This window comes from Mustela lutreola, chromosome 10 (assembly GCF_030435805.1).
Source record: "Mustela lutreola isolate mMusLut2 chromosome 10, mMusLut2.pri, whole genome shotgun sequence".
NCBI lineage: Eukaryota > Metazoa > Chordata > Mammalia > Carnivora > Mustelidae > Mustela > Mustela lutreola.
The window spans coordinates 93,596,051-93,656,998 of NC_081299.1; the positions used below are offsets into that span (position 1 = coordinate 93,596,051).

At 51.6% G+C, this 60,948-nt stretch overlaps 4 protein-coding genes across 13 annotated transcripts in view; 3 read left to right on the forward strand and 1 right to left on the reverse strand.

The window, feature by feature from the left end:
• Positions 1 to 10,613, forward strand: part of SYPL2 (synaptophysin like 2) — a 13,464-nt gene extending 2,851 nt beyond the window's left edge. Inside the window, exons 3-6 of the mRNA XM_059137473.1 lie at positions 4,592 to 4,716; positions 5,804 to 6,005; positions 7,620 to 7,811; positions 9,400 to 10,613. Coding sequence (XP_058993456.1) covers positions 4,592 to 4,716; positions 5,804 to 6,005; positions 7,620 to 7,811; positions 9,400 to 9,546 — 666 coding nt within the window. The 3' untranslated portion in view covers positions 9,547 to 10,613. The remainder of the gene's footprint in view (positions 1 to 4,591; positions 4,717 to 5,803; positions 6,006 to 7,619; positions 7,812 to 9,399) is intronic.
• Positions 10,614 to 13,812: 3,199 nt separating this feature from the next.
• ATXN7L2 (ataxin 7 like 2) lies at positions 13,813 to 22,642 on the forward strand. Of its 5 annotated transcripts, none has more exons than XR_009345027.1 (11): positions 13,813 to 13,992; positions 15,952 to 16,017; positions 16,391 to 16,495; positions 16,911 to 17,121; positions 17,522 to 17,712; positions 18,292 to 18,374; positions 18,741 to 18,991; positions 19,769 to 19,967; positions 20,111 to 20,232; positions 20,721 to 21,899; positions 22,493 to 22,642. XR_009345027.1 is itself a non-coding variant. In XM_059135441.1 (11 exons), the coding sequence occupies exons 1-11, from the start codon at positions 13,866 to 13,868 to the stop codon at positions 22,505 to 22,507; spliced, it is 2,262 nt and encodes a 753-aa protein (XP_058991424.1). In that variant the 5' UTR covers positions 13,815 to 13,865; the 3' UTR covers positions 22,508 to 22,642. The 5 variants fall into 5 exon arrangements, 1 of the variants encoding a protein (XP_058991424.1); XR_009345025.1 differs by having other exon boundaries at positions 13,814 to 13,992; positions 17,426 to 17,712; XR_009345026.1 differs by having other exon boundaries at positions 13,814 to 13,992; positions 17,426 to 17,712; positions 20,721 to 21,683.
• A 1,362-nt stretch (positions 22,643 to 24,004) lies between these two features.
• On the forward strand, positions 24,005 to 29,678 carry LOC131809009 (probable transmembrane reductase CYB561D1). 4 transcript variants are annotated; one of them, XM_059135445.1, is made up of 4 exons: positions 24,005 to 24,241; positions 24,470 to 24,598; positions 24,784 to 24,821; positions 25,383 to 29,678. In XM_059135445.1, the coding sequence occupies exons 1-4, from the start codon at positions 24,094 to 24,096 to the stop codon at positions 25,932 to 25,934; spliced, it is 867 nt and encodes a 288-aa protein (XP_058991428.1). In that variant the 5' UTR covers positions 24,005 to 24,093; the 3' UTR covers positions 25,935 to 29,678. The 4 variants fall into 4 exon arrangements, with proteins under 4 accessions (XP_058991428.1, XP_058991429.1, XP_058991430.1 ...); XM_059135446.1 differs by having other exon boundaries at positions 24,007 to 24,241; positions 25,431 to 29,678; XM_059135447.1 differs by lacking the exon at positions 24,470 to 24,598 and having other exon boundaries at positions 24,007 to 24,241.
• A 3,689-nt stretch (positions 29,679 to 33,367) lies between these two features.
• Positions 33,368 to 38,961, reverse strand: AMIGO1 (adhesion molecule with Ig like domain 1). 3 transcript variants are annotated; one of them, XM_059135444.1, is made up of 2 exons: positions 38,564 to 38,961; positions 33,368 to 38,146 (listed from the first exon to the last, which is right to left on the reverse strand). In XM_059135444.1, exon 2 carries the CDS (start codon positions 38,079 to 38,081, stop codon positions 36,600 to 36,602), a length of 1,482 nt encoding a protein of 493 aa, XP_058991427.1. In that variant the 5' UTR covers positions 38,082 to 38,146; positions 38,564 to 38,961; the 3' UTR covers positions 33,368 to 36,599. The 3 variants fall into 3 exon arrangements, with proteins under 3 accessions (XP_058991427.1, XP_058991425.1, XP_058991426.1); XM_059135442.1 differs by having other exon boundaries at positions 38,629 to 38,959; XM_059135443.1 differs by lacking the exon at positions 38,564 to 38,961 and adding an exon at positions 38,401 to 38,557.
• Positions 38,962 to 60,948: the final 21,987 nt, after the last annotated feature.

Genomic DNA, 60,948 nt, shown 5'->3' on the forward strand with positions numbered 1-60,948 from the left:
CATTGTTATCCAAAAGTAATTTTGCTGGAATCCTGGTAAGAAGAAAGCAATGTTAGACTTTTATTAGTCAGGAGCTTGGCTTAGAGTGTCTTTTTTTTTTTTAATTCAGAAATTCATCTCACCTCAATTCCAATTCCGGAGTCTCACTAAGTCTTCACAAAGCTAGCAAAATAACATGGGTCTAGATGAATTAGTAAAGAACTGGCTTCCTAAAAAAAAGGGCAGATTTTGAGGTTGATGGGCTTTGGTTTAAATTGAGTCTCCTCTGCTTTCTAGCCATAGAATCTAGGATACCTAGGGTAAGTAACAAAATCTTAGTGGGCCTTTGTTTCGTATATCTAAGTGAGGGTACAATCTATCTTACGGGTTCACTAGAGGCTTATAGAAGGTGATTTCTGTAAAGCATCCAAGCATTCAGTCCAAGCAGCATAGGAGTTATTCAGTGAGTGTTGGTTCCCCTTTCTCCCGCTCCTAAACCTCCCTTCTCCCCTAAATTTCTTCTTTATGCAGTCTGTCATCTAGACTTGTCCTGTGGTTGGATTACTCAAATGTCACTGCCAAATCCTCACTTTGAGGGTAAGGCACAAAAGAATCTCCTGAATTACTCAGTCACTCTTCCTATAGTAAGTCATATTATCATCAACTGGGTGTACTCCTGATCAGTAATTCACGTTTGAGGTGCCAAAACCACTTCCTTGGCTCTGTGGGACTCTGTAATGAAAATAAACTATTTCAGTTGGTGTGGGGAATGTGAAAGAATCCCATCAGCGTCCCCATCAGAGTCCATAAAACCAATGAGATGACTGTAGAGGTGGGAGCAGGGGAAGAACTTGTCTTCCTTGTGCCCGGCACTAACTGGGGATGGAAGTGTTCTCAAAGGATCATCACCATCAAGCAAGTCGGCACCAAACTTGTGAGGTTATTCTGACACCTTTCCCAAAGAGAAGCAGAGACGGGAGGAGGAGGGTGTGGAGGGCAGCGTGTGACCATAGTGTCCCCAGCAATACAGGACCAGGAGGAGGAAGGCTGGTTGGCATCAGAACTTAAGAGAGTCCTCCCTCCCTCCACCAACCCATCCCCAGCTCAGGGACTCCATTTCTCCTTGATTCCTGTTCTTTCTGAGCAGTTTGCTCAACTTAGATCTTCGTGTTTGGTGACATGGATGGTTTCAGTTCTTTCCTGCTCTTCCCTGTGCCTCAGTCTCCTGGCACATTTAGGGAAGAAGGCAAATCTGGTGCCAAAAGGTCGAGGGGGCCGGGTTAGGGTGTCTTTCTCTGCTCCTGCATCCCAAGTACAGAGCTACTCCCTGCCTCCTTATAATCTTTGCTGAACATAAGAGACATCTCTCTCTCTCTCTCTCTTTCTTTTTGAGCCTTAATAACTTTGTGATGCAGAATTTTATTTTGTTTGAGCATGACACATTTTTCCTTGTTATAAACTTGAAAGAGAAGATACCAGGTCTTATTCATTTTTGTGTTACCAGCACTTGACACATACGGGATGGTCAGTAACTGTTGATTAATGAATAAATGAAGTAGAAAGAGCACTGGACAGGGAATCAGGAGATTTAAATTCCAAGGTTGGCTCTCACAATGGCTAAATGGGAACTTGGGAGAGTCACTTGATCTTAAAGTTCCTTGGTGGGACTTTAATTTCCACCTCTGTGAAATGAGACCATTGGGCTTAATAATCTCTGAGATCTTTTTTTTAAATAAAGATTTTATTTATTTATTGGTCAGAGAGAGAGCAAGCATGTGCAAGAGAGCACAAGCAGGGGAAAAAGGAGTAGAGGGAAAAGCAAGCTCCCCACTGGGCAAGGATCCTGACATGGGGCTCAATCCCAGGACCCTGGGATCATGACCCGCGCTGAAGGCAGCTGCTTACCCACCTGAGCCACCCAGGCACCCTCATCTGAGCTCTTTTTTGCTCTGCTGTCTTGTGAAACTGTGAGGTTCCCCTCAGATTTTTCCCTTTGTCTACTTACCTAGCAAACTTTACGTTTTCTGGCATCATATGGCTGTGTGATGTTCAGATTTAATTATATATTCTGATTGATAAAGAGCTGTGTAAGGTGGCTAGGGATTCCCAACTTTCAGAGAATCAGAAGAGAATATAGCTAGTACTAAAACTCTTGTGGTATATTTCATTCTTGGAGGAATCACAGAACAGGGTCAGGATTTTCAGAACTTCAAGGTTATCATCTAAGTATAGCAGAACTTTGGACAATGATGGTGAAGATCTATGGTCTATGTTGTCCAGTATGGTACCTGCTAGCCCCATGTGGCTATTAAAATGTTGCCCTTGGAATGTGGCTAGTGTGATGGAGCATCTGAATTTTTAACTTTATTTAATTTTAATGAGTTTGAATGTAAATAGCCACACTCAGCTACTACTGGCTACTGTGGTGGATAAAGCAGCCCTAGAGCACAAGTTCCACAAAGACAGAGATTTTTCTCTTTTGTTCACTACTAAATGATAGTACCTAGAACAGTGCCTGGTACACAGTAGGTGCTCAATAAGTATCATCTTTTTTTAGATGTGCCTGTCAAGGAAGTGCTGGTGAAGAGAAGGCTCCGCAACTGACCATTCATTGCCCAAAGTTAGGAATACCTATTTTCTTAGGGGGCCTAGATAGAGCTAACTGCCAATGGGTAAAAATATATCCAACTGTGCTCCCCTTCCTAGAATGGCACACCCTAATTGTGTGTCCACTTCTGAGGCCTGGAAGCTAAGAGGAATAAAGAAAACCGTAAGAGGCTCACAGAGCTGACAAAAATTCGGGAATTCCTATGAGGAAGAGCTAGAAGGCACCATTGTTATGCCAATGAGGAGGCTGGGGTCTATATGGGGTAATGAGGCCGAGGCTTTGGGGAACTTCTCTTCAGCTCTGTCAACAGGAGCCAAGAGGGCTCCACTTCAGCCTCTGTAAATTAAGCCAGATGAGGAGGTTATTTAGGTCCTGGAGAGAGTGACACTCTCTCCTTTCCTGATGTTTTTTAAAAATGGAGACAATTCTCATTTGTCTGAACTAAACCTCCTGGAAACAGAGAGGTGTTCACTGTGACCTTTAGAGAGGGGTCAATGGCTCCAGCACGAAGAAGCTCTGCCAGGCTGGGCGATGCGAGGTGGGGCAGTGGCGCCAGGCCCTAGCCAGGGGCAGAGCACAGCTGCTGGCCAGCGCAGCCAAGAGCACACTGACAGCATTACCCTCATTCTGTGAGAGCAGGGCCTCTTGACTGCCCACTCCAAACCCCTCCTTGAACAGATGAGAAAACGGAGACTCAGAGAGCGGAGCGCTTTATTAGAGTTTGCCCGGCTACTGAGTGACCGGACCCAGGCTAGAACCCAGATTTCCTAACTCCTAACCCAGGCCTCTTCTCACTCCACAACACTCGGAAGCATTAGGAAAATCACGTGCACACAGCTCTATTCTAAACGCTGATTGCAAGCCTGGGACATAGATGAGCTGTCTTCTAGGTGCTTAATGTCCAAGACACCAAGACACGGAGAAACACACAGAAAACGATCATTAGCAGAATAAGCTCTGTGCTTACTCAGAATGATTTCATCATGTACAAGCCTGTACGAGGTAAGTGCATAGGAGATGGGGCCTGGACCGACGATGTGGGACATTTAGAGAGTCCAGCTTCTTGCCTCCTTTTCTAACCAGTGTGTTTTCCCAGAAAGAAATTTGAAAACCATAGGGTAAGGAAATTTCATCTCACTCAAGACAGGAGGTTTAGTAAAATGTGATGAAAAGTGGAGAGGAAAACAATTCAAGTGATCTGAAATGCCCCTGGTTCTTAACACTGGGTGATGGCAGCATCAACAGATTACAAAGGGAAACACCACTGGGGAGTGAGTGGAGGCTGATAAGGCAAGTGGAAGGTACTTTCCTCTGGGCTTGAGCCAGGACAGTCAGCAGAGACGTGGCCAGCACTCTGGCTGTGAGGAAAAGAACCTCTGGGGGAGGAGAAGTTAGCAGAGCGTGGGACAGCTCCCTGCCTAGTTCCCCTCTGAAGGCTTGGCAGAAGTTGTCCCTTCTAGCTATACCTCCAGTGAGGCAGGAAGCCACTGGAAGGTAGTGACACGGTGACAAGATTCAACAACAACTCCAAAGGAGAAATGGAAAAAATTCCAACACATGCCTGATCCCAGGTGGCACAGAGGAACCTGTTTCTAGGGTGTCTCTCCCCTGGGGAGGAAATTCAGGTCCTGCTTTATGCTAGACGTTTCCAAAAGCCTGAATAGCTTTGAGTACGTCATCATCTTAAGGAGGTTACCTGTCACATCCAGTGAGGAGATGTGGAAACTATCCATTTGTTCCCTCTACGTCTCCCTTCTGGACACCACTCCAAATCAACCTCCTTCATTGGGCTATTTGGTCTGGCACTCAGGTGCAGTGAGCACAGCAACCTGAGGCGGGAAGGCCAAGGGAAGCCATGAGTCCCTTCCTAGGAGGGACTTGATTAAAGGAAATCCTTCCCGCCCCTGTAACCGCACCTGCTGAGAGTCAGAAGGTGGTTCTGAGGAGATATTCCTTGGCCAGCTGAGGCCTTCCTACTCTCAAAGGGCCTTCCCTCTCCCTCAGCTCTTTGCTATTTTCGCCTTCGGGTCCTGCGGCTCCTACAGCGGGGAGACAGGAGCAACAGTTCGCTGCAACAACGAAGCCAAGGATGTGAGCTCCATCATAGTTTTGTTCGGCTATCCCTTCAGGTGAGCAGGAATTGATTCTGACCCCACACAGCCTCCCTCGCTGGTTTAACAGGACCTGCTTGGTCTCTTCCTCCTCCAGAAGCCTAATGAACAACCTTCTACTGAACCATGCCAGGTTCAAATAGAACTACAAAACTTGGGTCCTTCCCACCCTTTAGGAATTTCAGACACACTAACCATAGAAAAATATCAGGGAAAATCAGATAGGTCATTGTTATAATGATGTTCCAGTTCATAGATAACCAAGAGCAGGGAACAAGGGTTTCTACAGAAAGAACTCATGGAGTTTGGGATGGAGGCTAATTGCACAGGTCTCTCTGACCTTCAGTGACCTTCTCCTTGCCTTGAAGGTTAGGGAGCTTGTTAGTACCCAGATCCAGAAAGTTGATGTGGGGTGCTCACCTAGTACCCTAGAATCCAAGGAGGTACACCTTGACCAGGAGATAGAAAAGAAGACTCTTTCCTGGCTATTTAAGAGCCTATGGAGGGGAGTCCCAAATGCTCAGAAGAGCACTGGGGACAGGGCTTGCCTTCTCAGAAATTTTTAGCACCAATAGTCAAGTTAGGTGAACTGTCTCTCATATATAAAAGGGTGTTTGTTTGTTTATTTTTTCCCCTGTCCTTTTTGGTCCCATATAGTCCAATGGGGGAGGGGTGCCTTATTTAGGCCTGAGAATGGGTAAGTCCAACCCTAACCTGGCCACTGTGGACCTGTACTCTCCCAGGGGCAAAATGAAGCTGATCTCCCTGGTGGTTTGGCCACCAGAAATAGATGGCACTGTATATGTATTGTAGTTGTGACCTAAAGGGCCCTGAAGACACTTGGAAATACACGGTCTCTGTATCTGGACAAAGGGGTGGGTAGCAGCTGAATGGGAGGTAGAGTTGGACCAGATTTCTGGGGATGTTCCTGTCTTGACTGCAAGGTTGCCTCTAGAAACATTCCTACCCCAGGCTCCCTTCCTTGGCTCTGTAAGAGTCCCAGGGCAAGAAGCAGCCCATGATGACTCCCAGCTTGGGCTGGTCCCCTGCCTCCACAGGGCGAGGATTGCCTCAAGCTCAGGATGGCACCTCCTGCCCCCTGCAGGTTGAACCGGGTCCAGTATGAGATGCCCCTCTGTGATGATGACTCCACTTCCAAGACCATGCACCTGATGGGGGATTTCTCTGCTCCTGCCGAGTTCTTTGTGACCCTGGGCATCTTCTCCTTCTTCTACACCATGGCTGCGCTAGTCCTCTACCTGCGCTTCCACAACCTCTACACAGAGAACAAGCGCTTCCCACTGGTGGTGAGTGTACATCGGCCAGAAGGGATGGGGTAGAGAAACTTAGGAGATGCACCTTCTGGGACTGATGTCACATTGGGGAGGGAGGACACCCCTGTGTGTAACCTGAAGGTCTCCCTGCCAGCTCTTCGCTGTTCATCCCCTTCAGGTTCTGTGACTCCCACAGCTCTGAGGACTCTGCTTCTACCAAGCCCCCATCACTTGCTGTGCTCACAGATGGCATAATAGCATCAAGAAGTGCGCCCTGGAGCCTGACTACCTGGGTTCAGATTCCAGGACAGTCCTTTACTAGATGTGTGCTCTTGGACAAGTCACTTCTACTGAGTTTTCTCAATATAAAATATGGATAAAAGAATACCTATCTCATAGCATGTGGGGGGGTTAAGTGAAAATGCATGTACTATGGAAAGAGCCTAGATGTCCATCAACAGATGAATGGATAAAGAAGATGTGGTATATATACACAATGGAATACTATGCAGCCATCAAAACCCTGAAATCCTGCCATTTGCAATGACATGGATGGAACTAGAGCGGATTATGCTAAGCGAAATAAGTCAATCAGAGAAAGACAATTATCATATGCTCTCTCTGAAAGGAGGAATTTAAGAGGCAGGGTGAGAGGTCATGGGGGTAGGGAGGGGAAAAAATGAAACAAGATGGGACCAGGGAGAGAGAGAAACCATAAGAGAATTTTATTTTATTTTATTTTTAAAGATTTTATTTATTTATCTGAAAGACAGAGATCACAAGTAGGCAGAGAGAGAGGAAGAATCAGGCTCCCAGTTGAGCAGAGAGCCTGATGGGGTCGCGATCCCAGGACCGTGGGACCATGACCTGAGCTGAAAGCAGAGGCCTTAACCCACTGAGCCACCCAGGCTCCCAACCATAAGAGAGACTTTTAATCCCAGGAAAGAAACTGAGAGTTGCTAGGGGGTGGGAGGGGAGGGATGGGGTGGCTGGGTTTTGGAGATTGGGGAGGGTATATGCTATGGTGAGTGCTATGAATTGTGTAAGACTAATGATTCACAGACCTGTACCCCCAAAGCAAGTAGTACATTATATGTTAATTTAAAAAACTCTAAAAAATTAAAAATTAAAAAAAAAAAGAAAATGCGTGTAAATATCTGGTGTCTAGTTAGCTTCAGTGAGTGTTAGCCATCATTAATATTCTCCCGCCTCTACCATTTTCCTATCCCAGGCATGCAAGGTGAAGGGGTAACTTACACGACCCCATTTGTCTCCTGTAGTCTGCTCTCTGCCACCAGCTGTAGCTGAGCAATGGTGATTGAAGAAAAGGCTTGAAGTCGAGAGTGCAGGTTTAGGCCACCTGGGTTTGGGGGTGGCAGTGACCAGCAGGTGCCTTGATACATTGTTGCCTGAACTCAGTTCTGAGGGACTGGACAGGGGTAGCCCTGGATGGCAGCATTCCTTGGGTGGCAGTGAACAAATTCCTTAAGATGACTTGGGCTCCCTGAGGCTCCAGATGTTGGGTAGGATGGCAAGAGGTAGCTGTCCTAGCACTGCAGGATCCCAATGCCTTATAGCCAGAGGAAGAGAAGCAGACAATCAGGGGGGCCTTTCTGAGTACATTTCCTGTCCCTCTACTCCTCCCAGGACTTCTGTGTGACTGTCTCCTTCACCTTCTTCTGGCTGGTAGCTGCGGCCGCCTGGGGCAAGGGCTTGACGGACATCAAGGGGGCCACGCGGCCATCCAGCCTGACAGCAGCCATGTCTGTGTGCCATGGAGAGGAAGCAGTGTGCAGTGCTGGGGCCACACCCTCGATGGGACTGGCCAACATCTCTGTGGTGAGACCTGCAGCCGCTGAAGGGGTCTAGGGGAGGCAGTGTTATCCCAGATACCCAAGCTTGTCCCAGCTAGCACGTTCTGAGAGAAGTCGAGGGGTGTCTCTCCAGCTGGTATCCCCTACAACTGGAGCGGGTGACCCTGGCACCTAAGGATGGCTGCTGGCCTCTGGATGACCCTGAGAGGCCATTTTCTTTTTTGGGGGGGGAACCAAGAGTCACTTAGCCTCCTGTTCTTTCCTCCTTCTGTATTCTGCCCTCCTATCTCCCTTCTCCCCACATCCAGGCATGCTCCCACCCCTCCTGCCTCTTGACAATGTGTGTGCACGTGTGCACATGTGCATGCGAGCATGTGAAGGGGTGCACAGGCTGTGGTGGGGCTCAAGACTGGGAGCACACCCAGAGTGAGAGAAAGGGGTTCACTGTCACTCAGGTCTCCAGGCAGGAAAGGGGCTTTGGGCAGGGGTGGGTCCAGCTGGTACACACTGGTTTGGCCATCCTGGTTATTAGAATGCTGAAATCTTTCCATATCAGTTGGCACATAGCTGAGGCTTTGAGCTTTTCAGATGCCCCTTGTTACCTTAGTCCTGCCCTGAAAATGGCCTGGAACTCCCCAAGTCCCAGACACTGAAGGGTTTTCATCGCTGGCATACCAGGGAGCCTTCTAGACCTTGCTGGAACCCTGCTGATAGGTTTTAGCCCCCAACATTTTATTGTAAAAAATTTCACACATACAGTAAAGTTGAAAGACTTTTACAATGAACACCCATACACTCGTCACCTAAACTGTATGATTATTTTTTTCCTAGACATGCTTTATCACGTATCTATCTGCCCTCTTTATCCATCAAACCACTGTATTCTTTTGTTTTTTAGATTTTATTTTTTAATTTATTTGACAAAGAGAGGGAGACAACAAGTAGGCAGAGAGGCAGGCAGAGAGAGAGGGGGAAGCAGGCTCTCCGCTGAGCAGAGCCCGATGTGGGGCTCCATCCCAGGACCCTGAGATCATGACCTGAGCTGAAGGCAGAGGATTAACCCACTGAGTCATTCAGGCACCCCAAACCACCATATTTTTAATGCATTTCAAAGTTAATTGTGGACATCAGTATGCTCCCCTGCCCCAGTACTTCCTGCTGATAGGTTTTTAAGTATTTTTGAATAAATGTTTGAATACAGCTGTGGCTGGGTCCCTGGCCCCAGGAAAGGAGCACCTTGGACAGCTCTGGTCACACCCACCCTTGGAAAAGGCACTCGGGACCCTGCTGTGGAAAGCGCCTTGCTCTGCTTTGCGTGATGCTTCGCTCCAGGGGCCAGAGTCTCCCAGCGATCAAGCTACAGCTCAGGTGCATGCTGTGGACAGTGAGAGACTTTGGCCCAAGAACCGCTAGTGGGAATCAGCACTGAACCTGCCTCTACATCCAGTTCTCTGTATTTTAGTATATGTGCTGCTGAAGCGAGCACTCAGTTCTTTGTTATTTTAGTCTTCCCAGCCCTCTGCCTTCTCCCTCACCCACCCCAGGGACTCCCCCTCCCTGTTCCCACAATGCCCTCCTTACCACTCTCACAAACTCCCCTGGTGTTTTTGCAGCTCTTCGGCTTCATCAACTTTTTCCTGTGGGCTGGGAACTGTTGGTTTGTGTTCAAGGAGACCCCATGGCACGGGCAGGGCCAGGACCAGGGCCAGGGCCCTAGCCAGGAGAGCGCAGCGGAGCAGGGAGCAGTGGAGAAGCAGTAAGCAGCCCCTACCTGGCTACTCCCGAACAGGACAGCACCTCTTCAACCACCTCCGGCTTCCAGGACCTCCCTCTTCTTCCTTCTCCAACTCCCTTCCCCGATCATTCTGGGCTCTGAGCTTTGAGACGACGCTAATGGATGGGCAGGCATCAGCTGTCAGAAACCCGGGCCGCCCTCCCAGTGGCTTCCTATCCAGCCTCTGGCTGGAGCCTCGGAAGGCAGGAGCTCAGTGCTTCTTGTCTACTGCCTGAAACCCAGCATCTTACTTGGGGTCTTACTCGTACCCTTGCAGCCTCTGAGAATGAGCATCTACTGCAAGGGGCTGGAGAGCAGAGTCCTGAGACTGGTTCCTAGCAGCCACTTCTATCAACCTGTTGGCTTCAATAAAAGTGGGGGGAGGGGAAATTGGCTGGCAACCTTTTTCCTGTTCCCTTGCATGAAGGGCCCACCAGTGGTTCAGGAACTCCCCCCGCCCCAGTGGCTGTCATCTAAGACTTGTGTCTCCCCAATCACCAGTCAGCCCCAGCTCTCCCACTTTTCCCTCTGGCCTCTGCTCACCCACACAGCCTACCATGTGGGAAGCCACAACTAGCCTAGAAAAAAGCTCTGTAGAGGTTCCTGATGAGGCCTGGACTTAGTGGGGAGCAGAAATATTGCAACTGGGTTGCAACTTCAAGACACTGAAGCCAGGGCACTTGCTGGGGAAGCATTTCTTCTGTTCCCTCTGTCCTCCCAACCCTCCAGGCTGGGGCACTTTCTACCAAAACTACACTACACTTGTACTTGCCCTAGAAATCTGACTTTCCTTCCTGGCCTCCTTCTTGGGCTTAGTCCCACATATAGGACACAAGATGAGGGGTCTAGGAACATCTCCATTTCAGTCCCCCCTGCCTCCAATCTTTCCGTCCATCTCCCTTCCCCAGCCTCTTGGGTCTGAGGCATTCAAGATCCTTTCCCATGTCTTTCTAGGCCTTCCTTTCATTCCTGTGGGTCCAGATAGGGACTTTGGAAGGGTCCAAAGGACCATCATGAGGCTAAGTTGCCCAGAGCCCCAGGACATGGATGGATGGCCCCATTTCTTCCTCATTTCCCCCCCAACCCACAATTCCTGCTCTGGCCTCTTTTTCATACTTCCCTATCTCACCTTTACAAAAGGACATGCCCTCTTGGTTTGCCCTCATTTCCTCCTCTGCTTCCTCATTTCTCCCAGGCTCTATCCCTTCCCACCCGAACCCTGTCCAGGGCAGGCCAATGCTATTGGTGCTTCTTCACTTCGGGACCCAGTTCCATATTTGTCTTTGATATGTCTCCTCTTTCTGACACCTCCTTCAGTCCCTCTCTGGACCCCAGGGCCTAAGAGTCAATGCTGACTGGCAAAGGGACATCATTTCCTACCCAACTCAAAGCATTTCAGTCAGCCCTGGCCATACGGCTCCTCAGAGAAGGATGAAGAAAGAAGAATCCAGCCATTTTCCAATCTGGTGCCAGTTGGCCCACTTATCATCCCAAAGGTGAATGTGCCCTGTGCCAATTTCTCCTCAGGACTGAGACAACCCCTTCAACCTTCTCACCTTCCTAAACACCATCCATAGTAATGTGCACATGACTGGGGTACCCAGAAGACAGGATATTTGACTTTGGGCTATCACTTCTTCTTTGGGTCAGAGTTTCCCCACTTGACAGGGAGAGTGTGAAATTTATCCTCAAATGCTCCAGAACATTTCAGTGAAAGAATTAGATTTTCTGTTTTGTTTTGTTTTGTTTTTAGATTTTGGGGAAGGGATTTAAGGAGGGAAGAGAGGAGTTGGGGATGAGTGTTTCTAAGTCTGAACCCCTCTCTGTCTTGAGCTGTCCCCATGGTTACTCTAGGAAGAGGGGGAACAGTTTTGCCTGCAGCTCCAGAGACACAGAGAACAAAGAGGTGACGATTTTTCTTTAAGCTGGCCCCTGTGAGGGTCTGTGAGCAGCTTCTACTGGAACTTTGTTTGGATTCTGTGTATATATTTATAATTTATTTGAAATGTGACGGATAAAATGTTCTCATTTGGGGGCTGAAGTTAGCAACTGGCCCTCGAGCTAGGGCAAGGTGGCTGGGGTGGGTATGAACTTCTGCCAAGGACTCCTAGCCCAGAACTCTCAGGAAGCTCTTTCTCCTTCTCAAGAGCTGGCTTGTTCTCTTCCAGAAGGGCCTTGGTTTTGGCTATGGCCTTGCTTTCCATGACCTAAGAGGAAATCCTACTTCACCTCATTACCTCCAGAGGGCTGGGCTAGGCAAAGAGCTGAGGGCAGATCTGTTCCCATAGGATTCATGCCCCTCCGACCAGGGCTGGCACTACTGCTTTGCCTAGTGGGGCCTGGGGTAGGAGACTGTGTCTAGTTTCTCCAGATTGTAGGAGGCCAACAGGCAGGGCACTCACCCTCCGCCCTACTAAACTCTGACACTGCCAGGGTGCACACGAAGGACATTTTCAGAATTTTGAGTTCCGTCCACTATCATGATCATAGGTCTCCTACTTCTGGGATTGAAGATCGGGGCTGGGTGGGGGGAGAATGTTGCATGTTGTTTTCTGGTGCTTGTTATTACACATTTAAATAAACAGTGCTTCAAAACATTTGCTATGACAGAGCTAAGACTAGAGCCCTTCCAGGGATTTTTATTCTCTTCCTCCCATTGCTTTACATTCTTGGACAAATAGCAGCATTTCCGCCAAAACATCATTCCACTTTTCCCCACTCTGCACCCCAAGCAATAGAGTCTGCGTTTTCTCTTTTGAGAGAAACCAATTAGTCCAAAGTAACTGAGACTCTTTACCAAATTTGAGCAAACTCAAAAGGCAAGAGATAGTAGCTTCCACTATGCTGTTTTCATCTGCTCTCTTAAGCTTCCTGTCAGGAGGTGAGAGCCATATGTCTTGCCCTTTTAACTATAAAGATTCTTCCTGAACAAACTTGCACCTCTTATCCCCCTTCGGACAAGTGACTTCCAGAAAAACGCACTTGGACACGATGTCACAATTTCAACAAGATCCTGGTCGACGCCCCCCACCCCTTCCCAGGGATCATCTGTAGTTCTCAGCTTAAGAATCATTGCCCTCAGAGATTATTTTTGCAGTGCTTAAATCTTCCCTGGGTGAAAATGAGAAGAAAGTCTGAGGTCTCGAAGTCACACCCTCCAATTTGATTTCCTCTAGCTGAAGGAATAAATATGGGCTGAGCTGTGAGGTTTGAAGAGGGAAAAGAGAACTAGTCTCTCTTTTCTGATATGATGGGGGGGGAGGCTTTTGTCTTTTGATTGTGGGAGGGTGGGAAGAAATGTTATCAGCTGAGAAGAAGAAAGAGGATGATTAAGGTATTTTCCAGGCCTTAGCAAAGAAAATGACAGATCTGATGAGAAATCTCCCTATGCTGAGGCTCTGGTAGCAGCCCTTCCAGCAGAGAAAATATTCATTAGAAAAAGAAGCCAAAGTGATGGATGGAGTCAGGGTCCAGCCAGGGTTTGGGAAGAGGCGGTACAGGGTATTGATCGCAGTTCTCAAGAGGAGAGAAGGATCAGCAGAGATGCTGCAAACACCAGCAGCCTGGGGGCCACCCCAGTTCCGGAGCTGGCTCTGGCTCGGAGATAGCCTTCTGTCATCCTGACAGGTGATCTTGATCAGCTCATCTACGTCCTCCCAAACCCAGACAACGCCACTCCAACCCTCTACCCTGCATCAGGGCACCGTGGGTTTCCCACAGAAGAGGCACAACACAGGAGCCGAGGACCCTCCCCCACTCCAACCCTTGTGTCCTTCAGCACATCCTACAGACTCCCTCCCCTTGCCCTTCTGATTCACAGCGCCCACCTCCCTGCACCTACCCTATTCGATCTACAGGGGAGCGAAGTCGCTTCTTGACCGCCAGCCCGGGAAGGGGCGCCAGCCAGCTGGCGAAGGCACGGCTTAGAGGGGCGTCTTGGGCAGAGAGAGGTTTGGGGCGGGGGTGTGTATGCAGTGAGCTTGGGAGGGCGGGCTGGTAGCACAAAGAATGTGTGCACAAGGGTCAGGAGACGAGGTCCTGGGGCTTTGGTCTCTTCGCCCTCCGCAGTTGTGCATTTTGGAGGGGCTCTTGCAGCAAGCTCCGTAGGCAACAGCAACCCCGCCAAGACTACACTTCCCAGAAAGCTATGCGAGAGGGAGAGTGAGGGGGAGCCAACCTGTGCTGCGCTTGCGCAAAGAGTGAGCTGGAAAGGTGGGAGGGAGAGGGGAGGCGTGCCCGCGGCGGGGCTAGGGGGAGGGGGCCGCGCGGCGGTGGCGCCGGGGCGGGCGCGCGTCCGCGGCGGTGATGGCGGTGCGTGAACGCGCGGCGGCAGCAATGGCCGCTCTGGAGCGGCGGGTGCCGAGTCTCGATGACTTCGCGGGACAGAGCTGGAGCTCGTGGGTGGAACGGGCCGACCTGCCCGCGGCCGATGGTGAGTGAAGCTCCCGTAGAGTCCGGGGACCCCAGCACTGTCTCCCCTCCCCCTCTCCGGGCCCCCGCCAGCAGAGGGGAGCCGCCGACGGGAGCCGCCGTCCGGCTCCCCGGCCCCCCAAACAAAGGACCCGCCGGGTCCTAGTGCCCGCCTGCTCCGTCACCTTCGCGCCTCCGGGTCCTAGTGCCGGCTCACCGCCCGCAGCCCACCCTGCCCACCTCTGCCTCTGCCGGTGCCCAGTACCTGCCCCGACATCTGTTTGCCTTTACCTTTCTCTTCGCCTGCTGTCCTCTAGCTCCCGCCCCTCCTGCACCTGCCTAGGGCTTTCCCCGTCCGCAACAGTCCTCTCCACGTGTTTCCCACGCACCCCACTTCTGTGCCCCCCTCCCAACCCCCCTTGTTCCTTTGCCTTCTGCTCCACACCTCCTGCTCCTTTTCGGCGATTGCCTGCGGGTTGCAGTACCACTGGACCCCCGCCCCCTCTGCATTAGTTCGTCTGTCCATCCATCTATCCATCCTCCCTTCCTCCCTCCTTCCCTCCTTTCCGTCCATCCATCCCTCTGTGCCTCAACCCTCAGTCCTTTCCCGGGCCTCCTGCCTGCCTCTTGGCTCTCTCCCCGACCCCCACCTTCTCTAGGCCCCTGAGTGCCTTTGGTAAGCGGGCTGACATCTCCTTTTGCTGATCTTTGTCTCCTGGGCCCCAGGGGGCACCTGGCCTCATGGCCTTTGGGGTGACAGCAGGCATCACAGCCCTGAAGAAGTTTGCAAGTGAGAAGAGATGGAGGAGGAGACCGCATGGAGCGGTCTCTGATGACACTTGTTCTCCTCTGAGACGGCTGACTCCCAGCTCAGTTCTGCCCATTAGTGCATTTTAATGGACTTAAGAGTGGGAGCTGCCCCTTGTCTCTTGCATGCCTGACCCACTACCCCTCATATCTGGAGATTATGTAAGACTGTCAGCGATCTTCTCATCCTAGAAAGGGGCAAATCTGTCAGTAGGTGTTAGAAGCACATCTAAGTGGATGCCCAGGCCACCCTCGGGCTGTCCCATGCTGGGTGGGCAAGGATGGGGCCATTGTCAGGGTCTGGGTGCTTTGAGAACCGGAAATGGAATCAGACGGGTTTGGTGACTCAGAATTGATTTTTTTTTTCCCAAGGGACAGGGAGGGGGCATAGAGGAGGGAGGGGAGAGGAGTAAAGTAGGGGGATGGGGGCAAGAGCTGCTTTGCACAGCTAAGATGTTTTTGTCATCAACCCAGAAACTGAGGTATAAGGGTAACCCTTGCCCAAAGTCCTCTAAAGAGGGGAGGGGCTTGCATAGCTGACCAAATGGACTTTGAAGATGCCAGAGGACCCCCTGAGATGGCAGTTTCTCTGCTCTGTGACCATCCTGTCAATGCAGGACCTGAGAAGCTGGGTGTAACTTTGTCAGTATCACAGTAACCCAGGTGGAAGAAAGTCACATTCGTGGGGATTGGGACCTGGGAGATATCTGTTTGGTGTGGCACAGAGTAGCAGGAAGGACCGTATGATTTTGGTGTGGCACAGAGTAGCAGGAAGGACCATATGAGAAATCTCATATGGTCTCATATTCTTCTCATGAAGAAGGGACTTCAAGATTTATAGCAAAATATGTTAAAGATTGTTTCCCATTTAAATGGGGAAGTGGCCCAGAAAAGAGATCATACTGACTCACAATCACCCAGCTACTCAGCAGTGGAACCCTTGGAGTGAAGGGTCCATAAGAAAGGTGGCAGGGGCTCATCTCATTCCAGAGGTAGCAGCTGAAAGAAGAACGGGCACTTAAGAATGACCCACTGAAAGGCTCTCCAAGGGGTCCTGAGCACCAGGAGCTTATTAGAGAGTATGGGCTTCCTACTGTTTGGCTACCAGTGCTGGTTGGGTACGAGACGGGGTTTCTAGTGGGGATGGCCCTTCTAAGCTGTGTTTCTCCTCCAGGGGCTGAGCTGGAAGAGAGTAACAAAAACATGAAGAAGTTGGATGCCATGACCCTCATTAAAGAAGGTGGGAGTTGACACACATTAGGTCTGGGGCCTAGAGTAGACAGGACTACCTTCCTCTCTTCCAACATATCCCAGGAGGTGGCTGCTTGAAGCAGCAGGTCTGGGGATCCTCGCTTTGCTAGGTCTGAGTCAGCCCATTCCCCTGCCTCCTGTGACCTGTTGTGGGAGATCTTAATCATAGGTGATTGGGCTCATTCACCTGACAGCCTGTGTTCTTAGGTTGAGCTCTAGAAGCTGAGGGCATGCAGCATAAAGCCTGTCATGCCAGCTGGGGAGGGGAAAGTGTCTTCTGGGAGTTGGGGGGAGTGCTGTCTGATCTTACAGGGAAACCCTGGGATCCCCAGCCCCAGTGATAAGGGCTTCTGTCATTGCAGACATGTCCATCTTCGGGCACTGCCCTGCCCATGACGACTTCTATTTGGTTGTGTGTAACCACTGCAGCCAAGTGGTGAAGCCTCAAGCTTTCCAGAAGCACTGCGGTGAGGGGAGCCCTAGGGAGGAGATAGAGGGGATAGGGAAAGGTAGAATGTGGAACTCTGAGGACAGGGTCAGTTGGGAGGTCATGTGGGTCATGGAGGGGGAGGCCTTGGGGATCAGAAGGTCCTGGGGGTGGCTTCAGATGATTGTGGCCTGTCAGAGTGATTGTTTGAGCAAAATTCTAGGAGAATATTGGGGAAGAATTAGGGGAAGAGTGGAAAGGTTCAGGAAGCCGAGTCCTAGAATTTTGAGTCTCGGAAGGGTCAGATTCAAGTGGGAAGATGGCAAATTTAAAATCTCAGGCTTAGGCAATTGCAGATTTTGGTATCATGAGTCTGTGAGCAGGGTTAGGAGGTTGGGGAAGGAAGCACTTGATACCACTCACCCTCGATTACTCTCTCCACCTCCTGGTGACAGAAAGAAGACATGGGCCCCTCAGCAAGCTTTACGCCTGGGCCCCACCCCCACCTCCAGCCCCTGCCAGCTCTCAGAAATGCCATGTAGTGAATGGGCAGGGCCCAGCTTGTAGGGCCCCGGGTTCCACCAAAACCTCCTCCAGGGAGAAGGGCCAGGGGTCCCGGAGCCGTGGCCACCCGCCTCCTGAGAAGACACAGAAGGACAACTTCTGGTAAGGAGAGGCTGGAGACTCCCTGAGACCAGCCTTGACCCTGACCCTAGTCCAGGGAGGGGTTAACATGAACGGAGACAGCTGTGGGGCAGTGAGCACTGCTCACAGCAGGAGGCAGCCACTCTCTCTCTGCAGCTCCCTTCCGTGTACTCCAAGGAATATGGGGTCCCCTGTCCCCATGTTCTGCACCCCTGCTGGAGCCCACCCAAGTTTCAGGGCTGGGAAGGAGATGGCTCTGGGCTAGAGTCCAGGGCCCAAGCTCAGCCCCCCTACCCCCCAGCCCACACCCTCTCTCCATGTGTAGCCTTTTCGTGCCTGTGGTGAATCTGGAGAAGATGTCCAGTCTCCCGAAGCCCGATGGACATGGAATCAGGGTGGCCCCGCCCTCTGCTTTCCTCAGCCAGCCTGGTGGCCTCACCAAGGACTCCCCTGGGAAAAACCCCATGGCACCCCCTTCTAAAGAACCTCCGGGGAGAGAGAGCATCGAGATGACCCCCAGCGAGGGCCCCAGTCACCGGGCTGAAGGCAGCCCCCCTGAAAAGGAGCCTGGTGGGGCCAGGCTGCCCCCCAAAACCCATCGGAAGATGGCCCGTGAGTAGTCATGGTCTTGGGAGTCAGGAAGGTAGAGTGGGGGACCCCTTTGGACTGCTTTGTCCTTGGGCCTATTGGAGAGGGTCAGGAAGGAGTGGGCCTGGCCATCTCTGGTTACCACTTGACGTGGGCATACACTTGCTTTCTAGGAAGCTTCTCTCCAGCTCAGGTCTCCTGACCAAGGCTAAGAGAGTTGATGCCCAAGCAGGGGAAGGTATTCTCCCTTACCCTGGGCCATTGACCTTTATCTCTCCTCTCACCTAGATCCAGGGCACCAGACCGCTCCCACAGCTGGTTTCCCTGGCATCCCAGATGCCTGTGGCTGCTTTTGTTGTTTGATCTGCATTGCCCTGTTTTGGCCTTGGAGTCACCAAAAGGAGCTCCTGGGCTGGGGATGGGGGCGGGGATGGTTCTTGTGCCCAGCAGAGAGTTTCTCTCTGATGCCCAGAGGAATTTCTCTGGAAGGCTACAGTTTGGACTTGAGGGCTAGAGGTTCTTCTGTCTTAGGCCCAGCTCTTCCCAGGCCTTCCGTGGGCCTCCTGGAAATGGCCTTGAGGTTCATGGGAATTTTCCCCACAGGGAAGGAGTGCGACCTCAACAGGCAGTGTGGGGTAATAAACCCAGAGACCAAAAAGATCTGTACACGCCTGCTGACCTGCAAGGTAATCTCCGCCCCGCTGCACAGAGTGAGGGAGGACAGCACAGACATGGGTCCTGGGCAAGGAGAGAAACTGCAGTGTTATCCAAGATTCAGCTCAGGGGTGGGGGGTGGGGGTGAAGCCCAAGTAAGGCAAGGGGGAGAGGAGGCTGCCCCCAGTGGGGCCAGGCTAGAGGCAGTAGGCAGACTGCCCCACTCCAAAGGAAGATTCTGGGCCTATGGCGGCTGGGAGTGAAACAAAGACACACAAGTACCCCTACAAACATACTCAAACCCCCTCTCTCTGCTTGCCTAGGCTTGCACACCCTGCTGCCCCTCACTCCTGCTCAGCTCACATGCCCTCCCCACCCTTCACCCTGCTCTGTTCTAGATCCACTCGGTGCACCAGCGCCGGGAGGTCCAGGGCCGAGCCAAGGACTTTGACGTGCTAGTGGCAGAGCTGAAGGCCAATTCCCGCAAAGGGGAATCTCCCAAAGAGAAGAGCCCAGGGCGCAAGGAGCCCACTCTTGAGCGCCCCTCCCAGGAGCCCCCCTCCTCAGTCCAGGTTGTGGCAGCGGCCGCCCCCAGCAGCACCTTCTCTGCTCGCGCCAAGCAGACCTACCCATTCTGTGCACTGCCCAGGTACGTCCAGGTCTAGTCCCCCACCTGGGGACACTTGGTCCCAAGCCATCAGGGACTTTGGGAGACAGGCCCAGGGAGTCGCACTCCACCCCAAGTTGGGGAGCTAGCTGGGGCCCCTGTTAGCTGTGCAGAAGCAGGGGACTCCCCGCTCCTACCCCAGCATGCCGAGGTACCTCAGCCTCTGTAGGGGCCTGGTTCCAGGGCCTGGGATAAAAACCTGTACCTGGGGAACTGAAAGGGTCAGGGTCCTGGGTGAGGCAGTCCTACTGTGTGTTCATTCACTGGCCCCTTCATGTGCAGAGGTTGCGCCAGAGCCCAGGGAGAACCCACCTTGCCAAAGGAGACACACACACACATCTCTGCCCATAACACAAGGGGCAGACCAGAAACAGGCTCAGCTCCCAGAAAGGCTGACAGGAATACGTGATGCGAGAGGGGGTTGAGAGAATTGACGGGGCTGACCAGAGCTGGGTGCAGTTAAGCTCAGAAGATGTTCTGGAGGAGGCGAATCTGGAGCAGATTCCCCACCGCCCCAGGAGGCAGGGCCTGGGAAGCAAAGGGGCTGGGGAGAGGATCCCTTGGGAGCTGTGGCCCCGACCTTTCTGGCTCTCACTCTTGTGAGCTCTGTTGTTCTCTCCCTTCCTGTCCTCCTTTCTCTTTGTCTCATTGCCCAGCAGGGTGTCTGCCCTGGCTTTTTTGAGCTTGGCGGGTTCAGGGACACCCCCACCCTGACCCACTCCCTTCTCTTCGCCCTCACGTCCCCTTTGGCCCTTCCAGGTCCCGGGCCTCCTCTGAGAGTGAGTTGGATGATGAAGGCCCCTGTGGTGGTGATGGGGACCCAGGCCTGTTCCCCTTTCCCCTGCCCCGGGGTGGGGCCCAGGCCTCCAGCGAGGAGAGTGAGGAGGAGGGGACATCTGACGACCTCCACCTCCCCCCTGACTGCCATTATGCAACCCGGCCCCCGCGGCCACAGGCGGTAAGGACCTGGGGCTGGGACCTGGGGTGGGGGGTGGCCCAGCCCTCCCGGCCCACAGCTTGGGGAGGAGGTCAGATCCTTTGCGCAAGTGCGCTCCCTGCCTCCCAGACCCCGCTAACCTTGGCCCCTCCTTCTGCCTCTAGTTCTGCACCTTTGGGAGCCGGCTGGTGAGTCCAGGATGCTACGTGTTTAGCCGCCGGCTGGACCGGTTCTGCTCAGCACTGAGCTCCATGCTGGAACGGCACCTTAGCTCACACATGTGGAAGTGAGTCTTTTGGGTCTGGAATTGTCCTCCTTAGACCCCGGGCCCCGGACATCCATGGGCTTCAGAAGCCCTCATTCTTCTCACTTACCTGTAGATGCGGTTCGGCTGTTCGGGCGAGACCCCAGATAGAATGAAGAGGAGGTGAGGGAACTTGACAGCCTGTGGCTGGGCCGAGGCAGGGCAAGAATGGGGGGTGTGGGAGTGAAGTCTGACTCTTATCTGTCACTTCCAGTACCTTTTGGGTAACTAGGGATAGGGGTCCCCAAACTGAAATTTGAAATAAGGTTCTTAATGGGTCCCTATACTAGTTCACAGCTGTCTACCCCTGTGCTTTCTTCCTAAGCCTCAGTTCCAGCATCTCCCAGCAGATGGCAGCAAGGCTGGGGCTCTGTGGGCCATTTCTAGGTGGGGCAGAGAGCCGGGTGGAGGTTGGTGGGGAGGTCCTCTTGCTTGCTTGGCATCACAGCAGAGCTCTCTTTTTGCTGCAGGAAGATCCCACCCGCGGCTGAGCCTCCGTCCCACCTTGTCAGCTCCCCACTGTCTGCTCCCCTGAGCCCGTCCTCTACAGGCAGCTGCCCCCGCCTTCCAGGCCTGCCCCCCAGACCTGCCTGCCCAGCCTCCACACCCCCTGCCAAGGACAGCCTGGTCCCCAGCTACCCTGCAGGCTCCCCCAGTGTGGCCGCGGCCTGCAGCCAGGCAGAATGCATGGGGGGGGCCCAGGCCATCACCTCACCACTGCCTGCCAACACGCCATCCCCATCCTTCAGCAAACTCCCGCCTTCGAAGGCCAGCAAGTCGTCCAAAGGCAAGGACGGGGTCGAGGTGGAGGCCCCTTCTCGAAAGCGAAAGTTATCCCCCGGCCCCACCACCTTTAAACGGACCTGCATCCTGGAGCCCTCTGGAAAAGGCAAACCCTCTGGCTGCCGGGGCCTCTCGGCCAAGACTAAAACAGCCCTGGGCATGGGACTCAATGGGACGGTGGGGCCAAGAGTGAAGCGGGCAGGGCCTCTGGACTGTCGGGGCTCCCTTCATCAACCCCCGACACCCATCAAGGCTTCTCAGCTGGACAGCCGGGGAGCAGCCGGACACCCAGCCAAGGCCCTGCCCACCAACTGCCTCTCTGAGGAGGAGGTAGCCAAGAAGCGGAAAAACCTGGCCACTTACTGCCGGCCGGTGAAGGCCAAGCACTGCCAGGCCGGCGCCCGTGCCGATGCGGCCTGCTCCGTGCGCCGCAAGAAGCCGGGTCCTGCCATGGCCTTTGAGGAGAAGTGTTCTACACTGAAGGTACCAGCCCAGCTCTCTGGAGAGCATGGGCAGGGAGAGATCAGGATGGACCAGGGTAGAGCACACAGTGGGAACCCGGCACAGAGAAGGTGCTAAGTGTTTGTGCAGGGAAGGGATTCTGAAAGGGGAAATTGAGAGAGTTCCGGGGCCGTCTCCTGTAGGGAGAGGTAGGTCAGCTCTTTAAAAGGTGACCCAGCTTTTGCTTGATGGGCCTTCCCCCATCTGTCTCTCCCTTGAGCTGCCTGTCCCCTGCCCCCACACCTCCTTCTGTTTTAACAAAAGGGCCACTTTCTGATCTGGCTGTGGCCTTCACACCAGGAACTGGAGCCACCTGTGTCCCCCAAAGGAAAGGAAGCTGGACTTCATGAACTCTGATGGGAAAGGTTTGAGCAGTGGGGTTGAGCGTGGGTCTCTAGCAGTGGCCTGATATGCTGGGTGGCAGAGTGGGTGGGTTGGTCTTGTTCATGGGTTCTGCCTCTGGGCCTCAGGGCCTAGAAGGCCAGGGATGTCACCTGAGGTCCTTGTAAGCATATGTGCGGCTTCCAGGATTTCATGCGCCAGGCAAGTCCTCCAGGGTTTCTGGGAAAGCCAGCAACCGGTTTATGCGCCTCTTCTGACGGGAGCCCTGGAGTAGCACACTCTGGGCTGTCCATAGGAGGGCAGGAGGGGCTTGCCCATGGCGAGAAATCGGGTGCCCTCCTGGTGTAGGCACAGGCCAGATGCATACCCACTCCTCTGGCACCCTTATGAGAGTAGTGAGTTGGACCATGCCCCCATGTGTGCGCGCATGTGTGCATGGACATTCTCAGGCTGTCCCTGATCCACTGGCATTCATTTTTCCCCTCGTCCATCATTGGGCAGTAGCCCAGCCAGGAAGAAAGCAAGCTTTAGCTCTCATGGTCCACACAGTTCACTGGGAAGCAGGACTGGTAGGCCCCCAGCCTGACCGAGTCTCTTGCCTCTTGTCTTCCTGCAGTCGAAAGCCCATTAACAAGAAAGTGCCTGCCCACCACGATGGAGCCGCCAGCACCTCCTCCCCTCCAGATCCGGGCCCCAGGCTGCTGCCGCTTTTTATAACTTTATATTATTTTTTTTAAGAAAAAAAAAACTCTTTAAAATACCTCAAGACTGTCTCCCTGTTCTGTTGCTGCTAAGAAAATGTAAAAACAGAAACAGAGAAAAGGAAGGAAAAAGATGTAATAAAATGAGTGTCATTGCTGTCCCCATCCGCACCCCAGGAGGTGGAGATGATAGGCAGCCAGACTCCAGCTCCTGGCGCTTGCCTGCAGAAGTCTCTTATGCTCCTATATTTTTGTCTAAACGGTGTGGGAATGGCCAGGGTTTGTGTCATGGGGGAATCTTCTCTCCAGAGAGGATGATGAGGCATATGGCTTGGAGCAAGAAGGGCTCACCGGAATCTTGATCCCAGAGATGACTCCTGTCCCGCTGGAAAGGGAAACAACAGGGGCAAGGGAGCCACTCCTCGGGGCTCTCCTTTCAGGTCTTTGCCCTGAGGGCCTGTGGGAGTCGGCCTGGGCCCTTTTCCAGTCTTCCAGCACTGCCGGGCCTCCATCATAGTCTCTGAACTATTGCTTCAGTCTCTTCAGCTGTTCCTGCCCTTGCCGTCTCTCCCTAGCAGCCTCATTTTCTCAACCACTGGGGGAGCTTGAATTAAGTTGGTAACTGCTCTAACGATGTCTGTGACTTCTGTGGGACAGGCTCTTTTGGTCCCTGGTCCCTGGTCCCTGTGGGTTTGCCCTTCAGGAAAGGGTAGAGTCTCTCCTAGGTAGGCCTCCTTAAGCTGAACTACACCTTTTTGGAGGCAGGAAGGGGAAATGTATGATCACTTAGGAAACTTATGGTGTGGGAGGCAGCAGGAATGTGGGAGGTCCTGGTCCCTCAGGATCACCTGGCTTCCCAGGGCTGAGCAGATGGTGTGGAGGTGGGAAGGGCTGGGAGTGCCCTAGTTCTTCCATGTATGTCACTGGAGGCTAATGTGCCAACAGGGGTGACACAGTTGTAACCCCCCTCCTTTGGTCCTCAAACCTGAACTCACCAGGCATGGGCAATATTTTCTGGCTTGGTCCTTACCTTCCAGTGCCCTTGCTTTTAGGCAGGGAGGACTCTTAACTCCCTTAACAAGCCAGAAGAAGGGAGGGCAGGAGGGCGTGGGCAAGCTGAGAAATCCAGTGTTTCTGGAAGATTAAAGCACTGGTTTCACACTTTTGGTTCATCGTGCGAAGTTTGTGATTGGGATATGGGTGGAATTAGTTGCCATAAGTGTAATTTCCACAGGCTACTTGAGACGTAAGCCCTGGTGGACAGAAAGGTACAAACGAGGTTGACAGAAGAAACCAGGCTGGCCACCTGCAGTCTGGTCCCCTTCTGCCCCCGCCCCACGGCTCTCCAGGGCGGACGCGCTTTCCCCCCAGCCTCCAGAGGGCGCTGTGGGCAAGGCCGTCGTAGTGTCGGCGGCGGCCGGGGGAGGGGCCTCTCCCGCAGCACGGCCGCCTCCGCGATCTCAAACCCGGAAGACGCGCTCCAGCCGCCGGGAGTGTGCGCCGGCCCGGCCCGGCTATGCAGCCCCTGGAGGCAGGTCTGGTTCCCGCTCCGGCGAGGGAGCCGAGACTGACCCTTTGGCTGCGGACAGGCAGTGGGATCTTGGCGCACCTGGTGGCTTTGGGTTTCACCATCTTCCTGACTGTGTTGTCCCGGCCGGGAACCAGTGAGTGTGCACGGCGGGGCGGGGCCAGGGAAAGGGGCGGAGCCAGGATGCTAAGGGAGCGTAGCTGGGAGTGCTCCGAGACCCGGAGTGAGGACCCCCGCAGGGGAGGGGCGAGCTGTGGAGGGGTAGTAAGGGCGTGGTGGGGCCGGCCCCGGGAGGTGGGTCCTGGAAGGGTGGGGCTTTGGGCGCGGGGGTCGGAAGGTCGACACACTCAGTTGAACTCACCAGTACAACAGAAGCGGAGCCCCTCGTGGAGGATGCAAGTAAAGGAGGCCAAGGTCCACCCTAGGACTGGGCTGACAGCTGCGAGCTGCCGAGCTGCCGAACTGCCGGATGGGGAATCCAGGCCAGACTGGTGTATGTTTTCCCCCTTGGTTGCTCACCGTAAGCCCGATTGGCTGCTCCACTTTGCGCGAAGTTCCTCATTCGGGCTGGGAATAGTGCACTGACCTGTCCCCAGTAGCCGGATTGTTTGGGTTCCAGCCAGCCACGGGGGCAGAAACATGGTGCCCAGCCGTCAGTCTGTTCTCTTTGATTCTTAGGTCTTTTCTCCTGGCACCCTGTATTCATGGCCTTGGCGGTGAGTTTGAGTTTCTTTTCTGCAGCTGATTTGTTTGGAAATGCCCCGTAGGGAAGCATCAGGCTTTCAGAGGCTCAGCCTTTTTCTAAGGCTCAGAGAGGTGGGGGAAAGAGCGAGGGTTCCATCGTCCCCTGCAGCTCGGTTGAGAGATATGGAAGGCTGGGCTGTAGTTAATGTCAGGTGGTTGAGGGGTGTTGGGAGGGGATGGAAGATGAGTCTTTCTCTCCTAGGGTCTGAAAGGAGGAAGTAGTAGTAGTGTTGTGCAATCACCCATCCTTCCCAACTCCCTTACCCCTTACCCCCAACTCGCAAAATTCAGGAGGCAGTTTAACATTTGCTATAGATTTGCTTAACATTGGTAAAGAAATAGGGAGTCATTGGCTGTGGAGGTTGGCATTCCGGTCAGCCTGAATGATAAGACTTCCACTCAAGTGTTGATTCGCACTTGTGTCCAGAAATGCTGACCTGTGAGGCAGGAGGTCGGGGGCGGGGGTGGAGTTCTTTAGCCATCACCCTTTGTCATCCTTGTTTGGATGTATGAGAGCACCTCCTTTTCCTTAGGCCTCCACGCTGGGCCTGAGGCTCACTGGCCCTCTCCTGTGTTCACAGTTCTGCCTCTGCATGGCTGAGGCCATCCTACTCTTCTCGCCTGAACACTCCCTGTTCTTCTTCTGCTCCCGCAAGGCCCGGATCCGGCTCCACTGGGCAGGGCAGACCCTGGCCATCCTCTGTGCAGCCCTGGGCCTGGGCTTCATCATCTTCAGCAGGACCCGCAGTGAGCTGCCCCACCTGGTGTCCTGGCACAGCTGGGTAGGGGCTCTGACACTGCTGGCCACTAGTGGTCAGGCACTGTGTGGGTTCTGCCTCCTCTGTCCTCGAGCAGCCAGGGTCTCAAGAGTGGCTCGCCTCAAGCTCTACCATCTGACATGTGGACTAGTAGTCTATCTGCTGGCTACAGTAACGGTGCTCCTGGGCATGTACTCAGTGTGGTTCCAGGCCCAGATCAAAGGCACAGCCTGGTACCTGTGCCTGGCCCTGCCCCTCTATCCGGCCCTGGTGATCATGCACCAGATCTCCAGCTCCTACTTGCCAAAGAAGAAAATGGAAATGTGAGTTCCTCTGAACTCTGAATGTAGGTGGGACATTTGTCTTGGACCTAAATGTTCCCTTTTATGACCTTTAGGGGATTCATTTCAGAAGTAGTAGGGGTTTTATACTTCTTAACTGGGCCAGCAGCTGCAGAAACCCAAAGTGCTATTTCTGATGACGACTTAGTGGGTCAAAGTGGGGAAGTATACTGGGTGCCAGTGGAAGGTGGTGGGCAGGGCCGGGGGAGGCTTCATCCTGAAGCCTCCATTCGTGATTGGAGACAGAAGTTTTGGGTGGTGGTGGTGAGGGTGTTCACAGTCATTTCTTGCCTGTGTGTCTGATAGAGAATTGGGTTCCAGTAACTTAGGAATGACAACAGTGGTTTTGGGGGGGGTCTTCGAGAAAGTGGGGGGTCTTCGAGAAAGCAGTTTGGAGGGAGACCATGGGTTATGGTTCTTGTAGAGTCTGTTGGGCAACCTTAGGCAAGTCACACATCTCGGGACCAGTTTCTGCATCTGTGTCATGGGTGAGTGTTTCTAAACAATCTCCAACATTCAGTGTCTGTCAGGTTGATGCCACAGAAACACACTCCCCTCTCTGGACCGCTAAGCAGACTCAGGATGTCATTCCTAAATTATCCCGTTATCCCTTTGGAGGGACAGGTCTGCCCCCGTGGCCTTCCAGGAATCTGCTGATTGGGCTCCTGGACTAGGGCACAGGGGGTCAGGCACTGTGGAGAGAAGAGTCCTGGACGAGGCTCTCTTGAACTCCCAAGACAGTTAAAAGCACTGAAGTCACTTTAAAGCTTTTGTAGGAGCGGAAGGGCATTGGCTTCAGCAAGCCTCTGGCTCCTGGCTGGGCTTCTTAGCTCAGTTAAGAACACCCTTCAGCCCACCTCAGAATCTGGGCTTGAGGGCTGCAGGACATGGGTGAGTGCCTTTCCCTGACAGGTGTTCTGAGTGGCACAGTTGTCCTGAACCTCTCATAGCCCTTCCTAGGGCTCAGGTTCATGCCCTAGCACATATCTTTGTGGAGGTATTCCAGAATTTTTAGAACAAAATAAGAGTTAAGGAAGTGGGGTAGGGCTATTCTGATCTAGGAAAAACAAAGTCTCCCCGGTTCCCCTTCTCAACTAAGCTCTTCTCAGTTGCTGTCTCTTGCCAGCTCTTTGGCCCAGGAGGGGGCTGAGTGTGGTGCCAGTTGGCAAAAAGGGGCTGGGCCCTCTTCCCTGCAGAAACCCACTCCTTGTTCCAAACTGAAGGTAGTTCCCCAGGCTTTCCTCAGTGGTGAGCTGGATGCCAGATTGGCTTAACTGTGGTCTGGCTCGCTCGGGGGTGGACCTCCATAGATCATGGCAAGGACTGAAGACAGCCACGCCAGGAAAGCTGGTGTTGAGGTGGATAGACAGCCCAGTGGGAGCTGCAGGAGGCCTGGGTGAAGGGACTGGAGCCCCAGTCCCGGGAGCAGGGCAGGAGTTCCTAGATGGCAGTAATTTAGATGCCCTGGCTCTTCCTAAGATTGAAGACCTCCCTCCCTGAGTGGTTCAGAAGCAAGGAGGTTGGCATGGTTTAACAGTCTAGGAATGGGGACTGCAAGGGCAGAAGTCCTCTGAGCGGATCTCACTGGGTCAGATGGCGTCTCCCAGAAGCTCTCCAGACTTGGAGCATCTAAACTGAGGGTCTCTGCACCTTCAGAGGGTGATTATTCCTGTCTGCTTGCCTTCTCTCCCCTCTTAGACTACCCAGTGTGGTCTGAACTTGGAAGAGATGGTGCCTGGCATGGCATGAAGGACATTGTTATTGAGGGTTACTGCTCGGAGACTCGTTCTCCTCTCCCCCATCACAGCCAGTGCTGGGAGTCTCACTCTGTCTACAGCAGGGTGACAGAGTGGGGTGAGGTTCACCAGCTTCCGCGAGCCAGGCAGCCAGCGCCATAAAGCCTGAGCCTGCCTGAGGTGTCGCCTGCTCCCAGGTGGTGCGGGGGCTGCTGGGCAGGCGGGCGGGCGGGCTGACAGCCGGTAGTTTGCGTGGGCTGTGCCAGCTGATGTCTATTCCCAGCCCTCAGAGGAAGGGGGAAGTAATTTATATTCCGCAGGAGGAAGGGGCCCCAGCTCTCACCTCTCTGACCAGGAGGCCTGGAGGGCAGGGCCACAGGGCAGAGAGGAGGGCACAGGTGGTCTTTGCAGAGCCTGTCTGACTGCAGTATGGGGAGTAGGTCACCAGGAGGAGCCCTTCTTCCTGGTCCGCCAGATTGTCAGGGGGACTTCCCTCCCCCTTCTGCATCTCTCCCTCCATCGCCACCTGCCCTCACATCCTGGGGCAGCAGCTGGACAACCATTAGACCTCAGTGCCAGGGCACTCTTCCTCCAGCTGGGAGCTGGGTGGCTGCCGGCTGCACACGCCTCCTCCTTGTGTGCGTTTCCTCCTCCCATAGCCCTCCTCCCTCTGTTCTCCCCACCTCTCTGTATCTCCCCATCTGGGATGTTAGCTGGGCACCTCCACAATGAGGCAGAGGCCTTGGGGGGAGGAAGCAAATGGCTGCCCTTTTGCCCTTGTTCCCTGGCTAGGGAAAGCTGCTAGTAGTCAGCCTGTTTTGCCTTTAAAAAAAAAAAACAACCAACCAGGGTGCTCAAATTAAAAAAAAAAAAAAAAAAAATGCATGTCATTTGCACAGATTTGCATATCAGGCTCACTAAGACTTGATTCCAAATATGATTATATTTCAAACTCAACCTTGAGGACATTAGAAATGTAGATGTTTTTTGTAACCAAATCCAAATGGTAACAGGATTACTGTTCTGGGTTCAGACCCCTCCCATCTCCCCCTACCACCAACCATGCCTTCCCTGGAGCACACCCTCCCCCACCCCCCACCTGCCTGGGGGAGTTTGTGTGGATGATGGCTGGGCGCTGTGTCTGGGGAAGTCTTCCAGCCTCCCCTTGGCTGTTGAGCTGCATCAAAGGTGGGCTGCTGTCCCTTGCTGGCCTGTTCCTTCTCTCCCTACAGCCCCCCAGGGCACACTGCCCCTCCCGGTTCCTGACATCAGCCTGCCCCTTCTTTCTCATTGTCCCCACCCTTCCACCCCCATGCATGGCTGCTCTGGGTCTTGTTTTTCAAACCTCACTGTGGGAGATCTAGGCATCCTCCCCGAGCCAGCTGGCTGCTGTGCCAAGGCCTGCTCAGAGTTAATAATAATCATTAGCTGCACAGTGCTGGGGCCTTTCAGCTCCAGAGCTTCAGGCATTTGCAGGCTGAGTCAGCCAGCCCTCACCTTACCCCTCCTCCTGGGCGGCTGGAGTGTAATGGAATGGGGAGAGCAGGGGGGCGGTTAGAGGGTCACTTCCTAGCCCTGGCTTGAGGCTTCTTTCCTCTGGGAGTGGACCCCGAGCACCCCCTGAGTAAATTACTAAGGCCTTCTCACTTGACAAAAGCAGGTGTGGGGATCACAGTAGTCTCTGCTGAGAATGGCAGTGCTGGCCCTGATGCCCCAGTCTCAGCATTACTGGGGGCTTAGGGAACAGGGAGGCTTTTGGGTTAGGGCTCTGTTGCTCCCGTATCTGGTTGACATAAGAGCCTGTGGATCAGGCAGTGAAAAGCACAGCACTGACCTGGGAGCCAGGACTGGGTTTGCTGGGCTCCTAACAGCAGTGTGGCCACAGGTGAGCGGTTCACTGCTCCCCCTACCTCACAGGGGTGTTGTGAGGGTCATCAGAGAATGCATGTTAACAGGCACTGGAAAGTCTAAAGCATTAAACAAATGGAAACAGATATGTTTCTAAGTATGTTCTTGTCCTTGACTCTCTCTTACTCGGCCTGGCCCTGGGTTGGATGCTTCTTTCAGGGAGGCGGTCAATGGTTACGGATACCAGGCCACGGGGACCCAAGTCTCAGGTTGTTTTTTGGTCGTCAAAAGGGAACACACACACATTTCCTCCTGCTAGGTGCAAGGTCAGCTGTCGTGTACTCTGTGACCAAAGTTATGACCCTAGCAAAGCCAGCCCTAAGTGCTGCCTGCCTGGTGTTTTCAGGGCACGAGGCTGATTGTAAATTTGGAAGTCAGTGTACTTGTCCCCTCATCCAGCCTGAAGTTCTTAGAGCAGGTCCCATGTCTGTCTAGTCTCTCCTGCCTAATTCTGCGCTTCTGAAGGAAAAGCAGAATGGAGAAGTCCAGGAAGGCAGAAGCAATGGTAATGGACACAACACTGCTCCCCTCCCTCACTCTGGTTTCCCCTGTAGCCCCAGGCTGAGCAAGGCCAGCCTCAGGCCTTCATACCAGACACTGGAGATGCAGAGGTGTGACACGCAGCACCTAGCTTGGTCACAGGCTTCTCTTTCCCTGTTATAGGCTTGTGGGGGAGGATCCAGTCCCCTCCTCCTTAAAGGACTTTATAGGAATTAAAACACACATACACACCAGGAAGGCAGTTCTATTTAAATGTTAAATTAGGGGAAGAATACTTTCCATTCCATTTGTCTGAGAACTGCCCGCAGTCCTCCTGGGGTGCGGACTGCGCAAGGGAGGCAGGAATCACAGGAATCACAGGCGTGCAGAGGCTGTGTATTGTGTATTCGGGTTTTTATCTTTTTTTTTTTTTCCCTAACCTGGGATCTGGTAATGAGACACTAGTCAGGTGTTGTGGGCATAGCCCTGGCACGTCTCACCAGCACAGTCACAGAAAAGACCTAGGTGACGGTGCAGAACCACAGGGCCCCAGACTCGAGGGTGGTTTGAAGGAAGACCGTTCCCAGCACGGGGCTAAGCTTAAAGCAGACCCAAAATACCTCCAGTAAGACAGCCTTCCCCCACCCATCCACCCGGAAGGCTTGGCTAGTCACCAACGTGCAGGGAATAAGAGCCCCAGTTTTTAATCTACCCATTATCGTCAGAATTTCCCAGATGATTTTTTAAATCTCCACTAAAAGCAGATTAAACAGCTACTTCAGGTCATTCTGTGGTACCAGAGGCCCCAGCTCTGTTTCATTGCGTACGCATGAGGGGCCCCCAGCACCCCTCTCTTTAAAGCAGATTGTGAGTTATCTTCCCATGCTTTCTAAGGATGCCCAGGATGGAACTGGGCCTTTCTGGCTGGACCCCACCAAAAGCCAACTATGGCCAAGCGAGGAAGCAGTGGGAGGTGAGGGGAAAGCAGCACCAAGCTCTGTCCAGCTGTGGTGATCCTCACCCTGCGTGCATGTTTGTGCAAGACACACACATATGCATACACACACCCCTAACTTTGGTGCCAGTGACTCTCACCTTACGTATGCCAGTGCCATAGGGTGCCTGGAAGGCTCCCTGCAGGGCTCTGTGTCCTAGCTCACGGAGGAATGGTTCTCTTAGTCCACGGTTCCATGCCTTCTATGTTTCTGGGACAGTAACCATGCTGATGGAGACTGCCTCAGGGCAGGTCTGTGTATCTTTACCACTTGGGATCTCCTACCCCATGGCATATTAGCCCAATGTGGCAGCTGCCTTAGTCTTCCTCTCTCAAGCCCCAGGAGAGGAAGCAAAGGCTCACTGTAGCAGACCAGAAAAGCCAACCTTCCTACTGCACAGGTCTGAGCCTTTTCTACAGTGTGGATGGGGAAAGTGGTTTCCTGCGAGACAAGGTCAGCTATACAAGAACTACAACGGCAAAGGGAAGGAGGTGAGAGATCAAGAGGAAGGGAGACGAGGCTGGCCAGTGCAACTGAACTCTTAGGTTCTGTTCTACAAGGCAGCTGTCCTATTAGTCTCCCCCACTCCCCTGAAATGCCACCTACGAAGAGCTAAGAAGAGTGCCGCAAGATATGGCAGACAAAATTGCAATCTTGACCAGAACCTTTGGGAGTTTCTTGTGCCTTGGGGGTGGGAGCGCTGAGTTGCAGCCATGGACTTTGGCATGATGGTGCAAAGGAGCACCAAAACTTTTCAGGCTCAGAGACAGGGCTAGGCACAGGTCATGATGGGAGAACACCCAGGAGTCTTCCCAGACCTATTCTCTTTACCAGCGTCCTCTTCTTGGCCAATGTCAGCCACAGCAAAAACTTTAAAAAGATGAAAAATGCCATGTAAATGTAGACTATGGGGGTACTCTGGCATTGACATCTATCATTTCACTTGCCTGCCAAGGTTGATTTGTCTGATGTGGCTGGTGAGTGACTCCATTGCCTCATCACTTTGGTGGTTCCTCATGAAGAGAACAGGACAACTTTCCAAACAGAAGAGGGCTGCCCTTTGGGCAAGATTTTATCAATACAGGAAATTAGATAATGATTCAAATTCTAGTTTTTAATTTCTGTTTTCCTTTTACCATTTCCTCTCCCCTCTTGGATTCTACCATGACAATCCCCTTCTAGAAGTACCAAGAGAATAGCCAAAGAATATGCATGTTCAGAGTTTAGTAGAATCTGGTCCAATTTCTGGTAGGCTATGTCTATACCAAGAATGTGGGGATTCCATTTCTCTGTTCTATGCAATGCCTAGGACACATTAAACTGTCAATGAATATTAATCTGCCCATTCAATTAATATGCTCTGAGCCAAACTAAGAGAGTTACTATTTACAGTATCAAAAAAAAAATACAGGTAATAATCAAAATACCAAAACTGAGCTGCTTTCCACTGACTTTTTTACTCCACTGCAAGTGGTTTTCCATAGCCCAGTCAGAAGGCTTCATCCAGACTTTTAAAAGAACTCTGTGGGGAGGCAGCCCTCCTCACCAGGGATCCAGGAAGATTCCACTATCCACAGGCAGTAGCCCCAAGTGAAGGGATTTCTAAACTCTCTCTTGCTACAGCATCAGTGACATTTCTTTTGAGAATCTATTGGGTCGGGAAACTATGGTCTGCTGGCCAAAACCAGCCACTGCTGGGTTTTGTATGGTCTGTGGGCTAATAAAGTTTTTATATTTTTAAATGGTTGAAAAAACTCAAAAGCCACATGAAAATGATATGAAATTCAAATTTCAATGTGTGTAAATAAAGTTTTACTGGAACAGAGCCTCACTCATCAGTTCACATAGCCATCCTGCTACCACGGCCCGACCGAGTAGCTCTACCAGAGAGCGTCTGGCCTGCAAAGCCTAACGTATTTACTGTCTGGCTCCTCACAGAAGAAAGTTCGTTGACCCTGGTCTGTTTTCATGCCCGGATGTGAATTCTACCCTTGCCTTTAGAACAGCATTTAAGGGCACCTGGGTGGCTCAGTCATTAAGTGTCTGCCTTTGGCTCAGGTCATAGGTCCTGGGATGGAGCCCCACATCGGGCTTCCTGCTCAGTGTGAAGCCTGCTTCTCCCTCTCCCACTTCCCCTGCTTATGTTCCCTCCCTCACTGTGTCTCTCTCTGTCAAATAAATAAAATGTTTAAAAAAATAGCATTTAAAAATCCTCTCCTTAGGCCACACACTTAGGAGGCACAGTGAGCCCCACCCACACACAGGCTGAAAAGATAAATAAACCAGTCACAGACTGCCCAAACGGAGACTCAAGCCAGGTTTAATGATCATGGTCTAGTTTTCAGAGCCCAGAGGCTCCAAGGTTTGCCAGCCTGGGTGTACATAAGTGGGAGGGACGGGGTCCTGGACAAAGGGAGGCCTGCTTGCTTCACCAGCAGGGCAACAAGGAAGTACAGAGGTAAGAACACACAGAAAATGGGAATCAATCAGCTTTACTGTCCCCAGCTGGGCTATACCCTCTCCTGGCTCCTTCCTAGGAGCCCCATAAATACAGGCAAAAGAAAAAAAGATCACAAATAATCACACAGAAAGATTGTAGAGCCCTGCCATATTCTGTCTCCAGGGACACCTGCTTCCTGGGAGATATGTCTGGTTTATGAGTTCAGGGTGGGGGGAAGGGAAGGAGATTTCTCAGCTTGTTCTTATGATCAGACCTGGCAGGTTCTAGTGAGCTTATATATGCTGAGTACCTAATCCCCGAAGTAGAAAGCTACCTTTGGGTTCTAACAACTGAAACCACGGGAAGAGGCTAATCAGTTCAATGTCCCGGTGGGGCAACCAGACACATCTACCAGTATGTCAAACAAGGGGCCGACCTAGTGGATACAGTAGGGAGACGCAAGGCCTCAGGGTCTTTTCTTATTCCCCAAGCTGGGTAGAACTTCTGAAGAAATTGGCCCTCCTAGTCCTCAGGAGCTCAAAATGCTCCAGAAGGCCAACTTCACTCGACATCTATTTTAAAGATTTTTAGAGCCCTAGGTGGTGCCCAGTGGGAAACTGCAGCATGGAGATGAGATTTCCCCCAGTGCCCTAATAAGTCTGAGGAGGGCAGCCAGGACCAAAGTCCTCAGAAGTCTCTGGAATATAACAAGACGACATTTCCTTCATGCCCCTATCTTTCCAGGGCAGTTAAAGAAGGAAGAATAACTTACAGCTGCTTATTCCCCTATCGGTCTCCTTCTGGGGCCATCATCGACCTAGTTCTGCATTTATTTCTCATGTATATTGTCTTTAATCTGAGAAGGTTTCTGAAGGGTCTGAAGAACCAGCCAGCTCCTCAGCATCCCTCCTCCCCAGGTTGCCAGCCTGCGGTTCTCCTAACTCCAGCCTTCGTAGAGAACTTACTCAGTGCCACAGATGTGTGGGGAAAGCTTCAGGGAGTTCGGAAATTAAAAGTACAAGAGTTTGTATCTGGGGAGCCTGGCGTGGTCACTGTCTCTCCTACGGAGCAAGATAGCTGTGTGCATGAGGCTGGGCACATAGGTGGAACCCACTGTGACCGGGGTCTTTAGCGGGGACTGCAGAATCACTGTCCTGAGGGGAGTCAAGGCGCTAGTGTGCTTGCGCACTTGGAAGCATGCATACCCAGGAGCATGCAAGTACTTGAGGGAAATGCTGCATCTCTCTTGACAAACTAGGTTACTGAGAAAGGATGGACAGCAGTCTTGACATCCCAGGAACAGACAAGGAAGATGTTGAGTTCCAGTCCCATTTCCCAATCTTAATAGGCAGCGGGAGTCAGGCCCTCCTAGCAAGCAGCCCTCACCCACAGGTAGAGGACATACCCCTTAGAACCTAGAGAGCAGGTCTGAAAACCAGAAGATCTGGAGAACTTCCAACGGACAGGGAGCTTGGTTGGGAGAAGGGGAGACACTGAAAAAGACCAACGTCAGAGAACATTTTCACCTTTGCCCTGCTCATCCCTTTGCCAAAGCTCAGAGCACCAGTCTCCCTGGGCCTGTGGGATAGTCAAAGGGCACAGTCATTTCCATACCCAAAGTGTTCTGCAACCCTGGATGGAAGGGAATGTTGGGTCTGCTCTTAAGTTCCCCCGGCCTGACCACCAGCAACTGCACAGACCTTTGGCTGAGAGGGATGGCGGCGGCAGAACTTTCCTGTGGAAAGTTTAGTGCCAGTGTCTCTGTTAACAAGACTGCCTGGAACCTTGTGGAGTGGGGCAGAACTCTAAGCAGCACTTCAGCTTGCCCTTCTGGGGCAGAGACCATCCAATTCCACCCCCCTGGGTGATGAAATCCCATTCTTTGGCTTTGCAGCAGGATGAGATCTAAGAGAGGACCAAGCCTGCTTTCTCAACATAGAGATCCATAACTGGTCCCCTCTATCCCCAGGACCAGTCTCACGCAGCTGCGAGCCAGACTCTCCAGGCTTCCTCCACTGGCAGAGCAGCATATTAGGGAAAACTCAATCCCACCTGAGCTTGCTAAGGAGACTGAGAAAAGAGATGGCATCAGGAAACCAGGTAGGCCCAGCTGAATGCTACGTAACAGAGGCTGGTTTACTCTCCTCCTCCTTGGGTTGAAGTGGCCCCCCTTCCCAGGTCTGTGGCAGGCATGCATAAAATCTCTGCCTTCAGCAGCCCCCACCCTGGTCTAACACACAGGTGCTGGGAACCAAGTGCTAACCAAGGGTTTCACCAACAAGAGAATTAGCAAACCTGGAGTTTATGCCCCATCTATGAGTTTTGTGCCAGCACCCATGCCGTGATACAGACCCCTCAGTTCAAGCTGTATCCCTCTGTGCCCCTGGTTCCAGGGTCTGGCACAGAGACCACATCTCATGTTGTTGCCGTATGTAATAGGCAATAGGCCAGGCTCCCGCAAAGATCCGTCCGTCCAGGACTCATGGTGAAAGAGAGGCATTTGTGGGAAATCACAACAGCTTTGGGGAGCGTTACTGATTGAGGTCTCAGCCTTTTCCTGACTCATTTTTCCAAAGGTTTCCAATTTCCCCAGCTGCGAAGTGTGACTTCCTGGCCAAAGACACCCCAGCTCTTCCCAGTGTGGCTCCTGTGGAAGATCCGCCCCCCAACACACACAACATCACAGGTGTGGGTGGGCAGAGATAGAAAAAAAAAAATTTTCCCCCAGATGATTTTCTCTTAAGGAGCTAAGGATGACCTCGAAAAAGTTTAGGGAATCTGCTCTTCCCCCCACCCCTTCCTCATTCCCACCCAACTCAGACATGCTCCTCTTCCTCCACCGCACGGAGAATTCCCAGGGCTTGGGGGGTAAGGGTGTAGCACTTGCCTGAGGATTAGTATATCCCTATTTGGAAATCGTGGCAGCCACACCCTGGTTGAGGACTTGCCAGCTGTTGTACCCGTGACCAGTTCCCTGGAGGTCGGGGGGGAACCCACTCCCTTGGGCAGCCAGCCCACTCTTCCATCCCCTCATATCCTTCAGGGGTGCGTTACCTCTCCTGGGGCAGAATCTCCCCACCAACCCATCCTGCTCACACCACAATGGGTGTATCAGAGAAGACCGAGCTGACCGACTCCGGATCCGACATCCTCCGCTGGCCCTTGCCGGTTGCCTCGGGCACTGGCAGGGTGTTGCCTGGCTTGAGCTTGCCGTTTTGGCCCTGCCCCGGACCAGCAGGCTCCAGGAAGGCCACCCGGCGGTCAAAACCATCATCCTTGTCCCCGCCAGCCATGGGATCGTGGTTGGGTGTGGTGCTAAGCATGGACGAGCTGAGGCTGTCTCCTTGATGGCTGGATGGTTTCTCCACACCCCGGCACCAGCATCGGCAAGGGGTAAGGTACAGGTATATGAGGACCAGGACCACACTGAGGATGCAGCCCACGAGGGTCGTATAGGCTGTGTTGAGGGTGTCATGGTGGCCGTGCAAGGTGAAATTGTACACTTTCAACTCCACAGACAGGGTCTCGTTGAAAGCCTCCCCCATGGCGTAGCAGGTATACACACCCGCATCCTCAACCCGCACCTGCTGGAAATGCAGACTGCCGTCCTCAGACACCATCACCGTGCCGTTGGCCACCTCATCGAGCACCCGTTCGTTGCTAGGCGTCACCCACACCTTGGTCATCCCCTGCTGCTTGGTGTCACACTTGATGGTCAAGGTGTCCCCCAGGTGGGCCTCCCAGGCACGCTCCTTGTACTCGCTGCAGTTGAGGAAGCTCAGGTTGAAGACGTTGTGCAGCTTCTTAGAGCTCATGCAGTACAGGTCCTCCTGGAAGTCCACCACGGAGCTCAGCTGCCGGTATTGCCAGTGGGAGAAGAGCTGGTAGAGCTCACAGTCGCAGTGCAGGGGGTTGTTATGTAGGTACAGCCCGTTCTTGATCCACGCAGGCAGCTTCTGCAGGTCGGGCAGCGGTAAGTTCTTCAGCTTGTTGGACGAGAGATCCAGGAGGGTGAGCTTGGGTAGCTTGGCTCCTTCCTTGACCAGTTCCAGGGGGAAGCGGGAGATCTGGTTCTGGCTCAGGTAGAGCTTCTGCAGCTGGGCCATGTCGTCGAAGGCGCAGCGGTCCACTGCCATGATGTGGTTGTTGTAGAGCAGAAGCACCTCTAGCGCCTGCAACTCACTGAACAGGAACTCGTCCAGTGTACGCAGCTGGTTGGAGGACAGGTCCAGGTAGCGCAAGTTGGGGACTGGGGAAAAGGCCTCGGAGGAGATGAAGTTCAGGTGGTTGTGGCTCAGCAGCAGGGACTGCAGGTGAATCAGGCGCGTAGGGGTCCACTCGGCCCGCAGGCGGCTCAGGTTGTTGTGGCTGAGGTCTAACAGTGCGGTGTAGCTGGGCAACGAGTGGGGCACGTTGGGCAGCTGTTGCTTGGAGCAACTGAGGATGTTGCTGGCGCACAGGCAGGCGGCAGGGCAGCTAACCACCGGCCGGCCGGCCCTGGCCACCTCAAAGAGGAGCAGGAACAAGGACAGCAGCAGGAGCCAGAGGCCTCGAGGGTCGCGCTGGGGTTGCATAGTGTCACTGGGAAGGGCGAGGAAGGCCACTAGGAAGATCTGGGAGAGAGTCACCCGGGCATGTTCTGGTGGGATAAGGAAGGGGCACTTTCACTACAGGCTTGAGAGAACGGGAGGAGGGGTTTGGGGGTGACCAGGTTCTCTGCAGGGAAGGACTGACCATTCCTCCTCTCTGTCACACTCCCCCCGTCCCCCCGCTCCGCCCCCACCCCTATGTTGGCCTAGAAGAGAAACGAAGAGAGATGCTGGGTAGTTTCCAAACGCTGTGCAAGCAGTGGGCTCAAAACACTGGGCAGAGGAGGGGAGCACAAGGGCCTACCGGGCTCGGGTCACAGGAGTGTAGGATGGGGGTATGCCCGGGATGTTAGAAGCTGCTGGTTTCACAGGGGCTGCACGGGCCGAGTTTGACGGCGGGGTCAGCATCGCCTCTAGGGAGAAGCCGAGGGAAGGTCAACAGGGCACCGGCTGGGTAGGGCACCTACTGACAGGGTTGAGGGTTCCCGGGGCCTGTCTGGGCGAGCACCCCCTGGACCGCTGGTCACTGCACCTGCTCGGCAAGGACGCGTCTCAGCCCATGGCGGGTCCGGGAGCTCCGTCGCGGCCTCCCCCAAGCGGCGCCTCACCGGCCGGCCTGCCGCGGCGCCCGCCTTACGCAGGGGCCCGCGCACGGCCACATCGCCTCCCGAGGACTTGCCGGGTTCCGCTCTGCTCCCCGCGCGCCGCTGCCTCGACCGCTGCACCTGCAAGAGCCCACCGACCACGGTCGCCGCCTCCGATTCCGCGGGTCCGGCGTGGAGCGGTGCGGGGAGCGGGAGGCGCCGCGATCCGAGCGGAGGGAGCGGCGTGGGGGCAGCGAGCACCGCGCGCGCGCCCGTCGCCGCCGCCGGAGCCTCGGGGCGCGTGCGCGCGGCGGGGGCGGGGCGCACGTGCGTGTGTTTGTGTCGGAGCCGGAGGGGCGGCCGCGCGCGGGCTGTCCTCTCTTGGAGGGCGTCGGGGGCGGGACCTGGGGACCGAAAGCAGCAGGAGGGGATTCTGACCCCTAGGTCCCCTATTACTTCCTCCACCTTCTTGAATTCTTTCCACTCTCCCCCACCCTTCCACCTACCAAAACCGCTCCCAGGGAAACTAGGTCTAGCTGGAATGAATTCGCGGCAACTGACTCCGGGGCAAGAAGCGTCACATGTCTTCTAATCCTACGAATTAAAGCAATCTGGCTCAGCTCCCGCCTGTCAGTGTTGGCGGGAAATTCATTAGTCACGTTCTGAGGTTCTTCCACTTTTCTCTCTAGGGCTGTGAAGTCTCACAAATTTGGGGGAAGGATTTGGGGAAGAGCCTTGTTTTTGTGTTTATTTCAGTCTTGATGTTATTATTCCCCCACCCTTGGGGTACCACCGAAGGGTACATTTCCAAAGTCTGCAAGCCAGATGGGCAGGAGTGGAGGTAAGGGTGTGTGGTCTGGGGTGCATAGCCAGGCCCCAGGATCCCACTTGCCCAGACTTCCCATGAAGTGATCCCCACTGCAGTACACACACACACACACACACACACACACACACAGTGCAAGCCAGGGACAGGCTTCCACTTCTGGAAACTTGGAAATCTTACCCAGCCTGGGGAAAGTCATTCACCCCGTTGGCCTGGCCACTTGCCCTCTTCTTGAATCAATCCCAGCTCCTTCCCCTCCCGTTATGGAGCAATTCCAACATATTTTCTCTATTACCTAATCCTCAAGATAAAGCTGGGATGGGGGGTTGGTGAGTGAGAGGTTGGGGTGGTGGTCTTCTTTAACACCAAGAAGCTGTTTTTTGGTGGGGGCAGGGTTGTGTGTGTTTTTTAAGATTTTATTTATTTATTTGACAGAGAGCACAAATAGGCAGAGAGGCAGGCAGAGAGAGAGAGGAGGAAGCAGGCTCCCTGCTGAGCAGATAGCCTGATGCTGGACTCCATTCCAGGACCCTGAGATCACGACCTGAGCAGAAGGCAGAGGCTAAAACCACTGAGCCACCCAGAGGCCGCATTTTTGTTGTTGTTGTTTTTTAAGATTTTTTTATTTATTTGAGAGAGAGGGAGAGGGAGAGAGTGCATGAGTGGGGTGGAGGGGCAGAGGGAGAAGCAGACTCCCCAGTGGGCCTGGAACCCAAGGTTGATCCTAGGACTCTGAGGTCATGACCCCTGCTGAAGGCAGAGGCTTAACCAGCTGAACCACCCTGGTGCCTCTTAGCATCAAGAAGCTATTAACCAGTATGTGTGTGTCGGGGGGGTGGGGGTTGCACGCGCTGGGCATGAAGTGAGGGAGATGTAAGAATATCTTAGACCTTATAACTCAAGACTATAGCTGTTCTTGGGATGGTAGACCCTGAGGGAGAAATTACCTTTTTATTCTTTCCAGTCTCTTACAACAGCAGGAGCGAGACTGAAGTGAATGTCTCAATACATTATTAGCTTGCTAAGTTTTAAAAAGAAAGAATTTAGGGGCACCTGGATGGCTCAGTGGGTTAAACCTCTGCCTTTGGCACAGGTCATGATTTCAGGGTCCTGGGATCGAGCCCTGCATCGGACTCTCTGCTCAGCGGGGAGCCTGTTTCCCCTTCTCTCTCTGCCTGCCTCTCTGCCTACTTGTGATCTCTCTCTCTCTCTCTCTCTCTCTCTGTCAAATAAATAGATAAAATCTTTAAAAAAAAAAAAGAAAGAATTTATATCTGTCACATATGTTTTACTTTGAATTTAAGTGAATGTATTATCTCTTCAAGGGGTATTAGCCTGTTTACGCATTGTGTGAAAGGTTTTGTCTTATTCATTTGAGGCATTAGTGATAAGGCGGAGAGGATATTCAAGGAGTAGGAAATGCTGAGATGAAGTTGCTTCAGTACTCTATTGCTGCGTAACTAATTACTGCAAAACTCAGTGGCTTAATACAATCATATGCATTTGAGTGCCTTTTACAGTTTCCTTTGGTCAGAGATTCGGGTGTGGCTTGGCAGCCCCTTCTGGCTTGGAGATCTCTCAGGCAGTTGCAGCCGTATTGGAAGGCTTGACTGGGGCTAGAAAATCAACTCCAGGGGCGTCTGGGTGGCTCAGTGGGTTAAAGCCTCTGCCTTCGGCTCAGGTCACGATCCCAGGGTCCTGGGATTGAGCCCTGCATCTGCAGGGAGCCTGCTTCCCCATCCCCTCTCTGCCTGCCTCTCTGCCTACTTGTGATCTCTGTCTGTCAAATGAATAAATAAAGTCTTTAAAAAAAAAGAAAGAAAAGAAAAGAAAACCAACTCCACAGAAGCTTGCTCACGTGGCTTGCTCTCACCGCTGGCTGTTGGCAGGAGGTCTTGGCTCCTATTAAAGTCCTCTCCACAAGTCTGCTTGAGTGTCCTCCCAGCATGGTAGCTGACTTCCTTTAGAGCTAGAGATCCAAGAGAGAGCAAGGCAGAAATCACTACCTCTCTAGTGTCATGCCTGCTCTTTCCACTTTGGTCTCACGGACCAGCCCTGATTCAATATGAAAGACTACACAAAGGCATGAATACTAGAAGGATAGGCTCACTGGGGGCCATCTTGGAGGTTAGGACACACACCATCTTTTTTTTTTTTTTTTTAAAGATTTTATTTATTTATTTGACAGAGAGACAGCAAGAGAACACAAGCAGGGAGGCAGGCTTCCCACCAAGCAGGCTGCCTGATGCTGGGCTTGACTCCAGGGCGCTGGGATCATGACCTGAGCCAAAGGCAGACAGATTTTTTTTTTTTAAGATTTTATTTATTTATTTGACAGAGATCACAAGTAGGCAGAGAGGTAGGCAGAGAGGAGGAAGCAGGCTCCCCGCTGAGCAGAGAGCCCGATGCAGGACTTGATCCCAGGACCCTGGGATCATGACCCTAGCTGAATGCAGAGGCTTCAACCCACTGAGCCACCCAGGTGCCCCCAGACAGATGTTTAATAACCAACTGAGCCACCCGGGTGCCCCCACACCCATCATCTTTGAAATCACATCTATTTTTTAATTTTGAAAATTTCCAAGTTATACAGAAGCAGAGAAAATAGTACAATGAACTCTCATATACCTGTCATCCATATTCAGTAATTATCAAGGGAAGTTCATCATTTATTTTGTATATGTATCCCTGAGAATCACATGCTCTTCCCATCCCATCTCCCACCCCCTATCCAACACTAACTTTCCTTGGACCCCATATTCCATGTTTCTTTCCCTTTCCCCTTTTCTGTTTAAGGAATGAAGGAGAGGAAGATACAAAGAAAGAAGGCCCCTAGGGGTACCTGGGTGTCTCAGCTGTTTACATGTCAGCCTTTGGCTCAGGCCATGATCCCAGGGCCCTTGATTCCAGCCATGTGGGGCTCCCTCTCAGCAGTGGAGTCGGTTTCTTTCCCTCTCCTTCTGCTCCTTCCCACCTCTTGTTACTCTCTCTCTGTTTGAAATAAATACAGAAAATCTTAAAAAAAAAAAAAAAAAGAAAAGAAAGAAAGAAAGAAAAAAGGAAAGGAAAGAAAAGAAAAGAAAGCAGGCCCTTGATGCTGGACACCAGTCTCAAGTGTGGGTGTCTGCAATTTGGAGAGGTTACCACAAATATGGTTTTCAGTCAATCCTTTTATTTTTCAGCTCATCCAGAAGCAACCCTGCCATTTTCAAACTTTAATGTGCATACGGAGCACCTGTGGGTCTGGTTAACATAAGTTTCTGAATCTAGAGGGCTAGGGTGGGACCTGAGAGTCTGTATTTCTAGTAACCTAATAAGACGATGCAGACCACACTTTGAGTAGCAAGGATCTAGGGCTGTGGTGTTCAAATCCAGAGGCACTAGCAACATGTGGTCATTTGAATTAATTAAAATTAAATAATGTTGCAAATCGCCTCTTCAGTTTCCCTCCATGCATTTCAAATGTTCAATAGCCACATGTGGCTAGCTACCCTATTGAACAGAATCACGAAAAGTTCCACTGGATGGCACTGGCCCTGAGGACTGACTGATGCTAACTCTCCCACAGCTGCTTTCTAGACCAGAATAACTATCTATTAATTCGCAACAAAAAGAAGACCTTGGTAGGATAAACAGGTTATTTATAGTGGGTATTTATTTCCTCTTGCTGGAATGGTTTAACCTAGTGTTGCTAAATAAAATTTGGAAGATTGTTTGGGCAGCTCAGTATTTGAGCAAAAGAGGTTGGATAGGTCTACCAGGTTATGACACTCGATGAATTACTTCTTTCTATACTAGAAGTAGTTTTTTCTTTTCTCAATAAATAGTACTGGCCAGCAGAATCAGAAGTGGAGAATACTGGTGGAAGGCACCCTATTAAGAAGCTACCTTTGACTCCATTCTAAAGACTCCACGAGGGGGCGCCTGGGTGGCTCAATTGGTTAAGCATTTGCCTTCTGCTCAGGTCTTGATCTCAGGTTCCTGGGATCAAGCCCAGTCAGACACTGGGCTCCTTGCTCAGTGGGGGGCCTGCTTCTCCCTCTCACTCTGCTGCTCCTCCCCCATTTGTGTGCACACTCTCACTTTAAAATCTTAAAAAAAAAAAAAAGGATTGCATTGTAAACTCCATTAGATTGTAAGCTCCTTGATATCAGGGATTTGCCCTGGGTTGGCTAGTAGTAGGCACTCAAAATGTGTTTGTTGAATTAACATTAGTAAATAATTGCACTAAATTAGTGCATTTATTATATGTTAGTCTTAGTGCCTGATGTGGAAATAAGGCTAAGCATAGGATCTGGGCTCCGACAAATCATAGCTCTATACCAGTTGTGTGACTTTGGGTATTTCACTTTATTCTACTAAATCTCATTCCATTATCTGTAAAATGGGAACAATAACAGCACTTGAGCTTACTTCATAAGGTTATTTTAGGGATCAAATGAATCAACGTTCGTGAAAGTGCTTTATCATTTGTAGATATTACCTTTTTAAAAAATCCTAGTTTTTTCCCATTAGAGTCAGGAGATCCCTTGGTCTTGCTGTCAACATGTGTATAAATTACCTTGCCCAGTTATCTGCCCTGTTCCCAAATTCTCGGGTATTGCCTGTTTGGAGCATACATTCAAGGTGATTTACAAGATCTTCTTCACTGGTTTATTGTTTATAATTTTAAAATATTTACAAATTTTAAAAAAGATTTAAACTTAAAAAAAAAATTTAAATTGTAAACATTTTTGGGGTGCCTGGCTGTCCCAGTCAGTTAAGCATCTGCCTTTGGCTCAGGTCATGATCCTAGGGTCCTGGGATCGGGTCCCTCATTGGGCTCTCTGCTCAGCAGGGAGTCTGTTTGTCCCTCTCCCTCTGACCCTCCCCTCACCCATGCTCTTGCTCTCTCTCTCTCAAATGAATAAATAAAAAATCTTTTTAAAAAATTTTAAACATTCTTATACTTTGTGGAGAACCGCAGTGGTGTTACTACTATCAGCACCATTTTTGTAATTCTTGGAGGGTCTCCAAAAAGAGGGGGCTCTAAAATTAAGCTATTTCTGGGAGGGGTCCCTTTGTGAAGTATTGCTTAAAGGGCAAAATTGTAAGCTCTTAGCTTTGCATTGAGCCCTTTCTGTATCTATAGCTAGCAGTTCACCGATGTTTCCCTTTTTGGTTTGTCCCTGAAGGTGCTCAGTTTGGAGGATTCCTATTGCCATCCTCCCAGCCCACCCACTCATTTCACTGATGCTTTTAACCTCTTAATCTGCCCCTTAGTGTGCCCTCCCATTATTTACTTCCCAGGAGCCGAGTGTTTCCTCTTTTTGGACAACTGACATCTGACTCCCTTTTTTTCCTACTCCTTACCCTTTTCCCCCCTCAACCCTGCCCACGTGCCTCGAAGCTCCACTTGATCTGGAGAAACCCCAAGGATATGGGTGTTAACTCTAGGCAGGGTGCCGGTGGAGGTGTGCCATAGACCCCTTTCAGGGCCCTGGGCTTTTCAGGCTTGTCAAATAAATCCAAAGGCAGTTTGTTCAATTTACAGCTCATGCTCTTGATCAGGGTTATTCTCCTTCAGTAGGCAAGTGATCATGCCTGATGGCTAAATCACCAACATTCTCTTGACTTTTGACACTCACATATGGATGTCTCTAAATAACCCAGCACTGAGTCATCAGGTAGATGTGTCTTTGAAATATTTCTGACAAATAAATTCCTGATACAAAATGTTATCTCAGCCTTCAGGGGCGGGGTTCCACCACTACCTTCACCCTGCAGCTGACCAGTCGCCCCAGGGATGGAAGACTTCGTTTCAGGGCAGTGTTATAAATAAGACTCCCCCAGAGTTCCTGCCATGTGGACCTGCGTAACCAGGAGGTCCTCCAAAGGGAGTTTAGGACATTTTTCATTAACACGTATTGTCATCAGGGGCGCCTGGGTGGCTCAGTCGGTTAAGCCTTCTGCTCAGGTCATGATCCCAGGGTTCTGCTCAGCGGGAATCCTGCTTCTCCCTCTGCCTCTGCCTGCTCATTCTCTGCCTGCTCATTCTCCAGCTCTCTCGCTGTCTCTCTCTTGCTTTCAAATAAATAAATAAAATCTTTAAAAAAAAAAAAAAAAAAAAGCAAGTTTTGTGATCAGTCTGGAAATATTTCATTTTCCTGTAGCTGAGGTCCTCTCCTTGGATTACTAAAGGCTTTATACCTAAAATTAAATTCTAACTAATGTGAGACTTAATAGCAAGTTCTTATCATAGGAATCCTTGATTAGTTCGTATACATTTGGGAAGTTAATATTCTAGTTTAGGAAGTCAGTGCTTTTGTAATTTGGGGAAGGATTATAAACAAAATGTTAAGTTTACTGTTAACTTTTCTCCCTTACCTAAGGCCATTTGATTAAGTCTCTGCGTTAATCTTTTTCCTTTAATCATGCATTTTGAGTCTTCAGCTATTCATTTGTTTGTTTGTTTCTTATTTGACGGAGAGAGACAGCAAGAGAGGGAACACAAGCAGGAAGCATGCTAGAGGGAGAAGCAGGCTTCCCGCCAAGCTGGGAGCCTGATTAGAGGCTCCATCCCAGGATCATGGGATCATGACCTGAGTCGAAGGCAGATGCTTAATGACTGAACCACCCAGGTGCCCCTAGCTATTCGTTTATACTTGAAATTTCACTCTTCAACCTCATAAACTATTCTTAGCTGATTCCAAGGCTAATAATCATAATGTTAGACAGTCTGGCCCCTTACCCATAATGACAGAAATTTAGACCACCAGGCCTAGAAGACACCTTAGCAGTCAAGTTCACAAGCTGGTTCACACCAGGGCTGAGTTAACCTGGAGAGGGCATGTGGCTCTGTGGTTAAGAGTACAGTCTCTGGAGCCAGGCTTCTTGGGATTATGTTCTAGTTCTGCCACTTACTCTGCAACTTGAGCTATTACTTATGGGCACAATAAGAAGACCTGCCTAATGGGGTTATTGTGGGGATTCATTGAGTTCATGTACCTAATAAGGCCTTTAACATGCAGTAGGTGCTCTATAAATGTGAGGGGGTAGGAGTGGGCTGCATACTTTGTCCTTGTTCAGGATTCTTTCTTTCTTTCTTTTCTTTTCTTTAAGATTTTATTTATTTATTTGAGAGAGATAGAGAGAGAGGACAGGGAGCACAAGCAGGGGAAGCAGCAGGCAGAGGGAGAAGCAAACTCCCCACTGAGCAAGGAGCCTGATGCGGTATTCCACCCCAGGACCCTGGGATCATGACCTGGGCAACAATTGGATGCTTAACCAACTGAGCTACCCAGGTGTCCCAAGAGGCCTAGCAGAATTCCATGAATAGAAAGCTATGCTGGAAACTGAGGCAGCTGAGAAGGGCCCAGGGTCAGCAACAGAACAGTCAGTTCCTATTAGTTGGGCGAGAACACAGCAGACCAGCAGGAAGGGCAAGGTCCAGCTTTCCAGAACAGGCAGCAGTTCCTTTAAAACCGCAAAGAAGCTCCATGTCAGACCATAGCTGAGTATCAAGTTCCGTTCTGGACAGCTCCTTTATAGTCTGGAGCACAGCCAGAGGTAGCTGATGGCATGGTCTATAGCCCAGTAACCCTATCATCAGGCATTCTCTCACAAACATCTGTTGAACCCCTAGGTCTGCCTTGGGGGGAGGCTGGGTGGAGTGGGATACAAATAGGCTTTAGAAATCCTTTCTTCCCTCTAGCACCCTGAATGTATGTATGTGGGTTCGATTCAATTTAGCAAACATCTATCAATTTCCTCTTACAGTCAGGACTCTAGGTAGGCGGTATGACCTTTGTGGCCCAGTAGAAAGAGCATTAGACTGAGTGTCAAGAGAGCTGGGTTCTAGTCTCACCCCTGTCATCAACTAGTTGTAATGGCTGTGGATCAGTTACTCTGGGCCTCGGGTTTCTCATACAGAATGGAAGCTGTAATACCTGCCCTATAAAAGGTACAGATTCCAGAGCCTCTGATCCATGGAACGGGAAATCTCATGAGAGGAGTCTGGGAATCATTTTGATCATCAGGACACTTTGGAAACATTACCCTTTAGGGCAGTGTTCACCTTTTGTGGACCTCAGACTGCTTGCCTCAGAATCTCCAAGGAACCTGATGAAAAAGAGTATTTCAAGGCCCACCTCAGATTTACTTAGAACCTCTGGGGATGGGGGCTTGGGAAATCTATGTAAGATGAAGCCCAGTGATTCTTGGTACCCCCAAATTTGAGAACCACTATTACAGGAGTTTCCTGAGGATTGAATGAGAATGGATATAAATTCTTTGGTAGCTCATATATGAGGGATGGCTTAACAATGAGACCTTCTACTTTGGGAGGAAGTCATAATAACCACTTTGAAAAGTCGGAGGGTTCCACAAAGACTCATACCTCATAGTTTTTAGAAGACAGGTTGTTTGTAGGACCCCCCACAGAGAGGTTTATTGTAACTAGGGAGGGGCGCCTGGGTGGCTCAGTGGGTTAAGCCTCTGCCTTCGGCTCAGGTCATGATCCCAGGCTCCTGGGATTGAGCCCCGCACTGGGCTATCTGCTCAGTGGGGAGCATGCTTCCCCCTCTCTCTCTGCCTGCCTCTCTGCCTACTTGTGATCTCTGACTGTCAAATAAATAAATAAAATTAAAAAAAAAAAAAGAAGGCAGAAAGAGGTTTGTCACTGCAGATGTACCCACCTTCTGTGGGTACCAGTAGGATGTGTATATCCCCTGTAAAAGGCTTTAAATGAGTCTGATTGCTGCCATCAATATGGAGAACCCTTTTGAGCAGAATTCCTATCAAGCCCTTTCCTTTGGCCTCCTGTGTGCCCCACCCATACGTGGTCAACTTGAGTATGTGAGTTGACGCCCATCCAATCATCTGAGGTTAGAGTAGCGAGTTAATTTTGTTCAGGACACATAACAACTGGGGGATCTGCTTTCTTTGGAAAAGTAAGGAGGGAAAAGTCTACAAAAGCAAGCATTTTGAGGCCACTTGATTTGTCTAGTGTACATTTTCATGAGGAAGAGGGAGTAAGCAAATGCAGAGTGGCTGTAAAATTTGGGGATACAGACTCCTTTGTGAAACAAATGGATTCCCTTCCCTAAGCACAAGGGCACACACACACAATTTTACACATATTTCTTGGAACAGGGATCTCAAGAAGCTCATCCGTGGAATCCTAGGTGGAGGACCTCTTCTGGGCCTCTAAAGGGAAGAACTGTGCTACCAGGTAAAAGTGTCAGAAAAGCAGATTTCTATCCCATGGGCAGAAACATCCTCTGACATTTCAAATGTCTCATAATGGATTATTTCCATCTTGAGGTAATGATCTCCTCATTGCAGGAAACATTCAAGCAGGGGAAGGATGACTACTCCGCACAGACGTCCTTTCATGTGTGTGTTCATCCATTCAGTCACACACACCTCATTCACATATAGCAAAAACTCCTGTGAGTGTTTAGGAATAGAAAAATGCAATACTGAGGTAGACACATAAGAAACTGTCTCTGTTCTCAAGTGTCAGGGTTTGGTGAAGGAAACTGAGACACAAGTGGTCACAATACATAGTTACAGGCGACATATGAGCCCATGTATAAAAAGGTAGGAGGCCAGAGGACAGAATTAAGCGAACTGGTGAGGACTCCTTCCTAAGGGCAGAGGTTGACCAGATGCCCCCTAAGTCCTCTGTGTGGCAACTGGGGACAAGAAAAGATGTGGAAAGGCTTTATCTACACCATTCCAAACAGATGTAAAATATATGGAAAACAATCCCAGCGTGCTGCTACGCAAACATAGCTTCAGGACAAACCTTTCACCTCCCCTTACTCCCCACCTTCCAACCATATGGCAGCCTCCTAGACTGTCCTATAGAGACACTGTGCAACTGCTACTGATCCAAGATTCAGTACCTCGGGAAGTTATCAAGTCATAGTCTGAGCCCTACCCAGCGATTGTTATTTGAATGGAGCACCTTTGGTCTCCTCCTTGGGCTGGAAAGACTGGGACTGTAGGTGAAAATGTGCTGGTAAGGAGGAGGGAGGCAGGAGCTGGTGCCAATGAGCACACAGCGTCTGTCCTCAAACCTACAGCCATCTCTCCCGTGATTGTTCCAAAAACTTTGAGGTTTGACAGCATTTCCTTCCTTCTGGGTTTTTATTTTCTTTGCCTGCTTCCAAGGACGGTATACCCGCCCTCTCTCCCTCCCACCAAGGTCACCACTCAGCAGGCTTTTATAAATGTCATCTTTTTTTTTTTTTTGAAAGTCGCCTTGGAAAAAGGCAATTTGACTGTAGTGAGGCAGAACACGGAGTTGAAGGCCAGCCGCCCTTTATTGACCAGAGCCCAAACCCAAGAACAAAACGGAGAGGGGTGTCGCACTGCCTGGGGCTCCTGGTGATCCCAGGTCTGCCTCTCCCCAGGGAGAGTGTGCGCCCTGCGGAAGCCTGCGGTTCCCCAGTCCTGTGGTCAGGGGCTCCTCCTCCCTCTCCCCCTCTCCCCAGCCCTTTGTCTGCTACTTGTTTCCTGGCTGGTAACTAAAGGTCCCTGAGAACCCCCACAGCTCTGAGGGCGGGAGCCCTCTCCACTGTGCAAGCAGTGGGCTGCTGATTAGTGTGGGGAATAAATAACAGCAAGCTAATTATCTCCTGACTGTGGCTTGCCTCACTAACAAGGCCAGGCTGGAGTGGAGATGCGGCTGCTGATACTATTCCAAGCAGGCTTCTGGGTTCAGGGAAATTTCCATGCCTTTCCAGTCTGGAGACTTTCCCTTCCCAGACACTCTGGAGTTCTAACTAGAGATGTTCCCACTCCCGCTTCACCTTGGAATTGAGAGACTCACCCCAGAAAGACTGTTTGTGTCAGACCCTGGTGGGTGATGGGAGAAGCTGGGAAAGGCTTTCAGGGAGGCTTGGGGGTTGGCCAAGGTCATGGAAAGATAGGTCCTTAGGGAACACACTCTTCAGCACTTAGTATCCTAATTACATCTGCTCTCCAACCATTAGAACTGAGAGGCTCCCATCAGACAGGCAAGCAGAGAAGAAAAGTGCAAAGAGCGCTGATCTGGGACTTGAAAGGTCTGGGTTCTAGTCCTAGCCCTGACTACCTCTGTGACCTTGGATGGGCTCCTTCATCACTCTGGTCCTTGATTCCCTCTCTATGAATGGAAGGTGAGGCGACCTTCGGGGCTTTGGCTAACTCAGAAATAGGCCTGTGTGACTCGGACTCTGTAATTTGGACCGTGATATTAGGAAATCTCCTGATGTCTCTTGTGTCCACATTTCCAGGCTGAGTTTTCCTTCCCTCTGTAAAACTGCATAGTTCCCCACCTTCCCTGCACCACTTTACCTGACTTCTCTCACTCTCTCAAAACTTGAAAACACGTCGTGCCTAAAGGAGAGGGGTGAGGAACATCCTTTCTGGGAAAGTTTAAATTTCTAGCAGCCTGGGCTGGGCTAACTTGCTGAACCAGCAATTATCAGCCTGTGAAAAGCAGGATGTGGAGGTGACCCATACTACTGCTGGCCTACTGTGTTCAGAGGAAGAAATCAACTTGCACCCCAGGGATTTTGGTTCATCCCAAGACTACCAGACCTCCCTACCTCCACACCAACCACAGAATCTGCTTATAGGAAATTTAAAAGGGCTGTCCCTTTCACTGGGAATACTCAGCTCTGCGGGGTCAATAAGATGCTCTCTGCCGGAGATCAGGTGTTAGACAAACCAGATGTTTCCATCTGATAAAGGTAAACCCATGAAAGAGCAAACTCTGGGCCACAGTTCCCTTGGGGAAAGAAAAGGGAGGAGTGGGGTGGGGTGGGGGGTGCTAGCAATATACTTGGGCAAAGGAGGAAAATGTCACTTTTAGAATAGTGAGAGATTCTAAAAGATAGAGTTACAATGTCTTGAGGTGTCAAGTGCATGCTTGGCCATATCTGACGGGAAGAACCCTCAGGTAGGGATCAGAAGGTTTCATTGAACGTTATACTTCATTGCTTCCCCCCCCCCCAAAGATTTTATTTTTAAGTAATCCCCCCCCCCCTCAATGTGGGGCTGGAACTTACAACCCTGAGATCATTCTGCAACTGAATCAGCCAGCTTCATTGCTTCTAAAGGGTAAATTTGGACTACTCGTTTACTTTCTGTATTGGTTAGGGTGACCCAGCTGATGTAACTTACAACCCCCAAGTCTTGGTGGCTCATCACAATAGAAGTGGATATTCTCACTCCTGTGATAATTTAATACCAATGTGCAGTTGATGGCCTTCAGTTGATGTGATGGTTCAGGTACCCAGCACTGTTCATCCTGTGGCTCTTCTACCTGCTACAGGCTTTGGAATCCTCCACTGGATTCCCTGTATTCAGTCAGCAGATGGGGGTAGAGACAGGGAGCATGCAGAGTCGTGTGGAAGGTTTTATGGGCCTGGTCTGGAAGTGGGGTTCATCAATTTTGCCCACCTTCCACTTGCTGGAACTCAGTCATGTGACCATCTCTGACCACCGGGAAGGCTAGGAAATGTAGTCAAGCAAGGCACGCAAAAGGTAAAAGAAAATGGTTTGGTAAACACACCTTCTTTGAAGTTTTGTTTCCAAACTTATCAGTAAGGGCAAGGGGCTTCTGTATTATCATCTCCCTAAGTTAACATGGATATAAAACAGATTGTGAGAGAGCTTTAGAGATGCAGAATGAATGCACACATGTTATAATCTGTTTTTCAGATTCATCCAGAAAGAACTTCATAAATATTGGCCCATAACTTGATTGAACACATTAAAAGTGGTCTGTTATTGAAATAGCTATCTTTAGGTTATATGAATGAATGTGGAGTTGATTTCAATGTGTGATGAAGACAAGCTCTTCAATAAATCTAATCCTTTAAAAAAAAACTATAAGTGTGCCTTTCCTGTCGTCTTTCCTTATTTCTAGCTCTGCTAGAAATAAATGTCTCGTCTGCTATGAGGTCCTAGAGACAGTGATAACCCAAAAGCAGTGAGGACACCAAGCACCCAGATCTTGGCTTCTAAATATCATTTTCCACTACAAAGAACCAGGACTGATCAGCCTGGAAAGTACTAGATGAGCCTGGAACATCTGTTTGTGCTACAAAGTAAGGATGTGCTCACAGAATGATGGGAACCTGTCAAAAATATATAGAAGGGTTACCTACTGGCCAAGACTGGGACAACCGAAGTGTCAAAATAAATAATTTTATCATTAGGTTGTAACTCAATGCATGGAAACAGATGAATTAATATAGATACAAGTAAATAAATGGGCAGAAGGGAAGGCACTATCTTACATTAGAATGCCAAGTGATAGTTTGGATGGGGTTCTCTGGAATAGATGGGAGTTTTGTCTTGGTGTTAGTTTCCTGATTGTAATTGTTGTACTGTGGTTATGTGGGAGAATGTCTTTGTTTTTAAGAAATATATACTGAGGAGTTAAGAGCTAATGGGGTGGGGCACCTGGGTGGCTCGGTGGATTAAGCCTCTGCCTTTGACTCAGGTCATTATCTCAGGGTCCTGGGATCGAGTCTGCTTCCCCCCTCTCTGCCTGCCTCTCTGCCTACTTGTGATCTCTCTCTCTCTCTCTGTCAAATAAATAAGTAAAATCTTTTCTTTAAAAAAAAAAAAAAAAGAGCTAATGGGGCACCATACCTGCAACTCACCCTCAAGTGGTTCAGAAATTACATACGTATGTATGTGAAAGGAGGGGCAGAGACAGCAGGAGGGTAGGTGTGAGTCGTACTAGCAATGAAGGAAGCGTAAAAAGGAAACATAAATCAAGGAACTCAACGAAAGGCATGGAGGAGTTCTTGGTACCCTTCTTGCTGCTTTTCTATATGTTTGAAATTATTTCAAAATCAAAAGTTAAAAACATCATAGGCTGTAGTAGTATGTGGTATAGGGCAGGAGTATAGCAGGAAGAACATGTGTGCCTTTGTTCTGAGGCAGGAGAGACCCTGGGTGGGGGTGGAAGTTCACGGGAGGAGAGAAGCAATAGTGTTATTGAAAGCACACCGGATTTGGGATAAATGACTGAGCTTGTCACCTAGTAGTTGAGTGATCTGGAAAAACGGGGCGCTCCACCTCTCCAAGCCTCAGATGATTGTATGTGCCTCCCAAAAATGCCATGTGGCTTAAATAATAGTACATGGAACCATCCTTCGAAAGTTATAAAACATGTTATACAAATATAATCATTAGTGGTATCTGCTTTCTCTCAGCAAACTATGATTGAGGCTTGCAAAACTCCCCCTTGGGGCCTGACATCTCTTTCACTTCATCTTATTCACTTGGTTACCATCATGACATTATTATTCTCAAAAAGATTGCTCTTCTAATGGACTGAGAACAGAGGCACCTAGGAAAGAGGACCATTGATGGCAATACCACTGACCTTCCTCGTGAGGGCCTTAGAGCAGCAACCCACGCTTCTCATTGTTCCCTGTACCTTTTCACAGATCAGGGAAAGCTGACGGTCCAAGAGGCCAGGACTGGCCCCAGTCCACAGAGCTAATAAATGACACCAGTGGGACCTCAAGCCAGGACTTTAACGATGGCCCTCCTTCCTGTGACACTCTGACTACAGATGGTCTGTCCCTGGCTCCTCTCTCACTACCTTTCCATGACCCTTTGCTGACCTTGGTGCACTGCTTTTCTCTTGCTCTGCTCGCAGCAAACTTGCTTCCACAGTGGTCCACTGCAAAGTCTCCTTTGCTGGAGTTCCTCTCCAGCCCATCCGGCCACCCCCTTCACCCACATAGTCTTGGGAAAAACACAGGGTTTTGGGGGTCTTTGCACCTGCTGCTTACGGATGTCACTCCCTGTCTGGAGCCACGAGAGAAGAGAGTGAGGATGGGGCTATCCTGCTAGTGGCTTGGGGAAGCTGTCCCCAAGAGCTCATCTAGCATCCTTTCTAATACCCAGGCCAGCTGCTGCATCATCTTCTAGTTCCTATAGTCCCTTTCCTTCCTCACAATGTCAGCAGAAGGAGCAATGCTTAATTTCTTCTAATTCACTCCATCCCAGTGAATCAGGCTGGAGGAAGTTCCAGGGGACCCCTGTTATCACTAGCCTCCCTCTGCCCTAAGCGCTGTTTGGACCCAGACAGATGGACAGACAGACAGATGAACATCAGACACAGCAAAGCCTGGCTAGTTTTGGCTTGATCCCTGGAGCAGCAGCTCCTGACCTGATGGAGGCTCGGCGGAGAAGGGGCTACTTCTGGTAGTAATGGGTGATCAAGGAGCATTCTGATGGGCCCCAGGTCACCTCTGTGTTCTGAGAGCCCTGAGAAAGAGGATGCACTCTGGGTGTGTTAGAGACAGATTTGTTGGGTTTGTTGGGACATGCCGGATGGGTTAAGGGTGACCCACTAGACTTTGATCAGTGGCTTTTGGAACCTAGAGCTGAGGTCCTAGGGTGAGATGGGACCAGCCAACCATCTGGTCATTGGCAAACCTGTCTTGGATTTGCCTTAACCAGTGAAGCTTCACTTCTCCTCACTGGGGCACAGTTTTTTCCATCTGTAACACGAGGAGTACATTTTAAGGGCCCTTTTGCCTTTTCTGTACTTTTTATTATTATCAGTCTGCAAGCTCTTCAGGGCTGGAGCGCGGCCAGCAGGAAGTCTGGAAATCAGAACTTCTCACTCTTATGCTCTATCAACTGCTGATTCTGGAAACCAAGGCTACCATGTTACATCTGGGGTGCAGAGAGCATGTCGGGGCCTCTGTTCAGCAGGGCAGGGAAACTGCCCAGGAACTCTGTATCTGGACCCAACAGGACTTCCCACAATTGGGGCTCCCCACCCCCCAGCCCCCTACCCCCGTGGTGGGGCTGGGGGCAGGGATGGAGGCAGGGGGGAGGAGAGTCTGGAGTCCGACAGTCTTCAGGACTCTGCTGGTGAGTGAAGCTTCCATGTGTTCTCTGAGGACATGTGCCCGAGAGACCTCGGGGTAGGTTAGAGCTCAGTACAGAACAAGCAGGAGAGGAACAAAGAGAACTAGCAGCCCTTGACCATAGTCAGCCAGGCAGAGGAGAGCTTAATGCATATTAGAGCTTGCTTCCTCCCTCTGGAGGGTAGCTCAGGATATTTTGGAGGTCTCCTCCAGCCTTGACACTTTATGACTCCATAAATAAAAAACCAGTTCCCTTCACCCCGAACTCGCCTCTGACAGTGGGCCTCCTGGGGTCAGGCCGTGGGGATAGTTTTCCTCCTGCTTGGGTGCCGCCTAGCTGACCTGCTTCCCCGGTCCAAGAGGAGAGGGAAAGAGAAGGAGAACTATCACCCCTTTGCTCCCTCCTCCCCCCACCCCACCCCCATCCCCTAAGGATCAGAGTCTCCCCTGCCATCTCCCTACTCCACAGGAAACCAGACCCCGCTGAACCCAGAGGCATGGAGAGGTGGGCCTGGGGCCAGCAGAAGCAGCTGCAGGTGGTGTCATCTTGCTGTGGGGGTGGAGAGAAGCTGGACTTTGAAGGTCTCCTCTGAGACTGACATGGGAAACCCGAACCTCTCTCCTACCTCATTAATGCCCTGAGGAGGAGACTTCGAGGGTACCAGTGGGCCTGGTCAGGGTCAGCTCGGGAGCCACGGGTTGGTTACCCCAGGCTGGAAGGAGCTGGGCTTCTGTAGGAGCATTCCAAGGAGCTCAGCTCCTGGCAGCCCAGGCCTGGAGAGACACACATGCCAGCGAGTGCCGAAGGAGACTGCTACGGGCCGCGTCCCCCCCCACCCCAGACAGACGGGGTATTGATCATGCCTGCGCGCCCCCTTCCCTCTCTTCACTTCATGGTGCAGCTAATGGCCTGGAAAAAACTGGCCAGCTGTTCCCCAGCTGTGACATAATGAGCTCAGGGACGATCAATGCCCGTTCCGGTGTCTAATTAGGCCGGGGAGCTGGTTGGGGTGAGAGTGCAGTCTGTTTCCTGAGGGGACCACTTCCACTCTGGTCCCCAGCTGCTGGCTGCTGGAAGCCACCTGGGCCCAAGCATCTGCGCCCTGGAGGAGGGGGCAGGGCCCTCCAGTGGCCCCAGGGAGTCTCCTGACCAGAGCTCCTTCTCTAGCAGTAGAAGCAGGGACTCAGTCACCATGCCAGTGGTGGAGAGGCTAGTGGGGAGAGCCTGGGCTGCAGGGGAAGCCCTGGATTCCCAGGGTGCCATCACACCCCTCCATCTGTGTCTGTCACTCTGTACAGCGGCCTTCAATCCCAAACCTCCGACCCCTTGCCCCTGCCTGGGTCCCTCCCCAGCCCTGATCCTGGATGCCCAACACTGGGACTGTAAGGAAGAGGCTGCGAGCAAGTTTGGCTCCCGGCCCGGCCTCCCTCTGCTATTTATACCCGCAGTCCAGAGAAGGATGGATCGGATTCTCAATGTGCGCACTGCAGAGGAGGGCGTGAGGGTGGAGAGAGCTGGAAAGGGAAAGGTGTTCACTGAGGCAAAGAAACAGAGAGGTGGGCAGCAGAGGCCCATGGTGAAGACGGCCCAGGACTTGGAGAGAGCAAATTCTTGAGGGAGATCAGAAGAGGGAAGCCAAAGAAGAGACAGGAAAGGGAGAAATGGGGCCATGGGGAAGAAAGGGGCTGCGATCCAAGAAGCAGGACACACCCTGTGCTGGGTAGAGCTGGGCCCCAGGAGCCAGATCAGATGCCCCATCAGGGTAGGTGCTGGCCCATGTGTCCAGGGGCCTGGTGTGAAATTACAGGTCTCATGAGAATGGCTGGGGTCAAAGAGACTTGTCTGGGCCTGCGTGAGGACCTTCCCCTGGAATCCAGGCTCTGGGTGCTGCTTCCTGGGGATGAGGGTATGGGCAGGGAGCTGGAAGCAGGGGTCAGAGCAATGGGTGGGGGGGGGGGGATGACTGCTGGGGAGTCCAGGGCACAAAGGCCTGGGAGGAAGGGATCTAGGCTTTCTCCCATCTCCACTTTAGGCAGCCCAACGTGGCCCCAGGCTTTTTGGGTAGCCGGAGCCTAGCAGGTGACATCCTTCAGGCCACCTCCAGCCTTTCTCCTATTGACAGTCATATACAAATCAGTCCGCTGGAGTGCTTAGAGGGGAGCTCTTTCTGGGGCTCCTTCCCAGTCCCAGCAGTGCATTTCTTCCTGACTGTGATTCCCGGTGGAATGACCTGGTTTGTGGAAAGTAGAAGTGCCCACTGCTATTTCCTGCACCTGGCCCCTGCCCCTGGGGCCCTGAATCATTCAAGCTGTCAGGGCCCTGGCTAGAGATGCCTCTCAAGGACAGCCGCTGACTCAGACTCAAAATCTAGAGCTGCAAAGGACCTTAGGGAATCTACAAGCCTATCCCGAGCCCTCAATTGAAACTGAGGCTCTGAGAAATTAGGAGAGCAGCAACCCCAAGTGCACTGCTCACTTATGCAGAGGCTGTCTCTGGACTTCAAGTTCAGGGCTCCTTCCCAGATGCCAGGCTGTCCATCTCTTCCTAAGCCCCTTCTAAGAGTAGGATGGATTTTCTCCTGGGGGCTTGGCCTTCTTGTTTGGACCTCCCAGCAGACACTATGGGAAGTCAAAGAGGTGAAAAGGTCGGGGCCGCCAGGACAGCAAGTCCCCCAGGAGAGACAAAAAGGGTAGGGGCTTCCAAGAAGCAGCCTGTTCCCTGGAGAATTTCAGTCTCTGTAGCCAACACTGCCCTCTTGTGGCTTCTGGCTGTCAGGGCAGCCTGGGGGATGGTTTCTTTCCCCAAACCAGGTAGGTCCTCCCTCTCCAAGGACTCCTGCCCCAGTGATGGGAGGATTTAGACCCTACAGAGTTACCCTTCCAGGCCAGGCCATTGAGAGACTGAGCTTTCACACACCGTTCTCTAATAGGGTCCTCAGGCTGACCATGAGCACCCCTGTGCCCCAGGGCCACTTCGAAGCCATCTCTCTGAATCCCTGAGCAGCCCTGGCCCTTCATTAGACTGAGGGGCAAAAGAGTCGACTGTAGGGGAGGGTCCTGCATTTAGGTGGATCAGGAATCCATGGGAAGGGCCCTGTAGAAAAAGAGAATGTCTGGGAAAGAGGCCACAGTATCTCTGTGCCCAGCAGTGTCCAGCCTGCAGAAGGAAGGATCGGGCTGCCTGAGGGTTCCATGGAGTGGTCCTAAGTGAGGACCCCTCGCTTAGATGGGACTGTCCCAGAAATGTAGATCAGGGGCACCGCCCCACCGCCACCTCCAAGTCAGAGACCAGGCACTGTTGCTGTGCTCTGTGGAGCCCAAGTTGGGGAACCCAGCCCCGCTCTTTGTTCTTAGGCCAGAGCAGAGGACCTCATTCCTGTACAGGGATGAGCAGCTGGGTGGTCCGTGGTGTCTCTGCAGATCAGGCTGGGCAGCTTTATGACATCATGAATCCAGAGGGGAGACGTTCCAAGCACTCAGATTACCTTCCCTCTCCACTCTCCACCTCCTCCCCATACAGTGGACACACAGATTGTTCTGAGAGCCCCACCTCGGGACCTCCCCTCTCCTCTGAGATGACTGGGTTGTATGCTCACCGACACAATGTCCTTGGTGACTTGTTTGTTTTCCCTCCTCCCTCCAGGCCCGAAGGATAAGGAAAATTCCCAGCCTGGAGTTCAACCCCTCACTCTGGAACTTATGAATTCAGTAAATACTTATTGACTGACTCAACAAAAAGACAGAAGGATAGCACGTCTGAGGCCCTTCGGTTCCCTGCTTAAAACAGTTTTGCTGTGTTGGCTTTTCAGACTGGCTTACCCGCAGCCTGGCCAACCTACCTGTCTGTTCTCCCTTCTTCCCAACATGTGGGGTATTTTTTCAGTCAAACTGGGCAAGTAACAGTGCCCTGATACTCCCTAAACTTGCTTGTCTCCATGTTTTTTTCCAGACCAGCTCCTTCCTCCTTGATTCTCCTCTTCCTCAATGCCCTTCATTTACCACCAGTTAAAATCCTACCCCTCCTTTAAGACCCATGCGCTTCCTTCATGAAGGCTGCCCAGATTTCCTGTGGGAGTGGGTTCACTTTTTTCCCTTTAAATCTCCACCAGCACTTGGAGTCTCCCTGGAAGCCTATAACCTGATTTATCCCCATCCTACATTGTAAGCACCAAAAGGGCAGGGATTGTATCCCCTTCATTTTTGTACCCCTTCCTCGCATCCCCTACACGGAGCTTCGTGCACAGTAGATGCTCAATAAACACTTCTTATATTGGGTGAAATGGAGTTTGCCGTCTGGGCTGCTGGGAGCTCAAAGAGGTGGGAATGGGGTGCTCCTGAGCTTTAGGAGACTATCGGAGTGGGTGAAATGGGAAGGCAAGGACCTGTATAGGGAAGTGATTGGGGGTTCTGGGCACCCTCAGAACATTGCTGAAGAGGAGCACTTTGCTGAAGAGAAGAGGGGGCTAGGCGGGCCTTGGAGATGCAGTGGGTTAAAGAAGAGCACCAAGTAAAAGGGGACGACAGGTTGACCCCAACCTCAGGTCTGGTGGACCCCAGCTGTCTGCCCTAATGACAGGCAAAAAAGGGAGCAGGAATCCAGAGGCTTGAATTCTGGTCTCCTTCGCTGGTCAGCTGGGTGACCTTGGGCAAGTTGCTTCTCCTCTCCAGGCCTCCTCATCGTAAAATAGGTACCTGACCTCCTATGACCCTTTGAGTTCTGCAAGCCTGACTCCAGTCAAGGTTCTGAAGTAGAGGGGTGCTGATCGATGGGGAGTTGCATATGCCTCCCTTCCAGGCCCAAGCACTGGAAATGGCCCTGACTAGGTCCTGGGCAGCCCCAGAGAAGGTGACACAGCCCAAAGCTGTGGCCTGACTCAGACGATGCAGAGGATGGGGCAGCAGAAGACTGTGTGCCCAATTCAGAGCGAGTAAAGCATCCAGTAATCAGAGCGCAGGGCAAGGTTTTCAGGGAGTTTCCTTCCTTTGTTGGGGGCTTCCCTGTCCTCGTCTTTGCCACCTCCCCAGACTCAGTAAATATAGATCTGGGATTTGAAGCCCAGCTGCTGGACTGTGTGGCTCTGAGAAAGTTACTTAACCTCTCTGAGCCTCGCTTTCCACATTTTTGAATGGAGTGACTAAAATGAACTCAGCAGATTGTCATAAAATTCTGTGAAAGTGCCCAGGACTGTGTGTCCTGGCGGATCTCCCCTTCTAAGTCTGGAAAAGGACAACTGATACAGACGGTTTCACAAGCCACAGGGCCAGTGGTTCATGGTGCCTTGCAAGGGCCCTGGCGGTGGAGTGCGGTGTGGCGAGGGGTAGTCAGATGGTGGGGAAGTTGGCTGGGAAGAAGAGGGAGAAGGGTCTTGCCCAAGGAGTCCCTGACTGTTAGTGAGGAAGAACTCCCCCCCACCATAGACTGATTCACTGTGTAATCAACAAGGACCCTGGAACTCTATAATTTTTCTTTGGGGGTCCAGCATTGAGCTCCAGCTGATGGATGAAGGGGGTGCTGTATGCGGAAGGTTCCCCAGTCTCATAACAGGCCTAGCCTGCACATG

Excerpts from the sequence above, each read along its gene's own strand:
- LOC131809009 (XM_059135445.1), top strand. The coding sequence starts at position 24,094 with ATGCAGCCCCTGGAGGCAGGTCTGGTTCCCGCTCCGGCGAGGGAGCCG. Across the intron at positions 24,599-24,783 it reads GGAATCCAGGCCAGACTGGT|GTCTTTTCTCCTGGCACCCT; the intron begins GTATGTTTTCCC and ends TTTGATTCTTAG. Across the intron at positions 24,822-25,382 it reads CTGTATTCATGGCCTTGGCG|GCCTCCACGCTGGGCCTGAG; the intron begins GTGAGTTTGAGT and ends CCTTTTCCTTAG.
- ATXN7L2 (XM_059135441.1), top strand. The coding sequence starts at position 13,866 with ATGGCGGTGCGTGAACGCGCGGCGGCAGCAATGGCCGCTCTGGAGCGG. Across the intron at positions 13,993-15,951 it reads CGACCTGCCCGCGGCCGATG|GGGCTGAGCTGGAAGAGAGT; the intron begins GTGAGTGAAGCT and ends TTTCTCCTCCAG. Across the intron at positions 17,713-18,291 it reads AACCCATCGGAAGATGGCCC|GGAAGGAGTGCGACCTCAAC; the intron begins GTGAGTAGTCAT and ends TTTTCCCCACAG.
- AMIGO1 (XM_059135444.1), bottom strand. The coding sequence starts at position 38,081 with ATGCAACCCCAGCGCGACCCTCGAGGCCTCTGGCTCCTGCTGCTGTCC.